General features: G+C 43.2%; 2 protein-coding genes across 2 annotated transcripts; both read right to left on the reverse strand.

Moving 5' to 3' along the window:
- Positions 1 to 19833: 19833 nt before the first annotated feature.
- FBL (fibrillarin rRNA 2'-O-methyltransferase) lies at positions 19834 to 37544 on the reverse strand. Its single transcript, XM_068135340.2, has 9 exons — positions 37497 to 37544; positions 36882 to 36986; positions 29396 to 29590; positions 27654 to 27748; positions 27013 to 27183; positions 26747 to 26879; positions 26486 to 26598; positions 20330 to 20475; positions 19834 to 20102 (listed from the first exon to the last, which is right to left on the reverse strand). Exons 1-9 carry the CDS (start codon positions 37504 to 37506, stop codon positions 20081 to 20083), a joined length of 990 nt encoding a protein of 329 aa, XP_067991441.1. The 5' UTR covers positions 37507 to 37544; the 3' UTR covers positions 19834 to 20080.
- On the reverse strand, positions 31841 to 33318 carry LOC144888883 (uncharacterized). Its single transcript, XM_078768526.1, has 2 exons — positions 33083 to 33318; positions 31841 to 32944 (listed from the first exon to the last, which is right to left on the reverse strand). Exons 1-2 carry the CDS (start codon positions 33236 to 33238, stop codon positions 32096 to 32098), a joined length of 1005 nt encoding a protein of 334 aa, XP_078624652.1. The 5' UTR covers positions 33239 to 33318; the 3' UTR covers positions 31841 to 32095.
- Positions 37545 to 72089: the final 34545 nt, after the last annotated feature.

Raw genomic sequence — 72089 nt, forward strand, 5'->3', positions numbered from 1 at the left:
AAAGGGTACTTGATTTGTTTGTGGACAAGGTCACCAGTTATCGTGCACTAATTAATTAATAAAAACGTTCATATTAAAGACAAAGGTGCTGCGATTCAATTATTTGATTGAGAATTTAAATTCTTCAGTTAAATATAATATATAAGGGTGAGGCAGGTTAGCCAAATCCCATAAAATACCTGCATCTAAACAGCAACCAGGAGACAGAATGGAAATTTTAAGCAGAGCTTGCAAGCTCTCCCACAATTCGGAGGGGGGGGGGGGGGTGTATACAAGATTGAGGCTCATGTGAGAGCTGACAATCATACAAAAAAAAAACCCGGACACATAAGACGAAATAAAGGGAGCGGGAGAAGATGGGGAGGGAGAGGGAAGCACACAAGTACAACAGCAGCGACCAGGGACATCGTGAGATCTGTGGGAGGGAGGAGGCAAGCACCAGGTATTGACAAAACTGAAACCTCCCTTACCTGACCAGCCAATGACTTGGGTCAGACTTGGGAGGGGTGGGAGAGGTATAAAACAGATGGACACTGCTAGAACTTGCATGAAATAAGTTATTTCAAAAAAGTGGATCTGGGGTGAAATTAGCAGGGGTAGAAAAGATCAAGGTTTTGGATGGGGGAAGATAAGAGATGGTGGTGAACAGCTGTTTTAAAGACCTGAAGGGAGGAGTGGGATTGAAGAGAGTGAGGGAGTTTGTTTCACAGGCGGGAGAAAAGAGGAATGAAAGAGTGAAGTTGAGCAGAGTTGAAGTCCCAAAATGAGCAGAATTGTCCCAAAAGTTGAAGTGTTAATAATAATAATAATTCATTTATTTTGTATAGCGCTTTTCATGAAGCCCAAAGGCGCTTTGACAGAGTGCAAAACATAATGCATAACAAAACATGGAAACAACAATTGCAAAAAGACAAGAATCAATAGGGAAATATTTAAAGCAAAAGGAGGGAGAAGGAGAGGAGATAGTCAGGGGTTAAATGCTGTGGGTTGAATGTTGAATGCAGTGCTGAACAGGTGGGTCTTGAGTGATGTTTTGAATGTGGTGAGTGAGGAGGAGTCTCTGATGGTGTGAGGTAGTGAGTTCCAGAGGGTGGGAGCAGCGATGGAGAAGGCCCTGTCCCTCCAGGATCTGAATTTGGTCCGGATGGGGGGGGGGGGGGTCAGGAGGTTGGTACCAGCAGAGCGGAGGTTGCGGGTGGGAGTGTGTTTGGAGAGGAGGTCAGTCAGGTAGGATGGGGCTAGGTTATGGAGGGCTTTGTAGGTCAAGAGGAGGATTTTGTACTGGATTCTCTGGGAGATGGGGAGCCAGTGAAGCTTGTAAAGGACGGGGGTGATGTGGTCACGGGTCCGGGAATGGGTGAGTAGACGGGCAGCGGAGTTCTGAATGTATTGGAGTTTATTGGTGATTGTTGAGGGTGAACCATAGAGGAGGCTATTGCAGTAGTCCAGACGGGAGGTGATGAAGGCGTGGATGAGGGTTTCTGCAGCCGTGGAGGAGAGGGATGAGCGGAGACGGGCGATGTTTTTCAGGTGAAAGAAGGCTGTCTTTGTGATCTGTTTCGTGTATTTGTCGAAGGAGAGGGTTTGGTCAAAGATGACGCCAAGATTCCGGATGAGAGGGGAGGTGGATACTGGGATACCGGCGATGTTGAGGGCAAAGTTATGGGTGGATTTTGTGAGCGTTTTTGGGCCAATGATGATTATTTCAGATTTATCACAGTTAAGTTTGAGGAAGTTGATTTGAAGCCAGGATTTTATTTCAGAGATGCAGTTTGTCAGGATAGAGTGGGTGTCGGTGGAGACGGACTTGGTGGAGATGAAAAGTTGGATGTCATCGGCGAAGCAGTGGAATTGGAGACCATGACGGCGGATTAAGTGACCGAGGGGGGACAGGTAAAGGATGAAGAGGAGGGGGCCAAGAACTGAACCTTGGGGGAACCTTGGGGGAGGGGAGCAGTGGGGGATTTGCAGTTATTGATGGAGATGAACTGGCATCTGTCAGAGAGGTATGATTTAATCCAAGAGAGGGCAGTGCCGGTAACGTTAAAGGTGGATTCAAGTCGGGTGAGGAGGATGGTGTGATCGACGGTGTCAAAGGCAGCGCTGAGGTCGAGGAGGACGAGAATGTTGAGGTTGCCAGCGTCAGAGGAGAGGAGAAGGTCGTTGGTGATTGAGAAAATTTTGGTCGTTGGTGTTGCATTGTAAGTTTGATAAAGTGAACAAACTAAACCAGTAACCAACACACATTCAAGGATATATTAATTATTTTTACAAGTTTGCTCATTTCAGAAACGATGAGTAATAAAATATCTTCATACCCCTTGACCTCAGCTCTCAGAACCTCATAACCCTTTCTAAATAAACATCTCGAATGCAAAATAAATCTTTACAGAGATCAAGATGAGTGGGAGTGGAAAAAGTAGTGGTTTAAGGAACAAAACACCATCACATTTCCAAAACACTGGCAGAAAAAGACTAATGAAGTACTTGAACCCCAGGTAGATCGAACTGAAAGACCAAGCACCAGGTATCGACAAAACTGAAACCTCCCTTACCTGACCAGCCAATGACTTGGGTCAACAGCAAACCGAATACGTGGCTTCCATCAAGACCAGCCAAGAGGTTCACACCGTTTGTCCAGCAAAGTCACACAGGCTGTTTCCTGGAGCGGTTAAACGATACTCAAAACTTGAATGGAAGTGAACAAACTACAACGATCTTCACGGATAGACACCGAGAGAAAGAAGCCACATCATATTGGGATGATAGGCCTCAACATCAACTCGACACGTCCTCCATCACAACTGGAGAACATAGTCTTTTAACAAAACATATCAATAAAAGTGCTCCTGCACATCAAGAGATTAAAATGTCCTTTTCACAGTACATGATCATGCAAATCAAATCTTAACCTTCGCCAGAAGTCTCGTCTTCTTATGCTGTCGAGAGTACCGAATCAAGATCTGTTTTCCCTTTTTTGGAAGCAAGTTCTTAGACCAAGAAAAGTACAAGCAGCGATCGATCTGTGCATAGTCAAACTTTCCTGGGGGGGTGGGACAACGCAATTTCAAGAGTTGACAACCCGGCTTTAAATGTCCACAAGTGTGGATGTGACCAAACATGCATCCAACTTAAATAAATCTACAGCAGTGACCTGCAAGGCCTTTAATCAACACGGAAAAAACAAACTGCCCTGCCAGAATTAAAGAACACCCTTATTGTAAAAAATAAAAATAAAGACTATAATTCAGCGATCCATGATACCTACAAATTAATAAATAACTAATAACAATCAAAAGTACTACACGTATTCGTATCTGCTAGCATGTCCTTTGGCATCATAGAGTTCATGAGGACCCCAAAGGTATTGAATGATCGTTTTAAGGCCATTTTCCCCCGCTAGAACGGGGGTTAGCCTTGCGGGCCCCATGACAATCATGGTCCCCTGTTTGAGGCAATGTTTTTATGGCCGGATGCCCTTCCTGACGCCAACCCTTAGTCGCCTCTTACGATGCGCAGGGATGCGGTGTACCTATTCTAAGGTGGGGCACACACCGGGATCATTCATCCCAGCAAGCTGGTACTCAATTTGCCGACCTCAGAAGGATGGTCAACCCCCCTGGCGTTAAATCACCGATCAACGGATTCGAACTGAGGATCCTAAGATCCCAAGCCAGCACCTCAACCGCTAAGCTAACACCAGGCTTTCCAAAACCAGGCAATTCAATACCCCAAAGGTATTGAATCAATGATATTCAGCCAGATCCACATTTTGCCAAATGCGGAGTAGATTTTTTTGCAGCTATTGGGTATTAGCAGGTAGAGGTGGACTTTTCCACAGCTTCTTGTATATGGTGTTAAGGTTTCTTGTACACCAGCAACAAACATTCACCGCAGGAAGATGGTGCCAGGTGCCATACATTTTCCTGGAACAGACGGAAGGGGCTGCAGCTTCGTCTCTGGGCACCAGAGTCCCCAAACGTCTGGGAACATAGAAAATGGCTGCTGCAAAAAAGCAAAACTCCACCAAGTAATGCACAAGATCTGCAACAAAATCCATTACACATTTGGCAAAATCTGGATCAGGCTGTAACTTGGAAAATCAGTGACTCGATGCCTTCAGAGCTTCAAGAACCTTACGATACCGAAGCATATACAACCAGATGTGGTCAGACTCGGTGGTGTAACGGGCAGAGCATCGCTCAGGCTGAGAGGTCGGTGGTTCAAACCCGGTCCATCCATGAAGTCAGTCGGTAGCTCGAGTGATACCAAAGACTAAATATGCTAAATGTACATGATACACTCAACATGATCTCAAAATATGCTCAACGCTCAGCATTTAAAGGATAGAGCACGGAAAAATCCCATAAGTTGGCAACCATGGGGAGAAGGAAATTCATCCCCGATTGCCCCGCTGAGTGCGGAGAAAGGCAAGGTCATAAAGACGACGTCTCCGATACCCAGAGTGCTGTGGGGAGTGATGTGACTTCCTCCAATCTCAGCGGCTGTGTTTGGGTGAAAGTCAGGTTTCATGTACCTGTCCGCATGTGTGCGATTTGTGTCACAGCTCCACCATGAGCCTAAAGATTAAAAATAACAACTCAATTTCATGAAACTCATATCACAGATTGCTAAAACAAAACTCATTTCCAATCAGAGGTGTTCATTTAATTTTGGCATGGCACTCTATATAGATATACAAATAAGCACAACACATACACATTCTGGTTATTTTTGGATATCTGAAGGATTAAATTGTCAAAACCATTTTCACAATAACCTCAACCTCGAATGGCATGAAACATCAATACGTGTCATCAAAGTTAGGACTCAAAATCTACTTTAAAAAAAAGAAAAAGTGAACAAACAATAAACACAAGATACAAGGTAATAAGAACAGAACAGCACAATGTAGACCACATACCTCCGCCAGGCTGAACAGTGTACGTCTTGCATCCCACCGATAGGCCAGACCTGAACCAAAATCTAATCAGTTTGTTCTCATCACCTAACAAACTCATCCGCTTAGTTGTCATAACCCATCCACAACTTTAAAATATCGTGCTAGATATCGTTTTGGGCCCAATCTCAATGGTTAAAAAAAAAAAAAGCATTAATTTAAAAATAATCGGATCCACATTCACCTTTTCACCAAAATCGAATCAGTTCATCTTTGACACACCCAACATGTCCACTAAGTTTCAACCAAATCCATCCATAACTGAGATATCCTGTTCACAGACAGACAAACAGATAAACAAATGGGTGAAAACATTACCTCCTCCCACCGTCGGTGGTGGAAGTAGAAATAGACAATTTATTTATGATGGACATACATTACAAGATTTCCCACAGATTGCTTCAGCCAATTTGTCCACAGCGTTGGCACTGAAGAGCAGGGACAACTTTTCTGATTCGCTGAAAGCAAATTAGTCAGGTCCCCTCTCATTCCAAATATTTCATAAATAAATCAGTGAAAGTAGCATGAAGCAAAGATACCACAATGAAGTATGTTTGAAGCAAAACAAAGTACATACAAACTCACCAGGATTGAACACAATTGATGAAATAAACTGTAAAGTGTACGTACATACAGTCGAGCAGAGATGTGCCGTTGTCCTGCATGTATACAACAAGCTCATCCATCAGGCAAAGAAAGTGGTTTAAAAAGATACAGGACTCTCCAATGGAGATATACCTGTTTTAGTTTCCACAAGAGATCAAGCATCATGGAAGAGTGAGGTGACGGAAGGTATAAAAACCAATGAACCGACGATACGGCAATGGCTGGATACCTGAAGGAAAGGGAATGAACAAACGGGAAAAGAGGACAGAGCAGAAGAGAGGCAGTAACCTGTGTAAGCAAGTTAGGTTAGGAACTTCATATGTTCAGTAACTGGCCCTAATGGATGCATTTGTGAGAATTGAGAGACACATACATCAGGAAATATGTAAACCTCTTAGAATTATCTTTGATAAGCTTTAGGTTTAGAAAAAGGGGGAGGTACCACAGTCCTGAAAGCAGGTTAATGTAGTGCCAATCTTCAAGAAAGGAAGGGAAGAAGTGCAATCCAGAAAACGATCATCCAGAGCAAGTTTGACATCTGTGGTCGGTAAACAGGTGGAGAAGATCATCAGAAATGCACTTGTGAGCTATCTCAGGGAAGTGATCAAAGTGATCAACAGCATGGATTCAGGAGTGGTCGGCCTTGTACCACCCAATTACTGGAAGTTCTAGAAGTGGTCACAGTCAATAGATGCTGGTCACATTCTTGACTGTGTAAATACCGTATTTGGACTACAGAAGAGCTTTTGATAGTGTCTCTCATATCCGGATCTTACACAAGCTCGACTTCTGGAATCACTGGTCAGCTCATTCAATGGATAAAATCAATTTCCCAGGCTGCCCACAGAGGGTTGTAGTAAACGGAATTGCATCCACTTCTGGTCCAGTGAAAAGTGGTATACCACAGGGCAGCGTAACGAGTCCAACACCATTCATAGTCTTCATAAATGATCTTCCTGAATACGTTCAGTCCAGTTTAAAGTTTTTTTTGTTTTTTTTTGTATACTGAATCGAGGCTCGTGAAAGAGCTAACATTTATTTCACAAACAAATCAACCAAACAAAATATACAAAAAGAGGGAGTGGAAGACAAGATGGGGAGAGAAGGGGAAGCACACAACCACAACATTTGAGAGCAGGGAGAAGTGTGGGAGGGAGAGGGCTTGGGGGCAGGAGGCGTGGGAAGGGGAGGGGGGGGAGAGGTATAAAACACAAGGGGACCGAAATTAGCGGGGGTAGAAAAGATCAAGATTTTGGATGGGGGAGGATAAGAGATGGTGGTGAACAGCTGTTTTAAAGACCTGGAGGGTGGAGTGGGATTGAAGAGAGTGAGGGAGTTTGTTCCAGAGGCAGGAGAAAAGAGGAATGAAGGAGTGAAGGTGAGCAGAGAGTCTTGATTTTGGCAGTTTAACCATAAGAGGGTTGCAGGCAGATCTTGTGCGACCTGTAGGAATATTTGGGGGACAGAGCCCAGAGAGAGCTGGGGGGGCAAGGCCAGAGAGGAGTCGGTGGAAGACGGTTGGTCACAGATGATACTAAATTATATAGAGTGGTGGATAGGGATGCAGTAGCACTCCAGAATAATATTGACAAGGCCATGAACTGGTCAGGATGCTGGCAGATTCCCTCTAATGAAGCAAAATGTGAAGTTATTCATGATGGAAGAAGGAATCAGGAGTTTGCATTTGCATTCACCATGGGCAAGGGGAGTGTAGGCCAAGAAATCAAATCACAAAGGAGAAGGACCTAGAGGTGCTCTTTGATTGAAGCTCATCTTTTAGTTGCCACATTGCAGATGCTGCTACGAGAGCCAATTGTAGGCTCAGAATCATGAGGAGACCTTTTTCATCATGAGCTAAAAAGGGGCATGTCGTATTATTATTACGAAAATAAGACCCGTCGCTTCACTGATGGGAATATCAATCTTTGTGTAATTACAAAAAAAAAACATTTTGTTAATGGGGAGAAAAAAAACAAACAAAAAAAAACAAACAAATGAGGCGGTGGGTGTATAGATACCAGCCGAGCTATACACTCAGGGAGCGAGGAGGGGAGGATTGTTAATGGGATATTAATCACAGCTTTTTTTAGATGCTGAATGACGAATAATATACAAAAACACACAAAGAGGAAGATCAAAATAAAAATAATTTCTCGCCCTCCCCCTCTATTCTTCTGATCAAACTGTCTGGGCTACGTATTAGGCACAGGCTATGGCAGGAAACAAACTCGTCTCCTTGAGGTCTCCTCGTCTCTGCCTTTGAGTAAATGCTAATATATATTATATATATATATATATATATATACATACATATATATATATATATACATATATATACACACACACACACACACACACACACACACACACACACACACACACACACACACACACACACACACACACACACACACACACACACACACACACACACACACACACACACACACACATACACACACACGGCATTTAATATGGAATTTTTTTCTTTTCTTTACTTGGGTTTACTTTCTTAACTCAGTATATCAATGTGGTGTTTCTTTTACACTTTGGTGATTTCTTTGTTGAAAGAACCATGTCACTGATTGTCTGTCGCAGCAAGAAGTCAACAACAGGATTATATCACAGGTGGCGTGGCAAAATGTACGGACAGGTGCATTTGACGATTGGCTTCACAGTCGGGTATACCAGGGCTGTTGCGTTCTGTATTAGTGGAAAACAACTGCTGCACGTCTCCAAAAGTTATTGCCGCTTCCTCTGGAGATGGTCCGTCAACTCGACAATGCTGTTTGTCATGGAGTGGTGGCTTTACGAAATTACAGCATGAAAGAGCGTGCTATTGCTCGGCAGTATGGCATCACTCAAGGTCAGGTGTCAAAGATCCTGAAACGAAATGCTCAGAGGGGTGTCCCTACTCCAATACCGAGGCCAGGACGTCCCCGCAGAACCACAAGGAGGGATGATCGCCAGCTGCACCAGTTAATCCGCAATGGCCGTACCAAGTCAGCTAATCGGCTTAGGGCTGAGTGGCAGCAACTGACAAATGTGCCTGTATCCAGAAGGCGAGTCAACCAACGACTGGATCAAGCAGGCTATCGTGCCAGGCGTCCCCTGAGAAAGCCATGCTTGACCAGACAACACTACCAGCGCCGATTGCAGTTGGCCAGAGAGCACCATCAATGGCAGCCAGGACACTGGAATCATGTGATCTTCAGTGACGAGTCTAGATTTCTGGTCCATCGTCAAGATGGCCGGGTCCGAGTGCACAGACAAGTGCATGAAGCCTACAACAAAGATTGTATAGTGCCAAGAGTCCAAGCTGGAGGTGGTGAGGTGACCGTTTGGGCTGCTTTTCATGCAGGGGGAAAAACTGACCTGGTTGTTCTGAATGGAAACCTGAACCAGTTCAAGTACAGGGCCATTCTGGAAGAAACATTGCTTCCATTTGCTCGTGCAGCCTTTCGAGGAAACTTTGTCTTCCAAGATGACAATGCACGGCCTCATTGTGCTCGCATGATCCAACACTTTCTTGCTGACAGTGGTGTAGAGCATATGGAGTGGCCTGCCATGTCCCTGGATATGAATCCGAGAGAACTTGTGGGCAGAATTAACACGTCAAATCGACCACTTGGACCAGCAGCCGACCTCTGTGCGTGAATTGCAGCAGGCTATTGTCACTGCATGGCAAGCGATTCCTGTCCAAACCTTGGCAAATCTCGTGAACAGCATGCCTCAACGTGTACGTGCTCTCCTGAATACTCGCGGGGGTTACACGAAGTACTGAACTGTAATTTTACTGTCCGTAATCCCAGTCGTAATTTAACTTTTGTTTTTGTTTAAAAAAAAATTTGGCTAATGTGCAAAATAAAGAGATACTTCTGGAAAACGCACAGAAGTTTAACACAGTACTGTCCGTGAATTGAGTTCGATATCAGTTAACATCACTTTCAAGGATCAATTTATTTGTTTCGAAATGTCAAATGTGGTTTTTGTTTCTTTTAAAGGTCACATTAACAAAATCTAGAATAATTTCAACATAATTCCAATGAACTTTTGGTTCTAAGACATCTTGAAAAGTAAGTTCACCCCCACAAAAAAAATATTCCATATTAAAAATATTCCAAAAAAAATATTCCAATGCCAAGTCTGTATATATATGCATAATAATAATAATAATTTTAATAATAAATATATATATATATATATACATACATATTTTAAATAAGACAGGGCTGTTTACTTGGCATAGCTTTGATTACTAATCTACGGAGAAAGAACAAAAAAGGTTTCCTGGGAGATCCTGCCCACTGCGCAGGGATAACCAGCGTCGCAAGTTGGTGTTTGTAGTTTCTCCACGCGTGCTCATGTACCCATTAAAAAAAAAAATTGCATCACAAACCTTCCCGAGAGTTCCCTCAATCAATCTTAGTCTGATTGATTGAAACCTGTTAATCCATCCTCAAGTTATAACACGACAAACAGACAGAGACAGACACAAGGCTCCCATTATAATATAGATTGTAGAAAGCCATTGTACAGTCAACACTGGAGTATTGCAATATTGTTTGCTCACCGTTTTACAAGAAATGGTTAGACTACTGATGTATCTGGTTTGTTGATTTGTAATACTGAGTTCCAGAAAGAGGATAATAAGCTTGTTACATACGTCAGGTGGGTCGACAACAACCGTTGACTACCTGATGGTGCGAAGGCAAGATAGTGGGCACCTCCGGGACACGAAATTGATCCCGGGGAGGAGGCTGTTTCACAACACCACTTGGTTGTCTGCGACAAAGGTAAAAGGTGCGAGGAGAGCCCAGCGGGTGAAGTACCAACCGAGAATGAAGGTGTAGAGGTTGAAAGAGGCGACGGTGAGGGAGGCCTTAAAAGAGAGGGTGAGTATGGTAGAGGATTATGTGGTTGAGCTTGAAAGTGTTTGGAAGTCAATGAAAGATAGTCTGTTGGGAGCCGTTGGTGAGGTATGTGGATGGACAAAAGGACCACCGAGGCACTCGGAAACATGGTGGTGGGATGATTAAGTTGGAAAGAGGATTGACGAGAAGAGGAAGAAGTTCAAGGAGTGGCAGAAGACAAAAGGTACGGGGGCAGAAAAGGCAGAGCATGAAAGTTGCAAAGAACCAATATGGCTGCAAAGAAAGAGGCAGCAAAGGCGCAGGAGGCATGTAGGAAAATGTTCGGAGAATGCTTGGATTAGGAAGAGGGTCAAAGAGCAGTATTCAGGATTTGCAAAGCAGATAGCGAAAGAGAGGTGCGATGTGATGAGGGTGAGTTGCTTGAAGGATGAAGTGGGACAAATCGTTGTGGACCCAGACGGAATTAACGAAAGATGGAAAAGATATATGGAAATGCTGTTGAATACAGAGAATGAATGGGATGGCAACATAGAGAGTAACCCAGTTTTAGGACCGGCAGAGAAGATAACTGAGAAAGAAGTTGAGGAAGCGATAAAAGCAATGAAGAGTGGAAAAGCAGGAGGGCCGACGGGAGTTGTGGGAGATATGTTGAAGGCAGCAGGAAGTTGGGGTGTGAAGAGAATGACAGAGATCTGTAATCTGGTGGTGAAAGAAGGCCGCATTCCAGTGGATTGGGAACCGAGTACCCTCGTCCTTCTATACAAGGCGAAAGGTGACCCTCTGGACTGTGGCTCATACCGAGCGATAAATTATTGGAGCATGGAATGAAGGTATTGGAAAGGGTGTTGGAGAGGAGGATAATGAAGAAAGTGAAGATTGACGAAATAAAGTTTGGATTTATGCCAGGAAGACGAACGACAGACGCGCTTTTTATTGCAAGGCAGTATTGTTTCTTGGGTTTGTTGATCTGGAGAAAGCATTTGATAGGGTTCCACGCGAAGTAGTGACATGGGCATTGAGGAAGTTAGGAGTGGAGGAATGGTTGATCAGAGTAGCGAAGGCAATGTACGAGAGAGCGCGCACAGCTGTAAGGACGAAGGACGGGAACAGTGGTGAGTTTGAGGTGAAGGTTGGAGTGTATCAGGATACTAAGTCCACTACTATTGTAGCTGTGATGGAGGTGCTGGCTCGGAATGTAAAGGAGGGGTTTACCATAGAGTTGTTGTTTGCAGATCTGGTGTTGATTGCGGAGAGTATGGATGGACTGAAGGAGAAGATGAACAAGTGGAAGGAATGTATCTATCTATAATTCCACTAATCTCTGTGTGTATGTGTGTGTGTATGTATGCGACAACGATTTCTCGACAACTACCGGTCCGATATACTTGAAACTTGCCAGGTATATTGCTGGGGACCCGAGGATGTGCCTTTTCAAGGTTTGAAATTAATCGGACAAGTACTTACCGAGCTATGGCGATTTAGCCGTTCGCCGTTCGCTTTGGCGTTGCGAATGGACCAAACCATTCCATGTAAATAGAGGGGGGGGTTCTGTGGTCGTTGCGAATGGACGAAACCATTTCATGTAAATAGAGGGGGGGGATTGTCACTGTACTCGCAAGCCGTTCGCCGTTCGCTTTGGCGTTGCGAATGGACCAAACCATTTCATGTAAATAGAGGGGGGGGATATAATTTTAGATAGATATATAGTACGGGCATATATATAGTACGGGCATGCCCTAGTGGAGACAAAATGTCTGAAGGTGAATATCGGAAAAACGAAGGTGATGTGGAAAGCATGTGGTGAGGTGGAAAGAACTGGGAAGTGGCTGTGTGCTGTGTGCAGGAAGGGTGTCGGAGTGAACTCCATTCAATGTACAATGTGCGCAGAGTGGGTTCATCAAAAATGTAGTGGTTTGACAGGCTCATTAACTCGTGTGGCAGCTACATTCAAGTGTAAGGTGTGCACAGAGGGAGCTGCAGATGGAGGAAATGTTGAGTTGGATCTTGGAGACGGCGTGAAGCTGGAAGGCGTGAAAACATTTTGCTACCGAGGAGACACGCTGAATGGAGGTGGATCAGAATCGGCAACGGTTGCACGAGTGAGATGTGCATGGAAGAAGTTTCGGGAAATGAGTGGCGTGCTGACGAGTAGGGGAGTGCCGTTGAAGCTGAAGGGAAAGGTGTATGCTGCATGTGTGAGAAGTTTTGATTTATGGGAGCGAGACATGGGTGAGCAGCAACGAAGGCTGAAAAGGGTGGAAATGCGAATGGTTCGGTGGATGTGCGGAGTATCGTTGAGAGAGAGGAAGACAAATGATGAATTGTGAAAGATGATGGGAATAGAGCCTGTGATGGATGCTGTGAAGAGAAACAGGTTGAGATGGTTTGGTCATGTGTTGAGGAAGGATGAAAGTGACTGGTTGAGAAGAGTGATCGAAATGAATGCAGAAGGAAGTAGAGGACGGGGAAGACTGAGAAAGACTTTGCTCAAGGTGGTGGAAGAAGAAATGCGGGCAAGGGGGTTAACAAGGAGAGATGCAGAAAATTGGGCAAAATGGAGACGATTGTCATGGGGCCCGCAAGGCTAACCCCCACTCTAGCAGGGAAAATGGCCTTTTTTGTATCTTTTTTGTATACAGATTCGAGGCTCGTGAAAGAGCTAACATTTATCACACAAACAAATCAGACAAACAAAATATATAAAAAGAGGGAGCGGTAGACAAGATGGGGACAGACGGGGAAGCACACAAACACAACATTGAGAGCAGGGACATCGGGAGATGAGTGGGAGGGAGAGGGCTTGGGGGGAGGAGGCGTGGGAAGGGGGGGGGGGGGGAGTATAAAACACAAGGACACCAAGGACTTCCAGGAAAGAAGTTGGTATTTCAAAAAAGTGGATTTGGGGTGAAATTAGCGGGGGTAGAAAAGATCAAGGTTTTGGATGGGGGAAGATAAGAGATGGTGGTGAACAGCTGTTTTAACGACCTGGAGGGAGGAGTGTGATTGAAGAGAGTGAGGGAGTTTGTTCCAGAGGCGGGAGAAAAGAGGAATGAAGGAGTGAAGGTGAGCAGAGAGTCTTGATTTTGGCAGTTTAACCATAAGAGGGTTGCAGGCAGATCTTGTGCAACCTGTAGGAATATTTGGGGGACAGAGCCCAGAGGGAGCTGGGGGGGCAAGGCGGGAGAGGAGTCGGTAGAAGACGGGAAGACCACCAACCTGCCTGCGGTGAGTGAGTGAAAGGCCCTTGGAGTTAGCTTCATCGCGGGAGATTCCAATGATTCTGAACGCTTTGGTTTCAACAGCATGAAGACGAGCTTGGTGTGAGGCAGGAGCACCAGCCCAGAGGGGAGAGCAGTATTCCATTGAGCTGCGGATGAAAGCCTTGAATGTGGTGAGGAGCTCAGGTGTGCCCAGGAAGGACTTCGCACGACGGAGGATGCCCAGTCGGTGACTGGCTTTCGAGGCCAGATTTGAAATGTGGTTTTCCCAGGAAAGATCATGGCAGATAGTGAGACCCAAAAGCTTGAGTGACAGAACTTCATGGAGAGGATTATTCAGAAAGTGGATGGGAGGGTTTTCCAGTCGGTCTTTTCGGAGAGACATCGTAAGAGTGTGAGATTCGTCAGGATTGAAAGACATGTTCCACTTGTTGGCCCAGTCTGATTTTGTCCAGGTCTGCAGAGTGAGGAGGCTGCAGACTGCCGATCTGAAGGATGAGGAATGGAGCGACAGAGAGTACAGTCATCAGCAAAGAGATAGAGAGGATTTTCAAGAGTCAGAGACATCATTGATGAAGACCAGAAAAAGCACAGGGCTCAGAACACTGCCTTGGGGAACTCCAGCCTGAACAGGAAGAAGAGATGAGAGAAACCCATTCAGGGCCACACGTTGACAACGACTGGAGAGGAAGTCCGCCAGCCATGCGTGGAGATTTCCATGGATACCAAAGGAGGAGAGTTTGGTGAGCAGAGCGGGGTGCCAGACTGTATCGAAGGCACATGATATAATATGTCAAGGGAGACAGCTCTAATTTCCTGTTTGGCATTGAGGACCTCCATCCATTGTTGAGAAAGCAGAAGCAGCATGTCCAGAGTCGAGTGACCAGGTCTGAAACCAAATTGATGATCAGAGATCAAGCCATTGGAGAAGAGGAAAGATTTCATATCCGAAGCAATGATGGATTCCATGACTTTGCTGATAATTGGGAGAAGGCTGGTTGGTCTGTAGTTGCTAGGATCTGTTTTTGCACCTTTTTTGTGCAAAGCAGTGATGTTGGCTGATTTCCAAGCAGATGGCAGATGACCTTGAGCAAAAGAGGGTGAAGAGAACAGAGAGAGGGAGTGAAAGAGCGGAAGAACAGGGTTTTAGGACCGGTGGGCTGATGCCGTCAGGTCCAGTTGCAGAATCAGAGTCGAGGGTTGACAAACTTTTCCACCTTGTCAGGAGGAAAGGACACAGAGTCCAGGAGCAGCTGGCTATGACTGGGTACGGTGGGTACAGAGAGGGATGGGTTTGGGACACAAAATTTGGAGGCAAACACAGAGTTGAGGCATTCAGCTTTTCCACGTGCGGAGTCAGCTGTGTAGCCGTTTGAGGTGAGGGAGGGGATGGAGGGGGAACAAACACCAGAAACAGATTTGACCAGATGCCACCAGGATTTGGAAGAGGGAGACAGATAAGAGAGTTCGGTCTTGAGAACGGAGAGATATTGTTTCCTGTCTCTCCTGAGGGTGGACACACACTTGTTTCGGGCTTTGTGAAAGGAAATGAGATTTCCTTCCGTTGGATTTGCTTTCCAGGAGACGAAGGCAAGTTGTTTCTGGGCAACAGCCTCACCACAAGATTCCGTGTACCATGGACGGGAGGAAGGGTATGACAACTGAAGACGAGATGGGATAAATCTGTGCATGAGAGAGAGAGCAATTTACTTTGGAAGAATTCCCAGGATGAGTTGATGTCAGAGGCGGTAGAGATGGGAGACCAGTCCAGATGATTGATGGCTGCTTGAAGACCGTGCCAGTTGGCCTGAGTGAAATGCCAGACTCGTCGACGCTGAGGAGGCTCTCTGAGAATGGTCAGAGAGATGTCCACTTTAACAAGCACATGATCAGATGAGCCGATTGGAGCAGAAGAAGAGCAGCAGACGTTTTCAGGGAAGTTAGTCATAACCAAGTCCAGAAGAGAAGATGCTCCGTTGACTGAGATCCGGGTCGGGAAATTGACAGATTGTGTCAGTCCCAGTGAGTCGCAGAAGTCCTTTGCTGAGGAGCCATGGCTGGTGAGAGAGGTACCCACACCCAGCCAACTGGCATGGTGACAATTGAAATCACCACATATGAGGAAGAGAGAGTTGAGATGGGTAGATAGAAGTTGGTCCATATCAGACAGCGAGATGTAGATGGAGTCATCACTGTTTGGTGGACGGTACAACACGCATATGAACAAAAGGTGGGAGTGAAGGGGAAGCCGTAGCCAGAGGTATTCCTGGGGGTGAGGTGGAGAGAGGGCAGTGCAGGGCGAGTGAGGAAGAGTTTTTTTAAATAAAGATAGCAACCCCACCTCCAGGACGAGGCTCAGGTCTATCATACCGGAGGAGGGAGTAACCTGGGAGAGATACCAAGGAATCAGAGACATCATGAAGGAGGAAAGTTTATGTTAAGCAAATCACGTCTCGTTTGTCAGAAGCAACCTGTATGGAGAGATCAGTCAAGTTTGAGCAAAGGCCCCGGATGTTTGAGGTCAATACCGTTAATGAAGAGGAAGGGGGAGCATCAGGTACAGAACAGGGGGGGGGGGGGGGGAGGGGTAGGGTAAGATGTGGAAGAGGAGGAAGTGGTAGGGAGAGCTGTTGAAGGTGTGTCAGAGATTTCAGAATAGCTTGGAGAAAGGGAAGGATGGGGCGGACAAAAGGTTTGATGGTGATTGGGTGAAGCACAGTGAGGTGTTATTTGAGGAGGGGGAAGAGCGAGGCAGAGGGTTGGGGGAGATGAAGGTGAAAGTTGGAAGGGGGAAGAAGCGGGGAGGACGCTTTGAGGAGGAGGGGTGAGAGGGGAGTCTAGGAGGGGAGGAGCGAAGGAGAGTCTCGGAGGGGAGGGGTGTGGGGGGAGTTTAGGAGGGAAGGGGCAAGGGGGGAGATTTGAAAGGGATGGGTGATGAAGGATTTTGAGGGGAGGGGCAAGGGGGAAGATTTGAAAGGGATGGGTGATGGGGAAGATTTGGAGGGGAGGGGCAAGGGGGAAGATTTGAAAGATGGGTGATGGAGAAGATTTGGAGGGGAGGGGGCAAGGGGGTAGATTTGGAGGGGAGGGGTGATGGGGAAGTTTTGGAGGGGAGGGGTGATGGGGAAGTTTTTGTGTTTTGGTGATGGGGAAGATTTGGAGGGGAGGAGTGAGATTGGATTTTAGAAAGTGTACGATTAATGGGAAACGAACATTTATTGCAAAATGAGTTTCTTGTGACCTTTGAGTCAAAAATACATTTGAGGACGCTGGAGGAGGGGTGGAGTGCAGGAGAGTTTCGGGAATGTAGAAAAGAGGAACTGTAAGAGATGGAATTTTTTTTTGGAATGAATAGATTTGGTGAGCAAGTCAAAAGCATCCTTTTTTCGAAGAAGAAGAAAAGGGTGTTATAATATACAACAGAATACAGTACTTCAGGGGAAAGTTTAAACATTTTAAAATTGAGCAGTGAAAACTATCTGGGGAAATGGAAAATGGAAATGGGGGTGAAACACGTGATCGAAGAACGAATGAACAAATAAGAACAACGAATAAACGAATAAGAACAACGAATAAGAACAGAGAAGGATTTTTTTTTTTGAGTTGACATTTTAAACAAGGAAGTATGGGGTGAAAAGACTGGGAAAAACAGAGAACGAAAGTAATTGCAGCACAATCGACGGACCGCTGAGAGAAAAACAAAGCCTCAAGGTAGGACACGGTAGCCTACAAAAGACGCGACACGAATTAACCGACGATTTTGTATACAGGTATGAAAAATTAACACCGAGAATCTTACTAAGGACACACTATAGGTACACACACCGAAAGATAGATGCAGTTTCGACAAAAACACAATTGTGGAAAAATTACTTAACTTCGAAAGCGTGAGCGCATGGACAGCTTCGAAAAGACATGACCTCGCCGACCAATGGCTAGCCTTAAAATGACTGTTGTTGTTGTTGTTGTTGTACTGTTTTACAAGAAAGGTGAAGATTTTCTTGTGAAGATACAACAGAGCTACAAGACTGTTATCAGACCTTCAGACTACAGTATGCAGATAGGTTGAAGGCACTTGGTCTAACCAATCTTGCATGTCGACAAAGTCGAGCAGAGGTGATTCAATTTTTTTTTAAAGATTTCCACAGGATTGGATAATGTGGACTATTAGATTTTCACACTTTGAGTCAACCAGGACAAGAGGGAATTCACTCAAGCTGAAGAAGTTTCATTTTAAGACAAAAAGAAGAGTGCACCTTTTCTGTCCATTGTCTAAATAACTGCAATTCACTTCCTAGTCATGTGATTTGGGCACTCTAAATCAGTTTAAGTCTGCACTTCAGAAGCATTGGTCTGACTATCCCTTGAAGTTTAACCCATATATTCGAGTTTAAGACAGTGGAATAAGAGGGACATATAAGCTATACTTCATGTCTCAAAATCCAGTAAATTTGAGAAAGCGAGTAATAACCTTGGTCTCTTTCACTGTCAAATTGAATAAAGCCTTCTTCTTTCACATGCCGCACATGGCTGCATGGGCTTAATCTTGGGGGCTACATCTTGTGGGCACAAGATGAGTTTATAACTGGGTCAGGATTCGAACTCTGGCTAGATGGTTCAGAAGCGAGTCTGTGTCCCTCGAGGCTACCCTGATAGCCCCAAGGAAAGACTGTGGTGCAGGCAGACGTTACCGAGAGAAAATGTCCTCAAGGGTGAAAACATCCCTTCTATGTCATACCATTTATCATGCTACCTTGGAGTTTTACATTACACCAACAAATAACCTTTTGATTGATTACAAAAATAAAATAAAAAACTATAACAGCACTCAGTAGAGTGCATACCTATGCCAGGCCGAACAGTTTACGTTTTGTATCCCACTGATGGGCCGGATTTTCACCAAAATGTAATCTAAGCACCCAACCTGTCCACCACGTTTCGTCCGAATCCATCCATTTCCTTGATATATCCTGCTCACAGACAGACAAGGGGGTGAAAACATAATCTCCGTCCATCTTCGGTAGTAGAGGTGATAAACCAGAGGCAAGCCAGTGTTAAACCAAAATAAATAATGGCACTATGATAGCCCATGTCGAATACATGGTACAGAGCATAAACTTGGTTACCGGATTCCATTTTGGGGGACCCACGCCGGATAAGCAGCGAACATGCGCGAATCACTCACAGGCACATTTTGACGTCAAACATGTTTGTCATCCATTTTTGCAGTTGAATGCGAGTCCAAATCGAGGTAACCTAATGAGGACGCTCACTACCGCACGGTCCGGCACAGTACACGAAGCGAGAGCGAAAACAATGTCAAATGAACTCGTACTGGAGGAAATTCCAGCACACATTGAAAACTGTTGAGGTTTACCACCGAGCTTGCAGGAAAGCCATCTTTACTTTACAGATTCCTTGCTCACAAAGCTCAGGATTGTAGACTTTTTGATACGGAGGGAAATGACGTGGCGTTCCACGCTCGGTGCGTTGACTCGATCGCTCCCTTACCGTCAGTAACCACTTGATTTATTTTTATTCTCCTTTCCAAATGTCTGTTCTTTCCATAGTAGAACAACGTCAAATTGGTCAAAATATAAAAAGTTATAATTTAGATTCTAAACATTTGTACAAAAGCAACATTGTTCAAAATATAATCTCAATCCAACTTTTCAGGTGTCCCTCGTTTGAACGCAAACCCGAGCCACTGCGCTCTGTGCAAGGGGACGAAACTGTGGAACATGGTTCCACGTAACTCCTGATGAAGGCTGCTCTGCAATCAAAACACGAGATAAAGCACATCACTGGCGAATGGAAGCAAGAATTGCTTGTTCAAAAACACTGCAGAGCAATATATAAATCGAGAGAAGGCAGACAGTGTTCATGTCCAAGGACAAGTCTTCGACCGGGGCACCTTTAGAAACGCACTCGATGGTGCCAATGTAAAGTACATTGCCAAAAGGATCTGTCTGGAATGGCCAAGTGCAAATGTTTTCACCAACGCGAGTCTCGATGCTGTTTTGGACTTTATGACCCTCATAGTCAAAGGGTCGACTTGAAGGCAAACGCAAGAGGCCGACGAGATTTGGCTCACAAAGCCAAACGGCACACAAAACGTCGGAGGTGCCAAAACAGCAATTTTACGAGCAGTGGACGAAGAACAAAAATACAGAAATTAAGCCGAGCATTTTTGTTTTTATTCGGCACAATTATTATATACAGAAAGGGAAAAACTAACAGAAAAAAAAACTAATTTAAAGGGCAATACGCCGAGGAAGAGCGTTAGCACTGCAGTGGATGGAACGATACATTGACTTTTCTCTCAAGCGATTTGTAATTAATAAAAAAGAAAGAAAATGTGTTAAATCATGTTAAGGCCAAAGCACAGTTTCATAAATTGCATTCAAATGGAGCAGGATCCTTCATTTCTTGGTCTTTGGAGGCCTGAAAAAAAAAAAAATGTCGAGGATGCATAAAAAACAGGTTCAGAACCGACAAACGTACAATGGAACTCGCAATCAGCTATGAGCGGTTGCAATATTCAAGCTAACAAACCCGACAACAAGAGCATGGGCTCTGTGCATGCGGGAGGAAATGGACAATGGTAACATCAAAAAACATTCAATGAGGCAAAATAAATAAAAGGAAATTCAAGAATGAGGACATCATACCTGTAGATTCCGACTACAACGGCGTGGTCTCTCTCGTATGGTTCCAGGGTCAGCTGTTCCTGTGGTTTCATGTTTTCCTGCTGCATCTTCTTCACCTCTTGGGTAAACACCGCTTCAGGTTGTGCCGTCGAGTCGATGCAGTTTGCCTTAAAAAGGGAGAAAAAAAATCGACAATTAAAATGGCAAAGAATGTGAGAGTTGCATGTAAAACTAGAACGACACTGTAGAGTGCAGAGCACATACCTCCGCCAGGCTGAACAGTTTCCGTTTTGTATCCCACTGATAGGCCGGATCTGGATTCGGACTTGAACCAAAATATAATCAGCTTGTTCGTGTCGTCTAACCAAATAATCCACAACTTTTCAAATATCATGCTATGTATTGTTTTTGGCCCCATCACTCAATAGTGAAAAATCACGTAAAAATTATCGTATCCGTATCTTCACCGAAAACTAATCAATTCGTTTTTGTCACACACCCAACCTGTCCACCAAATTTCATCCAAATCAATCCACACCTTTTTGAGATATCCTGTACAAAGACAGACAGTGGTGAAAACATGACCGTCCACTTTAGGTGGCTGAGATAATAGCCGGCGAAGCTGGTGTTGTGAATGAACGCGTACGTATTATGTTGAAAAGCCAGATTTTGCTGGATCCTTTGAGAATTTCGACGCTTTGGCGCACCAAATCAAAAAAAACCCAAATCCACTTTTTTGAAATACCAACTTCTGTCCTGGAAGTCCTTGTGTTTTATACTTCTCCCCCTTCCCCCCCCCCCCCCCCCTTCACACGCCTCCTCCCCCCAAGCCCTCTCCCTCCCACACATTTCCCTGCTCTCAAATGTTGTGTTTGTGTGCTTCCCCTTCTCTCCCCATCTTGTCTTCCACTCCCTCTTTTTATATATTTTGTTTGTCTGTTTGATTTGTTTGTGAAATAAATGTTAGCTCTTTCACGAGCCTCGATTCTGTATACAAAAAAAAAGAAGAAAAAAAAAAGTCAGGTGGGGCAACGGAATTGTGACACAAAAGAAAGAAGCTGAAAAGGGGAGGGAAACATGTGGAGAGAAGGGTAAGGCAGGAAGGGGCAGGTGTTTGGCCACCAGTTCACTTTGCAGTTTCAGAAGCAAATTAATTCCACCAAATTTTTGTGTCCATATGAACTTGAATAATATGTTAATATGTTGACCACCTGTAGAAGATCATGCATTGTATATGAACTAGCTAACTCCGAGGGACTTTCACTCATTCACTGCAGGCAGGTTGGTGGTCTTTGTCTTCTACCGACTCCTCTCCGGCCTTGCTCCCCTCTGTCTGTGCTCTATCCCCCAGATATTCCTGCAGGTCGCACAAGACCTGCCTGCAACACTCTTATGGTTAAACTGCCAAAATGAAGACTCTCTGCTCACCTTCACTCTTTCATTCCTCTTTTCTCCCGCCTCTGGAACAAACTCCCTCACTCTCTTCAATCCCACTCCTCCCTCCAGGTCTTTAAAACAGCTCTTCACCACCATCTCTTATCTTCCCCCATGTAAAACCTTGATCTTTTCTACCCCCGTTAATTCACCCCAGATCCACTTTTTTTAATTCCGACTTCTTTCCTGGAAGTCCTAGCAGTGTGCATGTGTTTTATTCACCCCCCCCCCCCCCCTTCCCGTGCCGTGCCTCCTCCCCCCAAGCCCTTTCCCTCCCACAGATCTCCCAATGTCCCTGCTCTCAAATGTTGTACTTGTGTGCTTCCCTCTCTCTCCACATCTTGTCTCGCGCTCCCTTTATCTTATGTTTATGTGTCAGTCTGTCTTTTTGTGATTAATGTAAGCTCTTACACGAGCCTCGATCCTGTATACAAAAAAAAAAATATATATATATATATATATATATATATATATATATATATATATATATATATATATATATATATATATATATATATATATTGTTGCGGATATGGGATTTGCATCCATCCATATCCGCTTGTAAATATTCCCCTATTTCCTCAATACTTCCCAACTATCCCCAATCCCCCATTCCCTAGTCCCATTTTCTGTAAACAACACTCTGTAGACCCGACCTCCCCCTATTTCCCCCATTAAATGTCGTGCCCAGGTTCACCACATCTCATGTAAGACAACTATAGGACATCTTGCTAGTTATTCTTAGTCTATGTCAGTTAAGGACTCGTTTCCATTAATTCTGACCCTTCGTTGCACCAGAATATGATTGTATGGCACCGTTAGGAAGTTTAGGAGCTCCCAATACCTCCCCGCAGCTCTTCCTCACAGTTCAACAACAACAACAACAACAACAACGAGCGCAGGAAGTGCGCGTCCTCACTCCGGCTTGGTTGGTAGGGGGTGTTGGGAGGGCACCAGGCCTTCCCAACGAGCCGCCATCAAACATGTGCTCGACGGGGTTACCAAATAGGGGCTCCCTGTCAGCTCCTCGTCAAGGGCGGAGCCCGGTAACCCCCGCACCCAATGGAAGCGGCGGACCGGCCCCAGTGGGGCGGAACCAACCAGCCGAGGGCGTGTCACTCCCCGCTGAGCATGCGCAGTGAGAGGGAGGTGACAAAAGATGCGCGCTGAGCTTGAAGCAAGAAAGACATCCCCTCCGAGCGCTGTGAGACCTCCCCGCATCTTCTGGACCGTGCTTTATCCTGTCCCCGAGCCAAGGTGCACCTTGTGCTATCGACCTACCTGTCCCTTCCTGCCATCAATCCCTGTGTAAGTCTGCCTTGTTCCGTTTGTCTGTGGTCTGTCTGGGATAAGATAAGACGGTAATTAAGTGCCCATCTCTTCTGTGTCTTTACCTCACTGCCTTGTAATCTACCCCTTTTCTCCACCACTGTAATTATACCCTCCTCCGGAGGTCTTGAGAACTGTACCCCTTGCGTCGTTTCCTCTTTCCCAGTCGTCGTGTCCTTTCTCTCATTGATTTGGCATAGCGCGATTTGGCCAACGTCTGGGTGAATCGGGTGAGTCGGGGAAGAATCGGGGGAACTGTTCGGTCGCGGTAATACCAGCCGCTCGGTAAATAACATCTTTAACCGCGTCCGCAACAATATATATATATATATTGTTACTGTCGCGGTTAAGATGTTATTTTTGACCGAGCGGTTGGTATGACCGCGACCTAACAGTTCCCCCGATTCTTCCCCAACTCACCCGATTCACCCCAAACTTTGGCCGTATCGCACCGCAGCTGCCCAATCTGGAAAACTCTAAAACGACCGAATGCAAAGAGGAAAAGGAATAAGACGAGAAGACGGACAGAAGAGTAATTGGATTTATTATACAGACAAGCAAAAAGAAAGCAGTCACGTTTATTTACAGACGAGATTAGATACACAGTGCAACGCTAGCTTACCTACAGTCTTAATTAACCCAGGGACAGAACAAACAAAAGACAGACTCACACGGGGAATGATGACAGGAATTGGCTGGAAGTAGAGGATGGCTTGGAGTTGTATTGTGCAGCACGATCGGCGCGTTTAGCAGCCGCCGTTCCTTCGCGGCCCTGCTCAAAACCGCCGTCCAGGCCCCAAGCGGCTGTTGAGTGTTGTTGCTGCTGTGGCCGCCGCTGCTGCTGCTGCTGTGGACGTCGCGTGCTTTTCCAGGATTACAACAGGCTTTGTGCTTTCTGGGATGTCCTCTCCTTGGATGTTCTCTATGTTCTCTTGGTCCAATCACTCCTCACCACCGACAACTCAACCACTGACGACCAAAACCACACAACTCAGCTCTGCTTCTTGGACCCTCTCTCTTCTCAACGGCTTGGGCTCCCTTTTGTCTGCCGGTCAAAGCTCCTCTCTTTTGGACACGCCCTGCCTTGGGTTATATAGGCCCCGCCCCTCAACCTTTGCGAACCTCCCCGATCGCTCTTCCTCCGCCCTCTCTAGCCAAACCCCTGGCTCATGGTTGGTCGAGTGGGGCTGGCTCACTCCTCCCCTCTATGACGAGGTGGAGACACGCCTTTCTTCTCCGACCCTGCCTCGTGGTCAATGGCGGTAATTGGAGCGGAGGTAGTTTCTAATCGACGAAAAGGGGGAATGGAGGTTTTGGGAATGGGAATAAAGGGAATCTATCTCTTTCACTTGGTGCAATGGAGTACTTCTATTAATGGGAGACACAGCCTTACCCTAAAACACAGAATAAGATATAACTATTGAACAGGGGTATTCTATGATTGGCTGTGGTGTGGATGCTTTATGGACTAATTATGGGATGCCCTTTGACCTTTACACAGCTCCGGAGGCAGGAGGCGCAGAATAACCAATAATAATAATTCACACAATCAAAAAAATATACAGTCCTCATATCCGCAACAATATATATATATATTGTTACAGACGCGGTTGTGGATGTTGGTTTACCGAGCGGTTTGGTATGACCGCGTCTGCACAATTTACCCGATTATACTCGAACGTTGGCCGAGTCGCGCTACGCTAAATCAATTGAGGAAAGGACACAACGGCTGGGTTAAAATGACACGACACCAAGGGTACAGTTCTCAAGACCTCCGGAGGAGGTTATAATATATCGGAACGTTAGATTACAAGGACAAGAGAGACAGCATAGGAAGATAGGCACTTAATCACGGTCTTATAGTAACCCCGACAGACGACAGATAAACGGGACAAGACTGACTCACACGGGGATTGATGGCAAGGAAGGGCAGGTAGTCGAGGCTCAAGGTGCACTCTTGGCTCAGGGACAATCGACCCGGTCCGGTCCAGAGATGCGGGAGGTCTCGTCGCGCTGGAGGTGGCGTCTGGTTCTCCTTCGTGGCTGAGGCGCATCTGACGTCACGTCCGGTAAGTGGCTGCGTATATCCGGCGGGGAGTGACACGCCCTCGGCTCGTTAGCTCCGCCCCAGATGGAATCGGCCCGTTGCTTCTTATTGGGTGCGGGGGTTACCGGGCTCCGCCCTTGACGAGGAGCTGACAGCCAGCCCCTTCGTGGTAACCCCGTGGGCGCACATGGCAATGGCGGCTAACCAAGCCGGTGTGAGGACGCACACTCCCCGCACCGCGGCCGCGCCGCCCCCGCTGTGGTTGTAGTTGTTGTTGTTGTTATTGTTTCATGAGGAAGATGGGAGGAGGTATGGGGAGGTCCTAAACTCACTACTGGTGCCATACAATCACATTCTGGTGCAACGAAGAGTCAGAATTAATGGAAACGAGTCCTTAACTGACATAGACTAAGAATAACTAGCAAGAGGTCCTAAAGTTGTCTACGTGAGATGCGGTGGACCTGGGCACGACATTTAATGGGGGAAAAAGGGGAAGGTCGGTTCTACAGAGTGTTGTTTACAGACAATGGGACTAGGGAATGGGGGATTGGGGATAGTTGGGGAGTATTGGGGAAATAGGGGAATATTTACAAGCGGATATGGAGGCCAAATCCCATATCCGCAACAATATATATATACAGTATATATATATATATATATATATATATATATATACACACACACACATCACACCATGGAGGCCGCCATCTTGCGGATGCGGAAGTATGCATAAAAAATTGCGAAAATGTTCAATAGGAGTTTGTTTCACCCGTCTTTTTTTGATTCACAATCTTATGCACCTCTAATTTGTAATTAAAATACTTTAAGACCAACCTCGTTCCCCGGGCCCTGGTTATCTTCAACGAAAATCGTCACCAAACACCGGAACCAATGAGATTCGAGCATTGAAAATATATTTCAAAAAAGCTGATTACCGCGTTTGAGGCTGAAAACGGCATCAAATATTCTAAAATTGACGAAGAATTATTTTTTAGAAATCTCGCGGCCGTAGGGGATAGTTTTTCACGGCCGGAAATATCCGAAGTTGAGATGGAATTCACCGAATTAATCAAGAAGTAAATTTTATAAATTTTAATCTCATCCAGAATGCAAATGGTGTCATTTTGAACTAGGTACGGTACCTACTACACCTACCTACTACTCACTACCTAACCTACTGATGCCATAGTGATGGGTAAAATAGTGGCAAGAGGCTTTGGCTTCGCTGGCTCGTTGCGGCTTTGCAGTCGGGTACTAGTAAAAATAGCCTGTTGGAAGGTTTGATCCATCTCATGCTAACTCTCCTGGGATGATTAATACCAGTTCCATTCACTTGTGAAAATGAGCAGCATCTCGCTATTCCTTACCTTGATAGAAATTACAAAATGGCCACCGTTACGCAGGAAGTGATGTGCATTGATCGCTACAATGCGCGTCTGGTCAGGTTGAGCCACATCAGCAAATATTACGTCCACCATGCCTACAACATGGGGGCAATCATGGAGGGAAAAAAAAAACGAAGATTAAAAATTGACAAATCAAGATGAGGAATGTGTTGCCAAAAGGAAGGACGAAGGGCAGGACATGGGAGGAAGAGTTTGAATTCCTGAATGATAGAGAACACGTACCAACAAGCATGCGGTACTTTTGGGGGTGTCGAGCGTCCTCGATAATTGGGATGATGTTTGTTCGTTTCTTGGCCACGTTGATAAGGTCACGGCCAGAACGATGGGAAAACTCAACAGCATAAACTAGGCCTTCCTATGACATGTACACAACCCTAGTTATCATCACTTGCATGATTTAAACACTCCAAAAGCAACACACATTCAACCACACAAACAGAAAATGCACCACAATATGGTTGGATCGATGAAAATGCAGACAGAAATACCGGTCCAACGACGTCAGAGACATGAGAAACTGTGGTTCCAGAGGCGGCTCCAAGGTAGAGAACGCGAGCACCAGGTTTCACGTGAATGTTATCAATTCCACCCAAAATGGCCGCTGCCAACTTAGATCGGAAAGGGTTCCAGGCACGATATTCAACCTTCGTGTCTCCATCCTGAATGAAAATAGGGCACATGACATGAATCAACAAATGACTGAGCTACAAAGAATAAGAGTTGTTGTTCGAACAAGCCTGCGGCACGGAGCTAGTCGATCGATCGCGCAGGAGCGACCCAGATATCCGCCACATCTAGGATGATGTACCCCTGCCTTCACAAAGTCATGGACACGACAGAGTTAGAGTGAGAGAGAGAGAAAGACAAGAGTGAAAGGGCCGGTCCATGGGGACCGATAGGTACTTGAACCATGACCACGCTGCCCTGAAGAATCTGGGCAGCAGGGGGAAGAATGGGGAAGATTTGGCCCCCGATTTGCGTTGGTGTACCCCCCCCCCCCCCCCCCTCCTCTCTCCGGTACAACCACCATGAAGGGGCATCCTCAATAGTTGTATGTTGGATGGCTTTGTGGAACTATTGAAACCATTAATTATTAAAATACCAATCACCTCTCTCCCCTCATACTCACCTCTACTGTAATCCTCTTCTCACCATACACAGCATCCCCAGGTACCAAATTTTTCGTTACCAAAGCATCTTCCTTGCCTCGTGCAATAAAGACACCTGCAAGGACCACATGAAGACAGTTTATTACCGAGAAGCCATAAATAATTAGTCAGGTTTGGAATTTGTTCTTATGATGAGTTCCTTGTATACCAAATGGTCTGCAATGTCAGAATTATTCCTACTTCCCCAACGGGTTGGTTTTCTTCCCTCCCACGATCCCAGACACGATCATTACCTCCGCCTTCGAAGGTGGACGGCAGTGATGTTTTCACCCATCTGTATGTTTGTCTGAACAGGCTATCTCAAAAATATTGGACGTATTCAGACAAAACTTGGTGGACAGGTCAGGTGTGACAAGGAAGAACCGATTCAATTTGGGGAAGATTCGGATGCAATAATTTTTTGCGTGATTCTTCACCATTGAGAGATGGGGTCAAAGACGATACGTAATAGCAGAACGTGTCAAAAAGTTGTGGACGAGTTTTGACAAAACTTGGTGGATGAGTTGGTGAGGCGACAAGAACAAGCAGATTCAATTTTGGTTCAGGTCCGGATGCAGATACGGCCCATCAGTGAGATATAAAACGTAAACCGTTCAGTCTGGAGGTATGGGCTCCTCCGAGTGTTGTTCTAGTTAAAAACTGCACAATTTGCAACGACTTGCAGGAAAAACTATAACGAAGTCGATTGTGCGCCATCTCGCAAATCCACAAGCTTCCCACCCAAAGCAAAGTTAAAAGATGACAAAAACTCCACTAGGCATGACCCAATATTCAATTTTGAGTTTTAAAATCTTGTTTTGATCCGGGTTCCTATGTGCCCACCCCCTGACGCATGAACCGGGTTCAAATAAAATAAAATCGTTACATATTTCACGCATCCCCAATGTTGATTGGATATACAAAGTTTAATAAAGAAGTGTTTTTAAAATGCATTTTTTGGTATTTGACCTTTTGACCCCACCCCAGAGATGATTAGCCAAAAATGATAATACTCACAGCACCTTCTCCTCATGTGATAATTATAACTACTAAGATTGGTGAATTTATGCACAACCTTTTAGGAGTCAACATGACAGCCTACCAAATAGACAAACAGGTCGGATCCAATTACAATGCACCCATTTCTTTTTAAAGCATGGAGACAATAAACGATAAATAATTCTTCTTCCGTATGGAGCACAATGCAGTGGGGTAGCATCTTTGACTCGGGGCACAGCTGAGCCGCTGATGCAGTGCCCCCTGTAGGTTCGGGCAGGAATTTGTAATTTGTTGATGGTGCCGGCGGCATAGGATCTTTAACGTCCACCAAATAATGCCAGCAGACGGGACGCACAGTTTAACATCCATCCGAGGGAGGGTGCATCAATGCCTGTGTAACACCAAGATGACAGTCTATAGCTGGGTCAGGATTCAAACCTAGGCAAGACAGCTTGGAAGTGAGTGTGCGCACATCTCGGTCATCCTGCCAGCCCCATTATTTAATTAAAACCACAACGCAAGAATCCAGCAGAGATTAACATGCACTACTCGCAATTCTGAAATCTCCCAGACACAGGAGAGATGGATGATCAAGACTTCTCATTTCTCAAACTCACTCATCCAAGGTATGATTGCACAGAGTAGATTCCAAACACCCAATCATTAATTATCCTGCTTTCCACCTTGATGTCAAACATTCTCGTCATCATTCGGACCAACTTACCCTCATGCCGATGAGGCTCTATGGTGACTTTTCGTCCTCCCTGCATTCCCCCGCGTCCCCCACGTCCCCTCGGAGCTCCACGGCCTCTTCCACCTCCCCTCCCTCGCCCAAACCCACCACCCCTAAATCCACCTCGGTCACCACCCCCAAATCCACCTCGGTCACCACCCCCAAATCCACCTCGGTCGCCACCTCCTGGAGAAAGAAAGATCATAAATTTTGCTCTATCATCCAAAATAAACCATCAAATAATCATATAAACATTTAAAAAGTAGAGTATGTGAGATTATAATCTTACTCCCGGAAACTTTTCTTTTAGAACACTTAATGAGGGAATTAGAATGCTGTAGCGAGTAGAGGACTGACAAGTTCCTGAAAGAGTTTATAATCCACACATTAATAACAAACATAATATAATACACATAGCTTTCTCCAAAGTTTGGAAATTAGTTTGAACGAGTACACCCGCTCACTACTGGAGAGGCAGGAATGGCCATTCCTCTTTGGGGTATATAGATTACAGTCGATCTATGGTCGGGTCTCAAGAACATTGGGAGTGTGTGGATTTGCCAAGTGTTTAAGAATTCGAGCAAGCATTGCATTCAAAACCGTTGAAAGGAACGGCTGGCTGGCAAGCGCAAGCTAGCTGCTTGGTAAACGAGCATAACCCGATCTTCCTCCCTTTCAGTTTCGTATTAAACAGCAGGAGCGAGTTTCAAAAGTTCGCAACGAAAAATGCCACGGTAGCGGCAGAAAGGGCCATGGTATTAACCCAACATTTGTGGGGTATATAGAGTACAGTAGATCTTTGCTCAGTTCTGCAAGTAAACCTTACTTCACAGATGTCAGGATTCCTCCAAATTTCTTCATTTAGTGTTATAAAGAGCATTAGCGACTGTTTAAAAAGCTAATCATACACGTTTGTGGTTTATAATATTTTTACTTCCTGTAGAAGCCGTTGCTCCCACGGAAACGCCATTATAACTATAAGCTATTTATACACGTTATCACTGCAGCAAAAATGCCTTGGGGAAGTGGGACATTATTAGTATCAATATTGTTTTGTAATAACATTAATATGAATGATCGTTTTAAGGCAATTTTCCCCGCTGGAGCGGGGGTTAGCCTTGCGGGCCCCATGACAATCATGGTTCCCTGTTTGAGGCAATGTTTTTATGGCTGGATGCCCTTCCTGACGCCAACCCTTGGTCGCCTCTTATGATGCGCAGGGATACGGTGTACCTATTCTAAACCGGGGTACACACCGTGATCATTCATCCCAGCAAACTGGTACTCAATTAGCCGACCTCGGAAGGATGACAGGCTGAGTCAACCCCCCTGGTGTTAATTCAGCGATCGATCGGGATTCGAACCCAGGATCCTAGGATCCCAAGCCGGCACTCTAACCGCTAAGCCAACCCCAGGCTCGTAATAACATTAATATGCGATCATTAATTTTGTTATTAAAAACGTCTTTGGAAAAACGCCACGATAAAGCTAATTTAACATTGATATACACCATTGATTGATAAAGCGCCTTTGGGCTTCTGGAAAAGCGCTATACAAAATAAATGAATTATTATTATTATTGATATACATCGATATACACCTGGTGTTGGCTTAGCGGGTAGGGTGCCAGCTGAGGATCCTAGGATCCTGGGTTCGAATCCCGGTCGATCGCTGAATTAACGCCAGGGGGTTGACTCAGCCTGTCATCCTTCCGAAGTCGGCTAATTGAGTACCAGTTCACTGGCGACTTGTAAAAGGCGACAAAAAGGGTTGGCGGCAGGAAGGGAATCCGGCCGTAAAACATTGCTTCAAAAAGGGGACGAACAAAAACAACAACAACCACGGTGCCCGAAAAAGGCCAACCCCCGCTTTGCGGGGGAAAATGGCCTCTAAAGGTTTTTTTGTTTTTATACACCTCAACATGCAACCCCATTGACGGCAATGGCGGAGCAAACCCGCTCGGGGGAGAAAACCCCCTTTGGGAGGGGGGCAAATGAATGCGCTGCAACCTTCATTATGTAACCCTTAGTCATCCTGTCAAGTTTGGTTGAGATTGGATAAGTAACGACAGAATGTATCGGGGTCAAAAATTCATCAGACAGACACCAAATGGTGTATTCTAGCATGATGGCTGCAATACAACGCAATTTTGTTCTTCAAATGAAGTGTCAAAGTGCATAAAGGCAAAATAGTCTAGTAGGAAGACTAGGTCCCCCTGCACCCCCCGGAGATATACTTCTAATCAGTGTTTCTAGATTGGAAAAAATGTGTAGAAAATGACTAGCTATGGCCCCAAGCTGAAAAAATGTCCCACATACCATTTTTATGCAAATTACTGCTGCCATTATCAAAAAAACGATTTTTGACATATCTCAGCCAATATTGCAGATAATTGAAAAATGAAGGTGTCTAGACCCATGTTTTGAAGGGCATAGATCATGATAGAACTATTCATAACATGATTACATGTGTCTATGGTATACTAGTATGCTAATTAGTGCTTTATTTACAAAATAATCACAGTTTTACGAAATAATAGACTCATATTAAGGTCCGTCTACACAGACGTTAACACAAAGTTTTATTTTTCTAAATATTACAACTGTCAAAATAGTCCTAGCACTCAATGTGACCACTCTTCTCTTGCTTGTTTTAGATAAACATCATTAGCATTAGTGATTCTACACTGAGTCAGTCATCATCATTTTCATCGAAATCGTCAGAGTCAAACTCTTCTTCTCCTTCCTCTTCCTCCTCCTCTTCGTGCTCTCCTGTGTTCAGAAGATCCACCAGTGAGGTTGGTAGGATGGGACCACTGGACCACATTGGTTTCAACAGTCCTTCATCAGTCCTTATCCATCCTTGCTCCTCATAAGGTTTTGGCTTTTCGATGATAGGTTGATCGGCTCTTTTGTACAATGCTACGCGGTGGTTCACACGCTGGATGTGCGGCTTCAGGGCAGACTGGCATGGAGGAAGGCGAGCCAGATCAACCTTGGACTTGGATGTGAGGGTCTTGTCCTCTCCCACCATTTTTCGTAGCAGCTTGGCACGGACAATGTCCACTGATGACTCGCGACTCTGGCCGTACATCACACAGGTGAATTTTTCTAACTGCCTCTCCACCTCAGGGTTGGCATCCCAGTTGTCACCCAGTTCACCGAATGCCCTGTGAAACCTGGGATTCTTCTCCAGCTTTTTCAAGGGCCCGACTTTTCCCTTCCCTTTGAAGGCACTGGTGCAGTCTTCTCCGCTGAACACATAGTACCCCAGGAGAGTGGCACAGTAGTCCTCTCCCAGGGATACTGCCAGCTCAGAGACGTTGACAAGTTGGCGATGCTTCCCTGACCCTGTATCCAGGTACACCGTCAGCTTGATGTTGTGGGCATGGTGGAGCAGGATCAGGAGGATGTCTGTGTCCGGTGTTCTGACTACAGCGTTCTTGTATCCGATGGTAGCAGCATGATGGAGGTACAGAACCACCCTGGTATCAGTCTCTTCCTGGTTGCTGTAGATCGTGGGGAGTTCACGTACCTCGACCTGAAACACAAAAAGGCACCGCATTTCAATCACCAGTCACTGCCAGTTTCAGATCTAGACAAACATCACAGGTAATCACCTTTTTTTCAGGAAAAATTACAAATTGAATCGCCATTCACGAAGGGCTTTCAATTTTACCTTGCCATTCGTTGAGGCAAGTTGGTGGGCCTTCCCCTCCACGATCAGCACAGCCATCTCTGTTCTCTCCAGCCTGGTAGCTGCCTCTTGTCCACTCCACACTTTCAGAAGAAGCTGGCACATCTGCTTTTTGTTGTCGTCATTTGCAAGGAACATTTTGAAGTCATATGGCTTCCTGGTTGCTGGTCCAGATCAAATGTATTCAGGACCCATCTCTGACCCACCTCAGCAGTTGCTGCCTCGGAACGCTTCAGTAGCTCACGAACAACTGCGTTGTCTGTGATCGGTTGGTGGATAGGCGTGCAGTAGTCGACTGTTGATTTGCTGGGTGGGGGAGAACCAGTTGCAGAGGTGAAACCCCCTAGCCCAGGCACAGGCTGCAGGCCACAGCTTCCGATGTATCTGATGAAGAGCCAGATGTAGTACTCTTGCATCGTAGTGGCATAGACTGTGTCATTCTCTGCTGGCGGTGTGAATGATGAGCCTTCAGGGAACTTCGGGCCAACGCGAGTAAAGTGCAAGGGTGGGAGAGTTTTTGGTGTGTCGACCTTCAGGCTACGCTGTTGTGACCTATTGATGGTAGGTAGCATTCGGTCCTTGCTGCTCTCGAACCCGGGCTTGACCTCCTGCACCATGATTCCTCCAGCACTGTTTACAATGTTGCTGCCGTGCACACTGGTAGTGGTTTTATTCAAGTTGTCCCACTCACAGTGGAATACAAGGTTGCCCTCTCCTGTCACAATTTGTGGTGTACGATAAGTTGAGACTTCATCCAGGACCTTGGCGAGAGCAGTTTCCAACTCCAAGGCGAAATCGTAGCTCTCAGAGTGTCCAAGCCTGTGTAGTATTGTGGTGAGCTGTTTGCTTCGGAACAGGTGCCTTACAGTCACACAGAGGAGAATGTGCTTTGGTAACTTCCATTTTCCATCTGACACTGCACGGCACAGATCTTGTCCAATGGAGAAGACCAGACGCTTCACCTTTTCTGTCTCGATGCCCTCCTTGCCAGTCATTAGCACGCTGAGAAAGCGGACAAGGTCTGGAGGTAGGATGTCTTCAGGATTGAGCTCCATGTCTTCAGCTGTTGGTGGCCATGGTTGGTCTTTACACTCTCTGAAAGCCTGTAGAATACCCTGGCGAAGTTGGAGGGCAACATTTTGGTTCTTGTTTGTGCTTCCGAGTGTGAATGCTCGTGCGAGAGCATTGGAAACTGTTATGTTTGAGCTGTGCACAAGCCAGAAAGAAATGACATCACATTTGTCATGATCAACCTTCGTGAAGTGGATATGCTCCTTGATTGGGTCATTCTGTAGGCGTTTCAGTAGTTTCTCTGACCGATAATTTGAGTTCTCATATCCATTCAGTTTCAGTTCCTCGACATAGAGCAAGCGCAAGGAAGAAAGCTGTAGAACTTTATTCTGCTGGATGACCTGGGTTTGAATGTGTTCCAGTACTGAGTTGAATGCCTTTTCATGGGCGGCTGACATGCAAGCCTGCTCCTTTGGTGCTTCGGCTCTGTGAATCGCACGCTCATAGTTGTAGAATGCTGTGCGGAAAGCTTTAAAACATGACGGATGGTGTTTGGCCTCACATGCAAAGAGGTCTTTGTTTTTCACCTTTCGATGGAGTCGATAGAGACCCATTTTCTCAGCCCGTGTTTCGATTTGCTCCCATGCATTTTCTTTGTTTTTAAAGGATGGGAAGGTTGTAGGCCTCTCAGTATTGCGATGAGCATCTTTGGTCTCAACTTTCTCACAAAATATACACTCTGGCGGGAAGATGGGTTCAGCAGAACCTCCTGGTTTACGAGGAGAGTGATGCCATGATGAGGTTGATGGCCCTGGTTCTGTATCATCTCCCAGACGATGAAAGTGGCGGACAAAGTGCTTATAACACTTGCTGTGATATCCTACTCTTTCTAGGTCATCAGGAAGAGTTGCCGGGATCTGATCACATACTGATTGCATACGACATGGGGAGTCATGCGGTTGGTTGAGACGTCTATCCCGGATCTTTTGAAGCAGTTGCAGTTTTTCTGAAGCAGATCCTTTAATTTTACGGAGGGGCGTGAAATCCCCATGATCAGACATGGATGGTACATGAAGGATGCATGTAGGAGGAGAGCTTTGGGCTGCAGGTTCTACACTCCGTTTTCTTTTGGGCATGCTTGCTGTCAATGTCTACCATCACTGTTAAATGACAAATAAGAAATCACGAATGATGTTAAAAGTGCCTGTGAAAGGAGGCTCTGAGTTTTCAGTGAGGTAACAGAGGTTCTGAGTCATGTTCTACACTAGGGTACTTTTTAGCTGACTAAACCATGTTTAGTGGCATCAAAAGTGCTAATAGCTAAAACATCTAAATTCTTCCACACTAACGTTAGCTATCTAGGCCAATGAAACATTGTGCTAAGTTACTGTAGCTAGCTCAGCTGTCGTGCCTCTTTCTGGTTCAATTCATATACAGAAGTCAACAGATATGTCTCATGTTTGGCATTAACAAAAGTTTAAGTTACACCGACATTAGGAACATACTGTACATAGATGAGGCTAGCTTTAACGTTAGCTAACATGGTGCTAGCTGGCTCAGCTGTTATTCTGCCTGTTTATGATTTCATGCAGAAACTGAAGTCAAGAGTGTGAGTAACATTATAGTTAGCATCTTACCTGGCTAGATTGGAGGATGAATACCAAGAACAACACACAGATGGAATGGAAGACTGAACTTTCAACTGAGGTATTCAATAACATCAACGTTACCAATTGATACGAGCGCGCGACATTACCAATTGATACGAGCGCGCGAGCGCGCATGTTACATGGATGGAAATGTAAAATGGCAGCTATAGCAGCACTAATTTGGATCTCTAGTCTGTCATTTCTGCACTGTGATTGGATAACATAAAAAAATATGTTTGGGAGTTAACAGCAGGAGTTGGTAGATTTTACGTGGGCTGGGTGAGAAACCTTTAAATAAGCAAGTGAAAATCTCTCGCAATACAAAGTCAATGGTGGGAAGAAAAGTTGAGTGGTACCAATGTTACTGCCAATGTCCCGCCCCTATGCAAGACTCAGGAGCATCTTGTTGACATTTAACCTTGAAAATACCTGGGTTTAGACCCCTTATGTACCATGTTAAGTTATCTGCAGTATTAACGTATCCTTATCATTTGTAAAACTGATTATTTTGTAATTACAGCATTAATATGCATACTAGTATACCATAGACACATGTAATCATGTTATGAATAGTTCTATCATGATCTATGCCCTTCAAAACATGGGTCTAGACACCTTCATTTTTCAATTATCTGCAATATTGGCTGAGATATGTCAAAAATCGTTTTTTTGATAATGGCAGCAGTAATTTGCATAAAAATGGTATGTGGGACATTTTTTCAGCTTGGGGCCATAGCTAGTCATTTTCTACACATTTTTTCCAATCTAGAAACACTGATTAGAAGTATATCTCCGGGGGGTGCAGGGGGACCTAGTCTTCCTACTAGACTAAAATAAGATTAAACTGGGGTAAGGTGGGGGTTGTGGGGAGAGTGGGGTGAACCAAATACCACTGTACAGTAGTTGGTAAACAAAAAAGGTTGCCCACACTATGACGTCGACACATGAATATTTTAATCATTAGGCTGTTTTAAGGGAACATCAGCATTGCCAATCAACTATCCTGGAACTCGAGCTTCAAGCTCATATTGCTGGCTTTCAAGCTGAAGTACATCACGATACAAAGGTAAACATCCACGTCGATGGCACATCAGATGACGTCACAAAGTCCGAGCACTTGCCTCTACCGCCCCTGAATCCACCCCTAGGAGTTCCTCTGAAGCCTCTACCTCCACCTCCACCTCCACCTCCACCTCCACCCCCACCCCCACCACGGGGAGAAAAACCTGAAAAAAAAATTAAGTGTTATTTAACCACCAATTTAATGCCGAGCAAGCTCGACGCAGTAAGTAAGTAAGTAACCACCAAGTCGAGACATAAATAATCAAAAATCAAGCAAAAAAAAAAAATCGTACACACACACACACACACGTACACACACACACACACACACACACACACACACGTACACACACACGTACACACACACACACACGTACACACACACACACGTACACACACACACACACGTACACACACGTACACACACACACACGTACACACACACACACGTACACACACACACGTACACACACGCGTACACGTACACGTACACACACACTTGAAAATTTGCCAAGGCCCAAACTCCAAAGCACCGCAAACGGTCAAACCTCATTCAAATAACACAGCAAAGCTCACATTTTAAACTCGCACACCAACTACGTCATTATTAACTCATTAACTTGGTTCACAAAGACAAACTTGGCCAACTCAACGCGTCAGGTTCCCAAACGTACCGGGCTGCATTCTCCTCGCACGTGTAGAAAACCACAACGGAAGTCGTGCGTCTTCAGCTCACTTATCTTTTTTAAAATTCGTGCGTTTTCGCGTTTATTCTCCTTAGGTGTGTGGTTGATAAATTGATTGGTGTGCGATTCTGAGTTTATCCTGCCTGAAGTTTAATCCGTATGATATCAGTAATCAAATAACAAAAATTATATTACCGGAAGTACAAGGTTGCACGACACACAAATATAAAAATATCGAGCTTATTAAACAACATCGTGTCTACACACCGTCCAAGGCAATATATTTAATTGTGGAATTTAATTTAATTTAATTGTGGAATTTAATTGTGGAGGGATGGAGGCACAAAAGCCGTAGTAATATATTGCTTTCTTGCATGACCTACAAAACGGGTGGACACGATTTTGGTATGAATTTATAGAGAATATGATAGGAAACATTCTGTCACTTTTCACACGAAAGATTTTGGTGCGTTCATGAGTAATTTAGATTTTAATTAATTATTTACATCTATCTATAATTCCAGTAATCTCTGTGTGTATGTCTGTGTGTGTGTGTGTGTGTGTGTGTGTGTGTGTGTGTGTGTGTGTGTGTGTGTGTGTGTGTGTGTGTGTGTGTGTGTGTGTGTGTGTGTGTTTGTCTGTGACCGCTGTTTCTCGACAACTACCGGTCCGATATACTTGAAACTTGCCAGGTATATTGCTGGGGACCCGAGGATGTGCCTTTTCAAGGTTTGAAATTAATCGGACAAGTGGTTCCCAAGGTATGGTCACCGTACTCGCAAGCCGTTCGCTTTGGCTTTGCGAATGGACCAAACCATTTCATGTAAATAGAGGGGGGGGGTTCTACCGTACTCGCAAGCCGTTCGCTTTGGCTTTGCGAATGGACCAAACCATTTCATGTAAATAGAGGGGGGGGTTCTGTGGTCGTTACTGCCACGTGGTTTCAAAGTATTTTTTTGTTGTTGTTGTTTGCACGCATGTTTTTTTGCACCCACGTACGGGCACGCCCTAGTGTTTAAAATGTGCGCGTATCCTCGAACGGAAAATCCCGGAAAATACCCAATCGGAAGACGCGTTCAATATATCATCGGCAATTGGCCAATGACAACCGCCGTACGGGAACGGTGCGGTAACGCCTTGAGACAACATGGCGGCCTCCAGTGATGAGGACGAAAATACTCAAGAAAAAGAGTGTTTTATGTACATCTTCCCGTCCAAAAAGTGCAAAATTGTCCAATTTTCAGACAAAACACGGTCCCGTTTCTTAGAATATGTCAACAAATGGAAGTCTTTGGATGGTCCTCAAGCAAAAATTGCGAGAGATTACGTTGCTCAACACTCGGCAGGATTCAGTGCAGATTCCAACACAGCGCTGTTGCCAGCAATACCACTTCACGGAGGATTCCATCAGCCATGTTACGCATGCTTTACAGACTCCCAACGTGTTGAAAGGGTGATGACTTAGCCTCTACGGGTAGATTTAAAACTTGCACTTTATAACGTTAAAATTTGTTAAAAATCAATTATTCTCCAATGTTCTTATATTACTGGTTTTATGGGTTTTCGACATTAATTTTTGTTTCTTTGTGTGTGTGTGCGTTTTCTTTTTATATAGCAACCGTGCCCCAAGCTGATGTCGGTGGAGAAAAAGTTGAAGCAGAAAATACAAAACCAACAACGAGACGGGCTCTTCGTTCCAGCTTTGGCAGACTTTCAGTGCCAGCAAGATCACAGCATGTTCTACCAAACATATGTATCCTATGCCAGAAAGAAAAAAACTATAAGATGCAGATCTACCCGCAAGAGAAAAGAGGAACTCCTCGTCACATGTTCAACCATAGATGCTGTCCATTTACGGCAAGCAGCAGAAGACAGTGGAAATGTGTCACTTCTCATGCAGATTAAAGACAAGGATTGTGTGGAAATCGAAGTTAGGCACCACAACTCATGCTACAGGGACTTTACACGCTACCTGACCAGACCAGCCAACACACAAACAGGAAGTGATACTTCTTATTCAGAAGCATTTGAAGATTTCAGCAAGACAGTGAAAACTCGCATCATTGACAACAAAGAGATCATGAGACTTAAAAAAGTGAATGACTTATTCATCAAACAAATTAAGATAAGCCATGGAGTTGAGGCAAATTCATATAAGTCTGGATACTTGAAGCACAGGTTATCAAATAAATTTCCACAGCTATGTTTTATAACACCTCACATGAAATCACAAGGAGACATCGTCTATGTTAATGACATTTCTACAGCTACTCTTGTGGAAAAGCAGACAAACCTTCAAGAAGCCACGCAAAGCACGACCCACAGTGAAATGGATTCGACAACAGATGACACAGAAGCACCATCACAAGCAGGCCACCAATCACAAATGGGCTATGTGTATGCTGATCCAAATGCACTGCACAATACTTACATGACAGCATTAGATCTCAGGCAAACAATCAGAGAAGTCAAACCTACTGCAATAGCCTCCTCTATGGTTCACCCTCAACAATCACCAATAAACTCCAATACATTCAGAACTCCACTGCCCGTCTACTCACCCATTCCCGGACCCGTGACCACATCACCCCCGTCCTTGACAAGCTTCACTGGCTCCCCATCTCCCAGAGAATCCAGTACAAAATCCTCCTCTTGACCTACAAAGCCCTCCATAACCTGGCCCCATCCTACCTGGCTGACCTCCTCTCCAGACACACTCCCACCCGCAACCTCCGCTCTGCTGGTACCAACCTCCTGACCCCCCCCCCCCCCCCCCATCCGGACCAAATTCAGATCCTGGGGGGACAGGGCCTCTCCATCGCTGCTCCCACCCTCTGGAACTCACTACCTCACACCATCAGAGACTCCTCACTCACCACATTCAAAACATCACTCAAGACCCACCTGTTCAACACTGCATTCAACATTTAACCCACAGCATTTAACCCCTGACTATCGCTTCTCCTTCTCCCTCCTGCTTGCTTTGAATATTTCCTTATTGATTCTTGTTTTTTGCAATTGTTTTTATGTTTTGCTATGCATTATGTTTTGCACTCTGTCAAAGCGTCTTTGGGCTGCCTGAAAAGCGCTATATAAAATAAATGCATTATTATTATTATTACTATGCCATGGCCACCGACAGCAGAACATCTGAATTTGAAAGAGGCAGAGCAATTGTTCCCTGCAGCCTATATAATTTTTTAGCATGGGCAGTTGGTGCATCTGACGAGCCAGACACGGAGAAGATGGTAGATGTATCTGCACCAATCCATAGAAAACTCCTGTCCATATCACAGGATATAATTTCTCTGGCTTCTAAAGGACGGGAACTGATGCCTAAGCATATGTCACTTGCTATGACAGTGCGTCATCTATCAGGATCAGCCCAGTTGATAGGACTGTTAAATGGTTTGGGACACTCTGTTTCAAACAGTGTGATTTTAAATCACTAGGGCATGCCCGTACTATATCTATATCTAAAATTATATCCCCCCCCTCTATTTACATGAAATGGTTTGGTCCAAAGCGAACGGCTTGCGAGTACGGTGACAATCCCCCCCCTCTATTTACATGAAATGGTTTGGTCCAAAGCGAACGGCTTCGGAGTTTGGTAAAGAAATCGCCATAGCGTGCCCAAACGCGCAGGAAAGCGAAAGAATCGCAAATTTAAGGAAATGCCCGTACTTCCGTAAGGAAGAGAAAAGAAATGAAAAGGAAAAACATTCCAAACCGCGAGGGAAAACAACACGGCACGTCGACACAACAACGTGTCCTGTGATTGGCCGTACGTCGCTGCCAGTAGCTGCCCCCAAAAAAAAGCTTTCACCGTCCGGCGACTGAATTTAAGGGGAAAAATAAAACGCTCTTCGCTTAAAACAACGCCCTTCGCTCTGACTGAATTGGGACAATGTTTTTATGTTTTTAATTGAATTACTATCCGTAATGGCGCACGCTCTCACGGGAGCTCCGGAAGGTCGTATATCGCAGTTACGATGAATCGCAAATTAGTTTTTATTAGTTTTAAAACATAGTTTAACGCCAACATAGCGCCAACATAGTTTGCAAACGTGAAATAAATGAATACGCTCTCAAATGTGCCGTCCGAGGCAGAGTCTGTTCGCCACGTTCGGCACACGTGATAGCTCGCTGCTCTCTGATTGGTTGAATCGTTTTTTGGACATAGCTCGGTAACTGCTTGTCCGATTAATTTCAAACCTTGAAAAGGCACATCCTCGGGTCCCCAGCAATATACCTGGCAAGTTTCAAGTATATCGGACCGGTAGTTGTCGAGAAACAGCGGTCAGAGACAAACATACATACAAACATACAAACATACAAACATACAAACATACAAACATACAAACATACAAAAATACACACAGAGATTGCTGGAATTATAGATAGATGATACAGCACTTGCTACACAAGAGGTTAGTCGCGGTGAAGATTCCCTTCCATCCACCATACAGCCAGGGATTCCAACCACGTTAGTATGGGATAACAATGACTTTGGAGAAGAAATGTTATCTGGACGTGGAACTACCCACAACACAAATGGCATTGTCGTCCAGAGTAATATCAGTCCAAGAACTAATCAACCTAGGTCCTCTAGCACTAAAGATCCAGCTGTGAAAAGAACAAGAAACAGGTCAATGCAGCCGTCAGTGGTGAATCTAGCTACATACTATGGGGGGGAAAAGGAAGGTCCAGTGCCGTTTGCAGAGCATGTTTCACTCCTTCAGTCTGCTAATGCACCCTTGCTGAAAAATCCTATGAAGGTCGACATAGCCTACTACATTACAAAATTCAGAACAGACAAGATCTTGCCCTCTTGGACTGGGTTCAACCAGCTCCTTTCCCAAGTTGAGGTTCCACCAAAGTCTGTAATAGGCTATTTACCTGTCATTGATGGGAGCCCCACAGAAATGGACACAGTCCTTACAATTCTGCAGAGAAGTGTCGAGATTACCGATCAGCTAAGCTTGGAGACGGTTGTCGTTGTGATGGATCAAGCAATCTATGCGAAGGCACAACTGATTAGGTGGAGAAATGCGCAGTTTATGAAGAGGCTGGTCATACGACTTGGTGCTTTTCACACAGCTATGTCCTTTCTTGGTTGTTTGGGAAATAAAAGCGCTTTAGAGATGCTGGCCTTCAAGATATCGTGATAGAATCGGAGATTGTTGCGTCAGGCTCGGTAAATGGGGTGATGACTGGTAAGCACTACAACAGAGCAGTCAGAGCTCACAAGCTGGTGGTGGAGGCAATGCATCAAATGCGACTCAATGCTTATCTGGACACCATTCCTGAAGAGGCAAACAGAGTAAAACAGCTGATGGCAGACTTGGCCCAAGCCTTCCCCAAACCTGAATATCAAGAAATCTTGAATGGAGAAAGATTTCATCAGTTTGAGACATCTTACAGTCAATTCATAGAAGCTTGCAACAAGAAGCAGACCTTTGGATTCTGGAGTTCGTATATTGAGATGGTAGAAGTTCTCATGCTCTTCCTGAGAGGTACTCGTGAAGCAAATTGGGAACTTCACTTGTCAAGTGTAAGACGTATGCTACCATGGGTGTTTGCATATGACCACCTCAATTATAGTAGATACCTTCCTGTGTACTGGCTTGAAATGTCTGATCTTGCAACTACCCACCAAACAATACATCAGCAATGTCTGGAAGGTGACTTTGCTGTTCAGAGGAGCAATAATGCCTTCGCCAAACTTGCTTATGACCAAACTATTGAACAGACAGCAAACCGTGACTCAAAAACAAAAGGAGGTATGACAGGTTTTACAACCAGTAAACGAACTGTAAACAGGTGGATATGGTCCCATCATGCAAGAGGCTTAATCGCTCGAGAATATGAGGCAATGGCAGGCAAAGAAGAGCAGAGCACAACACGATCAGATCTCCTGCAAAGCCATATGAAATGGGATAAGGCAGATGTTAAGAAAATTGTGGATACAACTAACAGTGTGGTCAATCCTTTCGACTATGAACAAGATGAGCTGATACACATCACGTCAGGAGCAGTAGCGACACAAGATGTCCAAACTGATATGCAGACTGCGTATGAAAGGGGTGAAGCAGAATTTAGTGTATGCGGTTATGTAGCAATTCATACAATGGTCAATTTTTCTTATAGAATCTGGAAACGTGTGTTAATTCACTACCTTAGAACACATTGCACTGAAAATAAGCTGTTTCCAATTTTTCCAAGCAGCGCTTATGACAAAAATCCAAGATGGCCACCACCGAGTGACGAAAATGGAATAATCGTCATATCTTCGGTAATATTTATCATAGAGACCTGCACAATATATCGTTTTGTATGTTTTAAGGTACAACAAATCCATTGAAATAATGTATGATGTGAAAAAGTGAAAAGAAAAACAGATATTTGTCATATTGTACAAAATATAGGCACCATAAATGACAATTTTGTCAGCATTTATAATTTTTTCCAAACTTCAATAAATAATGACAATTTCATATTTTCAGGCACAGTGTATGCAGTCGAAGACACTATAATAGAGAACTAACATCTTGACAAACATGATGTATCCACATTGATACGGTCACTCGTGTGCCTGATCCTGCATATGTAGACCGGCAATATACGTATATGTTGTGTCTTTCACATGAAAGTTGTTGATTATAAATATGCGTTTCTTCTCTACTTGCAGATAACTCATGGCACAGACTGAAGAACCTGATGAGAAAAAGGCACGCACAGAAATAAACTATACACTATGCATAAATTGTCAGACCTCCAAACAAGAGCAAGTGAAAGAACCACCACAATCTGAGGAACATTCAACGTACGACAAATTCAACGAACGTAAAGCTGTTGGAAGAGTTCGATCAGAAGAATGACAAGTATCCCATGTACAAATGGGCCCGCATTTACATGAAGCAAGTGAGCAACCTGCTCCAGTTCATGAGAGGCACACGGGATCGTAACTGGCTCTTGCATCTCGCTTCTCTAGAAAAGATGTGTGTCTACTTTTCGCATTCAACAGGCATGACTATGCTCAGAACATTCCAGATCACATAGCGCACATGTACCAACTTGAAACCAGCCATCCACATATATGGAATGACCTGCAAAGTGGAGACTTTGTCGTCAACACCAATCCCATTGCGTTCACATGCATCGGCCCTGATCAAGCTCAGGAGCATCTGAACAAAGTACATAAAGGTGATGGTGCCATTTCTGGTATAACAACTGATCCTCAAGGTTTGCTGAAGTACTGCCTGAGTTCGCCAGAACTCGCAATGCTTGCTGGAGAGACAGAACGCATGCTGGGCATGTCGGAAGCCAGAGCAAAGAAGCACCATCAGCATTCTTCAGCTAAAACCAAACGACAAGAACAAGCAGTAAGGCAACTGAAGAGTGTATTGTCAACATCAAACCCATTCACCACAGCAAAGAATGAAGATGGTTCCGAGTTGAAGCTGGTCAATCTCGTGACGAAGAGGATAATGCCTGCATCAGTACAGCACGACGTTCTGGACGTGGAGACGCGCGGGAACAAGGCATTTGCCACACACGTAGAAGAAAGAGTCAACGGTGAGAAAAACATGTGGGACAAAATGTCAAAACTGAAGTATCTGACTTGGAATGATGGATGCAAAGCTGTTAATCTCAAGACATCATCAGAGGTGGTCAGCTTGAAAGCGACGAACTCCCTGTTTGTTCGCTTGCTCCTTATCGCAAAATCTTCACGAGAACTCGATCTGGAAGATATCGTAGGAAAGCATGAATTTGCTAGTTTCAACGCTACACTAATGAAGCCAGATGGTTCTCTACTGCCAACTACCAACAAGTCTAGCCTCATTCACGAACTTGAGAGCATGGTTCCAGAGTCAGCAATGTCTGCCCCGTCTCAAACATCCACTGGAGAGTTCACCACCCAACATTGCCCGACCAGCATCATAATAGATGGCATGGCTCTCTTGCAGGAGACGGTTGTCTACAAAGGCCAAATTAAAACCTGTAAAGATCTGCTGGACTGCTTTGTTCGAAGTGTTGACAGTAAATCGGTCGGTTACGTGGACACATACCTAGTATTTGACAACTACAGCATCAACAATTCGCTGAAGGAGAGGACCAGACATCTTCGTACGGCAGGGAGAACGCAGGACAAGGGGTATAAAGTAGACAATACCACACGCATAAAAGACTTCAAGTCCTTTTTGAGCACAAAGGAAACCAAAGCCAAAGTTGTGTTGTATCTTGCACAAAATGCTGTTCGATTGTGCAAAGTGCCAATCACCACGCACACCCAGAAAGACGTCCTTTCTTCCCAGCCAAATATGGTGAGCATTCCGAGTACACAAGAGGAAGCCGATACACTGTTAATCTTGTATGCAGTGGCAGCGAGTCGTCTGGGCAATACTGTGCACATATATTCTTGTGATACCGATGTGTTAGTGCTTGCTCTACGAAGAGTACCTGATCTGAAGCCGGATAGCGTTATCATCATGGGAACAGGAGATCGACGACGGAAAATCAAACTCAAACCCATCTATGTTGCTTTGGGCGCAGACAGAGCAGCGGCTTTACCGGGATTGCATGCACTGACTGGTAGTGATACCACTGGCCACATCCAAGGAAAGGGAAAGTCATCGTGCTTCAAAGTCTTCATGGAGGCAGACGAAGATGTTATCAGCGCTCTTGCTGGGCTTGGCGTTGGAGTGTACCCAAGCCCAGAGGTGTTGTCTGGATGTGAGAAGTTTGTGTGTCAGCTGTTCAACTCTGGGTTTGCATCCGCCAAGGCAATGAGGTGGCACATGTTCAAGCAGCTGAAGGGTAACCAAGGTGTGGAGAAGCTACTTCAGACTCAAGGATGTATCACTGAGCATATATTGCGTGCACACCTACAGGCTAACATATGGTTGCAAGACTTGGTAGCTGTACCGATCCTACTGGATCCAGTTACTATGGGATGGCGACAACTGGAAGACGGCCACTTCATCCCAGTAGTCTCAAAAGTTGCCGCGGCGCCAGAGGCCGTGGTGGAACTTGTGAAGTGTTCCTGTGTCACCAGTAAGTGCAGTGGATGGTGTTCTTGTAAGGCCCATAACCTAGCCTGCACAAAGCTATGCAAATGTCAAGGAGCCGAGGACACATGCAACAATGTCGCAATTGATGAGATTTCCAGCGATGACAAGGAAACCGACGACTTGGATCACATCTCAAAACACTCACATACCTGGCACTCTCATTGTTTGAAAACTGCCCACTTTGTATTTGTTGCGTTTATTTGCCAGCATATTACGTCATGTTACGTCCCTGAGAACGTTCATTTTGTGGATATCTGACTGTTATCGTGTTTTTGTTTTATTCACAAAAGTTAATAATGCTTATTGGAGTTAACTTTAGCTACACTTGTCCAAGCAGATTGTTTTTATTATCTCTGAATGTGCTATAATGGGAAAATTATAGCGATTTCTTAATTTTAACAAATTTATGGCGGCCATCTTGGATTATGGTGACTGCATATGCATAAAAAATTGGAAACAGCTGTTTTTGTGTTCACTGTGAAAATAGGAAGTAAAACAGTACAAGTTTCCAGATTCTATATGAAAAATTGACCAAATTACACAATAACATACACTAATTCACCAAGTTGTCCAGAGAGCGTCTACAAACAGGAGAAGTGGACTTGTTTGTCAGCATGAAACTAATGAAGCTGAAGACATTTAACAGTATGTCTAAGAGTGTAAAACGCAGAGTACATGGAAAGGATGTCTCCCTGAAAGCCGACAGAAATCTGATAGCAAGACTGGTCGTGATTGGACGGTACAGGAATATTAATCTGCAGGAGCTACTGACGTATTCCTTGGGTCCGTTACCACTCTCACTCGCAAATTCTCAAGGGTCTCTGGTCAAGACCAACAAAGCCAACTTTCTCCATGCCCTTGAAAGTCAGCCAGAGAAGCCTCGAGCAGAAACTCCCATTATAGGTGGTGTGTATGTTGTGGATGGCATGGCTATGATACAGCAGTTAAACGTGAACAAGGTACCAGGCCAAAGACCATTTCTCAACCTTTCTCTTGCCATCTTGAGACGTCTTGTGAAAACGGCAAAAGCAAACAGATCACAAGAGTAGGGTAATAATGTTGTTCCTGGACCACCCTCATTTTCCCATTGACATACATGTTAATTTTTCTCTCACCCTCATTTCCTCTTAACACCTCTATTTCTCCCACCCTGTTCTTTACGAACCTTTTAGCCTTTTGACATACTCTTATTCTCAATGTTGTTCATTAGACCACTCAAACAATGATTCTACGAATATTTGCTCCCTCTCACTCTCTTAATATCAATGATCCCGAGTAGACCACTCAAACAATGATCCTACAAATATTTGTTTATGTGTGGGAAATAATTTAATTATCTTACCACTACCATCACCATCTAATACATTAACAAAAAAGATGTTTGAGTTTGGTTCTTTATTAAGATATTTTAACTGAGTTAAGATAAAATGATAAACCTCCCTCAATGTTCTTGTTTGAGCGCCTCCAGTGCCACACACCATTTTTAAATTGAAGTATATATTTTCCTGACAACCATCAAAGTTTTCCGTCCACTCAAAAATATTTCCATCTTTTTTACCCAACTCACCGATATTTAAATTAATGCTCTTATTTGTTTTGTGAACTTTTCTACCAGTTGCCTTTTCAATTATACCTATTTGATATTTTTCACATTCGTTATGTTTACCATTTATATACCAAGGTTGATTACACCTCCACTCTTTAGTCTGGTTGATACTTGGTTCTATCATTTATTTATTTATAAAAAAGGCGGCGGTAGCCCTTAAAATCCCTAAACCCATTATCTTATCACTTATATATCTTATCACTTATATATCTCATCACTTATATATCTTATCACTTATATACTTATATAACCATAAGGGAGACTATCAATTCCATTTTTAAAAATAAACCTCTTATCATCAAAAGCCCCTAATGCTTTCTTATTTATCTCTTCTGTATATAATTGATGTTTATAACTTCTTATTCCATTAATCTTTCTAAACTCTTCTTTCTTTGTTGTTAAACAGTTATAATAATCCTTAAAGTTTATTGTTTCTTTAATAACATTTTTCTTTACACCTTTTAACTTCTTATCAGTCTTTTCAACGTTATTCACAATGTATTTATAAGCATAAGCCTTTGACCTCAATCCCACAAATTCACTCATAACATATCCTCCTAATTCATCCTTGAACTTTCCAATCACCTTTTTATTTTTAGAAGAGAACAACTCACTCTCTGGACTGTAATTACTTGTATCATAGATATTAATGTCCTTTTTCATGTCAAAATAAACATCATCAGTATTAATTTTTAAAATAAAACGATCTGTATCCATATAAAGTAGATTAACATCATTTTGATATTTCTTCCTCAAGTTATTGTAAAAGTAATCATACATCAAGGACTTTGATAAATCAAGTATTGAGGTACCAATGTAAATAGATTTGTCCATCTCAACGCTTTCTCTCATCAAATGTATCGCACAAAAGTTTTCCGTAAAAACTTCTACTCTCGAGAAACTTGGTCTGTTGATTAATTTTGATGCTTGTTTCCATGATGTTGATAGACGAATGTTTTGTCTCTTTCTAACATTCTCCATCGTTTTTCCAAATACAGCATTATTCATCAATTTATAAAAGTCTTTCTCAAAATCTGTTTTTGACTCTTATCTGTTCTTCTTTGTGTATTAAAATCAATGTACTCTTTCAACCAATGACTCTGATTAAACTTGAGAATCCTATGTATCTTTTCAACACGGAGACCCTTTGAAAGACATTGTCTCAAATTTCTTTGATGGAGCACATAATTTTTCTTGTTGTATAGTGTTGTTAGAAGCTTCTCTGACGCTTTACCCTTTACATTAAATGATTGTTGATAATCACTTAACCACTCCTTCTTTGGACTTTCCTTTTCACAAGCAAATGGGAGATCTTTGTGTAGGTTATGGAGTTCCTCTGGATATTTCAAATCAACTTCAAAATAATAACCAACTTTTTCTTCATCTAATTCAGCTTGTGTAGAGATACATACATCTTGTAAAACCTTTTTGTAGTCTTTTTCCTTTACCCATCTAAGTTTTCCATAAGGAAGAGCCTGAGACATTGCCCAGCCATAGAGGTTGTTCGCGTCATAGTACATCAAGTAAGAACTCTCTTTCGTTGAATCATAATTCGGAAGATATTTGTTATTTGCTTTTGCGTATCTGCTCGAGCATACTTGTGAAATTCCACCTCTTTTTGCCTTTTCAATCATTAAAAGCATATCGACATCGGTTATCAAATCCAAAGCTTGTTTTGTCATTTTTAACATTGCACTCCAAGCCAATCCAGGAGCAGTGTAATAGTGAGCAGGATCCAATCCATATCCAGAATGACAGATTGTTCTGAAAGCCTCAAACACATCAGCCAACAAAAGCACATCAGTTTTGAGATACAAATCGTGATACTCACCAAGATTATTATTGATGTTATATTTTTTCCAAACATTTTGTGCATGTACATAATCTTTATCAGATATATGACTATTATTTAATTTATTATATAAATCTTCTTTTGAAGGAAGTTGTGTTTCATTGAATCTCTCAAATGAGTTCATATAGTCATAGGGATAAATTCCCTTTTGTGTTGTTTGTGTGTGTCATCAAATGTTTTTTCTGATCCGTGTTAGGAATTGCTGAAATGTGTCCAGATGTCTTTGAGAGTTCCTTGATAAATAGATGCGTATCATAATTAGCGTTGTTATGAAGAAAGACAGGAATTAAAGAGGGGAGTTTATAATTAATATTACAACTTTGATGAGCCGGACCTCTATATTTACCAGTGAGATGGCAATGATCTCTAACCTTTAGACCTTCACCAATTTTCTCCTCACAAATATGACAGACATTGTTTTTTATAAATTCCCTTTTCTCTTTACTCGTCAAGGACATTGGTTTATTGGTTTCTCTCATTATCTTTCTTAATCGAACACAGTCTTTTTCTAGTCGTTTCACAAACTCCTCTGGGGTATTTGGGCCTCTATACACCTCTAATTTGTTATATTCATCACCAACGGATGATTTGATATAATAACAAAAACCACAAGGAGTATCTTTTTGATATTTATTTGTGTATGATTCTTCTGGATCTGGAGAAGCAGTATCAATTTTTTCTAAAATACTTTCAAAATCAGCATATATAACAAATGGATGTTTGATCTTTTTATTTTCATCTTTGAATGAGATATTTGAGCCTTCTTTAGGCATATTGATTACCGTTGATTTATGTTCACCACAATAATTTGAATGTTTATCTAATCTTTCTTGTGTATGGAAGAAGTTAAGACAATGCAAACAAATATATATTTTATTTGTTCTTTTACATACTTGTGGTTTTATTAATTTTGTAATATCTTTGATGTATGTATAATGTGAATTTTCCTCTGAATTAACATTAAAAAGATTAATATGAGTTTGATTATAATTTTCAGAAAGCTTTAAAATCTGAATGTTGTTTGTTTCCGTCAGACCATAAACATTAACTGATAAATTATTCATCTTTTCAAATTTAGGAATATCATTAAAAGCCATTGGAAAATTTAAATCTTTTGTTTTCAATGTATTCTCATATTTTTTATAATGAGATACTCTTTCAACATGGCTATCTTGAGGATGTAGATGTGCTAGAATAGACCAGAGAAAACATTTATTGTCTTTATTTTTGATATTGATAACTGCTTTTCTATTTTTGATAACACTTGGTAAATCAATGTAAGAAGAAGCGTTTAGAGGATCTGATTTAAGAATATGAATGTCAATAAATAGTATCTCATCTATATTCCAACCACTTCCAGTAATAGTATGCTCAAGTTCTTGTTCTTGCTGGATAAGTTCAACATAAGTGGGATTAATCTGATTGTATGTTGTTATAAAGTGTGTGCCTGTTCTCATGTAAGCTAAATCAGTGATGTTTTCACCAGTGAATGAACAATCTTTTGAGATTTTTATTTTAATACCCATATAGAACTTGATTGAATTCAATTCGAGAAGAGTCTTTTCAACGAAGGCTTTCATTGATGGTTCAATAATCTCTACAGCTTCAAGTATTGACTTTGGACCAGGAGGATTAAAGTTAAAGATTCGAATCCTGATATGTCTTTTGAAAGCACCATCAGTATTTTTAATAGTAAACAATTTTGACAAGTGTTTGTTTGTTTTAAGATGGGCTTTGAAACCCTTCTTTAGGATATCTCTATTACAGAGACTACAATGTTTTTTGTTCTTAGGAAGTGGTGATAATTGATTTAGAATGTTGTAAGTGTGTTTTGCGGTGAGAATATGTCGTTTATAATATTTTACTTCCTTCTCGCAAGTATCACAATAAACCATATTTATAGCGTGAGAAAACGTGCTGTTTTATATATGAAACTATACTTAAAGTAAAACACTTTTTGAGCTTTTCAACTCTGTTTTATATATGAAACTATACTTAAAGTAAAACACTTATAAAAGAAAGTGCCTTTTTACAGGCTTTTTATATATGAAACTGTGCTTAAAGTAAAACACTTTTTAATCACAAAATACAACACTAAAATCATCATCATCACTATCATCAAAGTTCAATGAGAACACAGTATCATCTGTGTACACTGAATTATCATCACTAAAATTACTATCACTATCACTCATTGATTCACTATCATCATCAATAAAGCTACTCTCATAACTATCATTTGAGCACAAACTATTAGTATCATAATTATCATTAGATCCTAGACTCTCAGTATCACATTCAGATCCTGGACTCTCAGAGTATTGACTGTTAATATCACTCATTTACATACCATTAAACTTCCATCAATATCTATATATTTTCTTTCATTAGAACTAATAACCACAATATTTTTTACATTAAATGTTATTTTCAAATAATCTCTAATAATCAGGGTACGGAATGATAGTTCACCACTAATATTCATATTATTAATTTCACCCACATCTTTGGGTCTATTAAAGAATATACAAATGTTTCCTCTAGAATCGTTGATGGTCTTATCATTCATTTTCAAAGCTTCTTTATCAATGATCTTTTCAGGCTTTGAGTAAATTGCCAGTAGTAGTGGAGAAACTTTTGTCAAATTTACTTTAATAGAGTTATTAATTAACATAGCTTGTCCCGTAAATTTAATAAAAGGACACATGTTATTCTCCATTATGGGTTTAATCCAAAAATGTCCATATTTATCTTTGTTCAATTTAACATCTTTGACATATTTTTCTATATCTTCCACCGAAGTAGAGATTGATTGAAATTTGTCTTTTGTGTTTTGAAACATTGTATTTATTAGCTAATAAACTTGCGTTTAGTTTAAGTAAAAATTTACTATATAAATATGATAGAAGGATATTTAGAATTTCCAGACTCTCCATATGATAAATTAGAGAATTGTCCGGCTTGTGATAGAGTGGGGCTTAATGATGAGGATTCATACAAACAATGTTTATTCTGTGATTATCTTCTAATTAATGATAATTTAAAAAATATAAAAATATATATAATGATGGCGGGGTATACCGGGGTTACACCATTTCTTACAAGGGAAGAGACTATTTGTATTGAGGAAATGTATAAGGGTTTAATGATATTTATTATTCAAAATAATTTTAATGGAAATGTTAATACAAGAATACAAGATAATACAAGTTAATACAAGAGGAGATCTCGCGAGATCTTGGAGACGGCGGCAGGGATTTTCGAAGCTCCACACGGTCTCCACGTTTTTCGAAGTTAAGTCTGTTCACAATTGTATTTTGTCGAAACTGTATTTATCTTTCGGTGTGTGAAGTTATTGTGTGCAACTTTGGTTGTTTCTCGGTGTTTATCTTTCATAAATTGATCGTCTGTTTGCCGTGTCGCGAGCAAGGCCTTGTACAGTGTGCACTGTACAACCTTGAGGCTTTGTTTTTCTCTCAGTGGTCCGTCGTTTGTGATCCAATAACTTTCGTTCTCTGTATTCCCAGTCTTTTCACCCATAGCCTACTTCCTTGTGTAAATCTCAACTCAAAAAAAAAAAAAAAAAAAAAAAAACATTTCCTTCTCTGTTCTCATTCGTTTATTCATTCTTATTCGTTCGTTCGTTCTTCGACCACGTGTTTCTCCCCCATTTCCCCAGATAGTTTTCACTCATTAACCTTCAATGTTTACACTTTCCCCTCAAGTTATGTATTCCGTCATATTTTATAACATCTTTTTCTTCTTCTTCTTTAAAAGGCTGCTTTCGACTTGCTCACCAAATCAATTCATCCCAAAAAAAATATCCATCTCCTATAGTGCCTTTGTTCTACATTCCCTAAACTCTCCTGCACTCCATCCTCCATCCAGCGTCCTTAAACGTATTTTTAACTCGAAGGTCACAAGAAACTCATTTTGCAATAAATGTTCGTTTCCCATAAATCGTACACTTTCAAAAATCCAATCTCACCCCTCCCCTCCAAATCTTCCCCATAACCCCTCCCCTCCAAATCTTCCCCATCACCCCTCCCCTCCAAATCTTCCCCATCACCCATCCCTTTCAAATCTCCCCCCTTGCCCCCTCCCTCCTAAACTACTCCCTCACCCCTCCCCGCCAAGACGCCCCCTCGCCCCTCCCCTCCTAGACTCCTGCCTCACCCCTCCCCTCCAAATCTCCCCCATATCCCATCCCTTTCAAATCCCTCCCCTTGTCCCTTCCCTCCCAAACTCCCCCCTCACCCCTCCCCTTCAAATCTCCCCACCCTCATTGCTTCTCAATTTCCCCCCGCTCACTCCCCCTCCTCAAAGCGTCCTCCCCGCTTCTTCCCCCTTCAAACTCTCACCTCCATCTCCCCCAACCTTCTGCCTCGCTCTTCCCCCTCCTCAAATAACACCTCATTGTGGCTCACCCAATCACCATCAAACCTTTTGTCCGCCCCATCCTTCCCTTTCTCCGAGCTATTCTGAAATCTCTGACACACCTTCAACAGCTCTCCCTACCTCTTCCACCTCTTCCACATCTTACCCTACCCCTCCTCCCCCCTGTTCTGTATCTGATGCTCCCCCTTCCTCTTCATTAACGGTATGGACCTCAAACATCCGGGGCCTTCGTTCAAACTTAACTGATCTCTCCATACAGGTTGCTTCTGTCAAACCAGACGTGATCTGCTTAACAGAAACTTTCCTCCTTTATGATGTCTCTGATTCCATAGTATCTCTCCCGGGCTACTCCCTCCTCCGGTATGATAGACCTGAGCCTCGTCCTGGAGGCGGGGTTGCTATCTTTATCAAAAACTCTCTTCCTCACTCGCCCTGCACTGCACTCTCTCCACCTCACCCCCAGGAATACCTCTGGCTACGGCTTCCCCTTCGCTCCCACCTCTTGTTCATATGTGTGTTGTACCGTCCACCAAACAGTGATGACTCCATCTACATCTCGCTGTCTGATGATATGGACCAACTTCTATCTACTCATCCCAACTCTCTCTTCCTCATATGTGGTGATTTCAACTGTCATCATGCCAGTTGGCTGGGTGTGGGTACCTCTCTCACCAGCCATGGCTCCTCAGCAAAGGACTTCTGCGACTCACTGGGACTGACACAATCTGTCAATTTCCCGACCCGGATCTCAGTCAACGGAACATCTTCTCTTCTGGACTTGGTTATGACTAACTTCCCTGAAAATGTCTGCTGCTCTTCTTCTGCTCCGATCGGATCATCTGATCATGTCCTTGTTAAAGTGGACATCTCTCTGACCATCCTCAGGGAGCCTGCTCAGCGTCGACGAGTCTGGCATTTCACTCAGGCCAACTGGCACGGTCTTCAAGCAGCCATCAATCATCTGGACTGGTCTCCCATCTCTACCACCTCTGACATCAACTCATCCTGGGAATTCTTCCAAAGTAAATTGCTCTCTCTCATGCACAGATTTATCCCATCTCGTCTTCAGTTGTCATACCCTTCCTCCCGTCCATGGTACACGGAATCTTGTGGTGAGGCTGTTGCCCAGAAACAACTTGCCTTCGTCTCCTGGAAAGCAAATCCAACGGAAGGAAATCTCATTTCCTTTCACAAAGCCCGAAACAAGTGTGTGTCCACCCTCAGGAGAGCCAGGAAACAATATCTCTCCGTTCTCAAGACCGAACTCTCTTATCTGTCTCCCTCTTCCAAATCCTGGTGGCGTCTGGTCAAATCCGTTTCTGGTGTTTGTTCCCCCTCCATCCCCTCCCTTACCTCAAACGGCTACACAGCTGACTCCGCACATGAAAAAGCTGAATGCCTCAACTCTGTGTTTGCCTCTAAATCTTGTGTCCCAAACCCATCCCTCTCTGTACCCACCATACCCAGTCGTACCCTGCTGCTCCTGGACTCCGTGTTCTTTCCTCCTGACAAGGTGGAAAAGTTTCTGTCAACCCTCGACTCTGATTCTGCAACTGGACCCGACGGCATCAGCCCACGGGTCCTAAAATCCTGCTCTGCTGCTCTATCTCACCCTCTCTCTGTTCTCTTCACCCTCTCTTTTGCTCAAGGTCAACTGCCATCTGCTTGGAAATCAGCCAACATCACCGCTTTGCACAAAAAAGGTGCAAAAACAGATCCTAGCAACTACAGACCAATCAGCCTTCTCCCAATTATCAGCAAAGTCATGGAATCCATCATTGCTTCTGATATGAAATCTTTCCTCTTCTCCAATGGCTTGATCTCTGATCATCAATTTGGTTTCAGACCAGGTCACTCTACTCTGGACATGCTGCTTCTGCTGTCTCAACAATGGATGGAGGTCCTCAATGCCAAACAGGAAATTAGAGCTGTCTCCCTCGACATATCACGTGCCTTCGACACGGTCTGGCACCCCGCTCTGCTCACCAAACTCTCCTCCTTTGGTATCCATGGAAATCTCCACGCATGGCTGGCGGACTTCCTCTCTAGTCGTCGTCAACGTGTGGCCCTGAATGGGTTTCTCTCATCTCCTCTTCCTGTTCAGGCTGGAGTTCCCCAAGGCAGTGTTCTGGGCCCCGTGCTTTTTCTGGTCTTCATCAATGATCTCTCTGACTCTCTCGAAAATCCGCTCTATCTCTTTGCTGATGACTCCACTCTCTGCCGCTCCATTCCTCTTCCCTCAGATCGGCAGTCTGCTGCCTCCTCACTCTCTGAAGACCTGGACAAAATCACAGACTGGTCAAACAAGTGGAACATGTCTTTCAATCCTGACAAATCTCACACTCTTACTATGTCTCTCCGAAAAGATCGACTGGACAACCCTCCCATCTACTTTCTCAACAATCCTCTCCAAGAAGTTCTGTCGCTCAAGATTTTGGGTCTCACTATCTGCCATGATCTTTCTTGGGAAAACCACATTTCCAAGCTGGCCTCCAAAGCCAGTCGCCGACTGGGCATCCTCCGTCGTGCGAAGTCCTTCCTCGGCACACCTGAGCTCCTCACCACATACAAGGCTTTCATCCGCAGCTCAATGGAATACTGTTCTCCCCTATGGGCCGGTGCTCCTGCCTCACACCTAGCTCGGCTTCACGCTGTTGAAACCAAAGCTTTCAGAATTATTGGAATCTCCCGCAATGAAGCTATCTCTGAGGGCCTTTCACTCACTCACCGCAGGCAGGTAGGTGGTCTTTCTGTCTTCTACCGACTCCTCTCCGGCCTTGCACCCCCAGCTCTCTCTGTGCTCTGTCCCCCAAATATTCCTACAGGTCGCACAAGATCTGCCAGCAACCCTCTGATGGTTAAACTGCCGAAATCTCGGCTCTCCGCTCACCTTCACTCTTTCATTCCTCTTTTCTCCCGCCTCTGGAACAAACTCCCTCACTCCCTTCAATCCCACTCCTCCCTCCAGGTCTTTAAAACAGCTGTTCACCACCATCTCTTATCTTCCCCCATCCAAAACCTTGATCTTTTCTACCCCCGCTAATTCACCCCAGATCCACCTTGTTTGAAATTCCAACTTCTTTCCTGGAAGTCCTGGCAGTGTCCATATGTTTTATACCTCTCCCACTGCCCCCTTCCCACGCCCCCCCCCCCCAAAGCCCTCGCCCTCTCTCAGATCTCTCGATGTCTCCATGTCTCTCGGTCCCTGCTCTCAAATGTTGTGTTTGTGTCCTTCCCCCTCTCTCCCCATCTTGTCTACCGCTCCCTATGTTATATGTTTTATGTGTCGGTTTGTCTTTCTGTGTGTTCATGTGATTAATGTTCGCTCTTTCACGAGCCTCGATATTGTATACAAAAAAAAGAAAAAAAAAAAATTAAAAAGATACTATATAAATAAAATAATGAATTATTTTGAAATTAAACCTGAACTCAGGATAAAATATAGAGTTTCTAAAATAGCTCAAAAAAAGTTAGATGACTTGTTTTCCAAATATATAAATGAATGATTTTTTACCCGTTTGGGAAAATAAGATAAAATTTAATAACCATAAAAATATTCCAAATTCATTGAGATGTCTAATAGTTGGTTCAAGCGGATGTGGAAAAACCTGTTTGCTTTTAAAGATGCTCCTTTGTCCTAATTTATTAGATTATGATAATTTAATAATTTTTACAAAGTCAAGTTTTCAACCCGAGTATCAACTACTCTCACAAGGTTTTAATGCGGGTCTTAAAAAGGAAGACATTATCGGTTTATTTAAACTTCAAAACAAACTAAATGATTTTAACATTGAGGATATAATACAACTATTTTGTGATACACAGAAACCGAAACCAAAACCCATAACTTGTATTCTCAGTGATAATACGGATGATATACCTTCACCTCAAGATTTAGATAAATCAAAAAAGAACCTCGTCATCTTTGATGATTGTGTTAATGAGAGAAACCAAACAGTAATGGACAGCTACTATACAAGAGGGAGACATTCTTCTTGTAATTGTATTTATCTTAGTCATTCATATTTTCAACTCCCTCGACGCTCAATAAGAAACATTGCCAATACTTTTATTTTATTTAAGTTAAATTCAATAGAGGTAAATAATTTTTGGAGAGATAAATTGCTCTACGTTATGTAGTAAAAAAGAATTTGAAAATTATATGAAACACACGATTGGAAAATATAAATATATTGTTGTGAAACAAGATGAGATACTAACTGATATTTTACACACATAAATGATAACTATTATTATTAATCTTGTGAGTAAATCTGCTTCAGGAAAGAACTTTCATAAATCTAAACTCTTGAATAGTAAAAATGAAAAGATTGTAAGTTTTTTTTAAAAACACCCTATGATTCGTTTTGTGAGTACTACAACCAGAGCAAAGCGACCTGGAGAAGTAGAAGGGAAAGATTATTACTACATTTCAATGGAGGAACATATGCGATTGAGGAACAACAACAACAACAACATGCATTTTAAAGGCCATTTTCCCTGCTAGAGCGGGGGTTAGCCTTGCGGTCCCCATGACAATCTTCTCCATTTTGCCCTATTTTCTGCATCTCTCCTTGTTAACCCCCTTGCCCGCATTTCTTCTTCCACCATCTTTAGCCAAGTCTTTCTCGGTCTTCCCCGTCCTCTGCTTCCTTCTACATTCATTTCCATCACTCTTCTCAACCAGTCACTTTAATCCTTCCTCAACACATGACCAAACCATCTCAACCTGTTCCTCTTCACAGCATCAATCACAGGCTCTATTCCCATCATCTTTCGCAATTCATCATTTGTCTTCCTCTCTCTCAACGATACTCCGCACATCCGTCGAACCATTCGCATTTCCACCCTTTCCAAACTTCGTTGCTGCTCTACGTTCATTACCCATGTCTCGCTCCCATAAATCATAACACTTCTCACACATGCAGCATACACCTTTCCCTTCAGCTTCAACGACACTCCCCTCATCATCAGCATGCCACTCAGTTCCCGAAACTTCTTCCATGCACATCTCACTCGAGCAACCGTTGCCGTGTCTGATCCACCTTCTCCATTCAGCATGTCTCCGAGGTAGCAAAATGTTTTCACACCTTCCAGCTTCACGCCGTCTCCAAGATCCAACTCAACATTTCCTCCATCTGCAGCTCCCTCTGTGCACACCTTGCATTTGAATGTAGCTGCCACACTGGTTAATGACCCTCTCAGACCACTACATTTTTGATGAACCCACTCAGCGCACATTGTACATTGAATGGAGTTCACTCTGACACCCTTCCTACACACAGCACTGGGCCACTTCCCAGTTCTTTCCACCTCACCACATGCTTTACCACTTGCCATCACCGTCGTCTTTCCGATATTCACCTTCAGACCTTTTGTCTCCATACATTCCTTCCACGTGTTCACCTTTTCCTTCAGTCCATCCATACTTTCCGCAATCAACACCAGATCATCTGCATACAACAACTCCCATGGTAAACCCTCCTTTACGCTCTGAGCCAGCACCTCCATCACAGCTACAAATAGTAGTGGACTTAGTACCGACCCCTGATGCACTCCCACCTTCACCTCAAACTCACCACTGTTCCCGTCCTTCGTCCTTACAGCTGTGCGCGCTCTTTTGTACATTGCCATCACTACTCTGATCAACCATTCCTCCACTCCTAACTTCCTCAATGCCCATGTCAATACTTTGCGTGGTACCCTATCGAATGCTTTCTCCAGATCAACAAACCCAAGAAACAACTTCTTCCTCTTCTCCATGTACTTCTCCTGCAACTGCCTCACAATGAAAAGCGCGTCTGTCGTTCCTCTTCCTGGCATGAATCCAAACTGCATTTCGTCGATCTTCACTTTCTTCCTTATCCGCCTCTCCAACACCCTTTCCAATACCTTCATTCCATGCTCCAATAACTTTATCGCTCGGTACGAGCCACACTCCAGAGGGTCACCTTTCCCCTTGTATAGAGGGACGAGGGTACTCAGTTCCCAATCCACTGGAATGCGGCCTTCTTTCACCACCAGATTACAGATCTCTGTCATTCTCTTCACACCCCAACTTCCTGCTGCCTTCAACATATGTCCCACAACTCCCGTCGGCCCTCCCGCTTTTCTACCCTTCATTGCTTTTATCGCTTCCTCAACTTCCTTCTCAGTTATCTTCTCTGCCGGTCCTAAAACTGGGTTACTCTCTATGTTGCCATCCCATTCATTCTCTGTATTCAACAGCATTTCCATATATCTTTTCCATCTTCCTTTAATTCCATCTGGGTCGACAACGATTTGTCCCACTTCATCCTTCAAGCAACTCACCCCTATCACATCACACCTCTCTTTCGCTATCTGCTTTGCAATCCTGAATACTGCTTTCTGACCCTCTTCCGAATCCAAGCGTTCTCCGAACATTTTCCTACATGCCTCCTGCGCCTTTGCTACCTCTTTCTTTGCAGCCTTCCTGGCTGCCTTATAACTTTCATGCTCTGCTGTTTCTGCTCCCGTACCCTTCGCCTTCTGCCACTCCTTGAACTTCTTCCTCTTCTCGTCAATCCTCTTTCCAACTTCATCATCCCACCACCATGTTTCCGAGTGCCTCGGTGGTCCTTTTGTCCATCCACATTCCACATACCTCACCAATGGCTCCCAACAGACTAGCTTTCATCGACATCCAACCACTTTCAAGCTCAACCACATCATCCTCGACCATACTCAGCCTCTCTTTTAATGCCTCCCTTACTGTCACCTCTTTCAACCTCCACACCTTCATTCTCGGTTGGTACTTCACCCGCCGAGCTCTCCTCGCACCTTTCACCCTTACGTTGCAGACAACCAAGTGGTGCTGTGAAACAGCCTCCTCCCCCGGGATCACCTTTGTGTCCCGGAGGTGTCCCCTATCTCGCCTACGCACCATCAGGTAGTCAACGGTTGTCGTCGACCCACCTGACGTGTATGTAACAAGCTTATTATCCTCTTTCTGGAACTGAGTATTACAAATCAACAAATCAGCTCCATCAGCAAACTCCAAAATCCTTTCACCTTCTCCATTTCTCACACCATATCCGTAACCCCCATGAACTCAGTCAAAACCATCCATACTCCTTCGATCGATTGAGGAACGAAGGTCAAATATTTGAGGAGGTCTCTCTTGGTTCTACAAAATATTCACATTGTAAGAGTGAGTTAAATAAAGTAAAATCTAATGGTCTTGGGATTTTAGAAACTAATCCTGAAGGAATGAGACAAATTATTAAACAATTGTGTGGTAATGGAGTTAAGATTTTATCATTCGGTTTTGATATCGATGAGGAGACTCAACGCAAACGTATGAAAAGCAGAGATACAAGTATTAGTGAAGAAGAAATAACAACTCGTATTAATACCAATAAAGAATTTGATGAAATATTTAAAGAAAAGGATTTATTTCAACACATTTACTATAATGATGAAGAAAAGGAAAATTTTCCCATTGACCTTTACAATTCATGAAATGATATTTTTCAATAAATAAATACAGAAAATGAATACCGAAGAAAGAGCAAGAAAGTTTAAAGAACATCAAGAGTTGGTTTCAAAAGTTGTAAAACAACAGGAAGAGATAAAGAAGAAACGGAGACAAAAACTAACTGGTGAAGAAGCCTTTGAAAGAAAACATGAGAAATTTTTTAAACCACTTTTAAAAACTCAACAAACGATTTCACCTCCAGTTCCCACGTTAGAATTTACTCCAAAAAAACTTCAAATGCTCAAAGATTTTAGTCAAATGATAGAGCAAGAACTTGGAGAATTAGAATATGATGATGAAGGATTATTTCGGAAACTTGAGGAGGTAAATCAACCCCCTAATTATGTTGTGGAAGCTCTTCAAAACAATGAATATTCGGCGGGTTCAAAAACCAGAGCAGGTCTCATTCCAACAGAAGAACCAGCACAGTTCCATCTTGTGAAAGAAAAGTTATTGATGTTTAATGATAAATTGGTGTTCTTAAGTTCTGCTCAACCAAATGTTGAATTAACTCCAAGATTAATGTTTCTTCTAACAAACTCCAGATTCAGCGGTTCAAAATATTTTGAGGAACCACTTGATATGGAAAGAGAAGAAGATAGGGTATACGAGGTGTGTTCAAAAAGTATGCGACCTTAATTTGTCGTGCGTAAACAAATGAAGCTCGGGAGGCGTTGATTGGTGCACGTATGTAGGCGATCCTAATGCGCACGCGTGAATTTTTTCCCACCTGCAGAAGCTGTCATTCAACGGCAGACCGCCGATGAGTGAGGAAGTGTAAGTGAGCGCCGTCGGATTTTCGTTTTTGACAAAATGACGGAAAAACTTGAACAACGCTACTGCATCAAATTTTGTGTAAAGCTTGGCGATTCCCAAGTGGAAACGATCCGCAAGATTCAACAGGCCTTCGGGGACGAAGCAATGAGCACCACACAGATAAAGGAGTGGTACAACCGCTTCAAAGATGGCTGCACATCAGTGGAGAGTGAAGCATGTTTGGGTAGGCCCTCAACATCCCGAAATGAGATCGTCATTGACCAATTGAGGACCCTGGTGATGCAGGATCATCAAATCACGATCAGAGAACTTGCAGACGAGGTGGGCGTCAGCATTGGATCCGTTCATTCCATTATGAAGGAGGATTTGGGCTTCAGGAGAATCTCAGCGAAGTTCGTACCAAAGCTGCTAACGATTGAGCAGAAGCAACTCCGTTTGGAGATCGCACAGGACATGCTGGAGACTGTGAACAGCGATCCCAGCTTCCTCAACACAGTGATCACTGGCGATGAGTCCTGGGTTTATGGGTACGACCCAGAAACCAAGTTGCAGTCATCACAATGGAAGCATCCAACATCCCCGAGGCCAAAAAAAGCAAGGCAGGTCCGCAGCAATGTCAAAGTCATGCTGACCGTCTTCTTCGACTCCAGTGGCGTGGTTCATCACGAGTACGCATCACACGGCACAACCATCACCAAGGAGTATTACCAAGAGGTTCTGCGTCACCTTCGTGACGCTGTGCGACACAAACGGCCGGACCTGTGGGCAGCGGGCAATTGGCAGCTCCATCACGATAACGCACCCGCCCATTCTTCACATTTGATACAGAGTTTCTTGGCCAAACACAACACACCTGTGCTTCGTCAGGCTCCCTACTCTCCCGACATGGCTCCGTGTGACTTCTGGCTTTTCTCCAAGCTGAAAATGCCCCTGAAAGGGACTAGATTTCAGTCCAGAGAAGAAATCATGCGGAATGCGACGGACCAGCTGCGCGCCATCCCAAAAGAGGCATTCCAGCGCTGCTTTCGACAGTGGCAGAACCATTGGGAGAAGTGTGTGGCAGCCCAAGGGGACTACTTTGAAGGAGATTAGTGTAAGTTTGTTGTATCTGGATACGAGTATTTTTTATGAACAAAGGTCGGATACTTTTTGAACACACCTCGTATATTGATTTACTAAACTCACTTGATTATGGAGTTTCTGTTGCTGGTAAAAGTAAGAAGAATGAGAAGGAGAAACATATTATTGATGCTTTAAGTAAGCTTGGTTCGGGTGTTAGCTTTCTTCCAAATGACCCATCACAATTAGTTAATAGACTATTATTGTTGTTAGGTAGTAAGAAGGCTGGAAACAACAATTGTTTTAATGAAACATCCGCCATTTTAGACTAGTTGATGAATATGAAAATAATTAATAAATATCAATACAAAGATATTTTATTAGATATTAAATAAGATGAGAAGCACAATTCTTAGTTTTAATTTCACAACGAGTGATTACACAGCTTCATTCCCTTACCCACTACAACTTGACCCCACAAAAGAATATGAGCTTCTTTATTGTCGATGGAAACCTATAATACACTTTTTAATATCACAGAGAAAAACAACAAGTTTAGTTATAATCCAGGAAGTGGAAATAAAACTATAACCGTTTCACCCGGAGTTTACGAGATTTCTCAAATATCTTCTGAACTCTCTCGACTTATGAAAGAACAAGGTGATGAACCAAAAAATATTGTAATAGATATTCAAAAACACACTTCAAAATCAACTATTAAACTTAAAAATAATTATAAAGTTGATTTCACGATTGAAACATCGTTTAGAGAGCTATTGGGTTTCTCTTCAAAAAAGATTGAAACTAACGGGACGTTTTACAGTGATAATGTCATTCAAATATCCTCCGGTATAAATTCAGTATTAACTCATTGTGATTTGATTGATGGTGCTTATAACGATGGAATAAGAACAAATACAATATTTTCATTCAGCGCATACTCAACCCCGATTGGTTATAAATTTAATATGGAACCAAAAAATCTTGTCTATTTACCTGTGTCAGGAAAAACCATATACAGAGTAAATTTTAGGATAACCGACCAAGATAATCGTATGATATCCTTTAATGATGAAATTATATCCATCAGAATTCACCTACGTGAAGTTTTTCAATAAATAAATAATGGTTATTGTGAGAAAACACGAGTTGGGAAAATAAAAAATAATTACAGGGGATGGGATGTTCCTTTCACCATACTATAAGGGTGAAGGTATGTTTCTTGGTAGAGGATACTATAAACCAAAGAGACAACGGGGTGTGGGACATCAATTTAGAAATAAAGGAGATGGGATAATTGATACTCTAATGGGTTTTGGTTCAACCATCCTTAAACATAAAGACCTAATTGGTTCAACTGCTTCTGCCGTGGGCTCAGTTGCGGGTGCTATAAAGAGTATAAAAGATGCTCAAAAGGAGTCTCATAAATTACAAGCAATCAAAGAAATTTAAAAAGGTAAAACTCAACTATCTTCACAAGAACGACAAAAAATCATTAAAATACTTGTGTCAGGGTTTCAACAATTTTAATGCTATATAAATACAAGTATGGAAGCGATTGATAGTATCTATGATTTGGATGATACGATTATCATTTCAAACTCCACTAAAAAGGAAGACTATTTTAAGGTAAATGCTATAACAGGAACAGACTGGAATTCAAACGGAACAAAAAGTTTTGAAATAAATAATCAACAAACTTACTTGAATATAATAATAATAATAATTCATTTATTTTGTATAGCGCTTTTCATGAAGCCCAAGGCGCTTTGACAGAGTGCAAAACATAATGCATAACAAAACATGAAAACAACAATTGCAAAAAGACAAGAATCAATAGGGAAATATTTAAAGCAAAAGGAGGGAGAAGGAGAAGTGATAGTCAGGGGTTAAATGCTGTGGGTTGAATGTTGAATGCAGTGCTGAACAGGTGGGTCTTGAGTGATGTTTTGAATGTGGTGAGTGAGGAGGAGTCTCTGATGGTGTGAGGTAGTGAGTTCCAGAGGGTGGAAGCAGCGATGGAGAAGGCCCTGTCCCCCCAGGATCTGAATTTGGTCCAGATGGGGGGGGGGGTCAGGAGGTTGGTACCAGCAGAGCGGAGGTTGTGGGTGGGAGTGTGTCTGGAGAGGAGGTCAGCCAGGTAGGATGGGGCCAGGTTATGGAGGGCTTTGTAGGTCAAGAGGAGGATTTTGTACTGGATTCTCTGGGAGATGGGGAGCCAGTGAAGCTTGTCAAGGACGGGGGTGATGTGGTCACGGGTCCGGGAATGGGTGAGTAGACGGGCAGCGGAGTTCTGAATGTATTGGAGTTTATTGGTGATTGTTGAGGGTGAACCATAGAGGAGGCTATTGCAGTAGTCCAGACGGGAGGTGATGAAGGCGTGGATGAGGGTTTCTGCAGCCGTGGAGGAGAGGGATGAGCGGAGACAGGCGATGTTTTTCAGGTGAAAGAAGGCTGTCTTTGTGATCTGTTTAGTGTATTTGTCGAAGGAGAGTGTTTGGTCAAAGATGACGCCAAGATTCCGGATGAGAGGGGAGGTGGATAATGGGATACCGTCGATGTTGAGGGTGTGGAAGTGTAACTCAGTGTAACGTATTGATTGGCCCTGGTAACTTATTGATTAAGACTGGTAACGAAGCAGATACACTTTACCTGCAACCTCTGTGAAAGCCGAGTTCGTAAATGAGTGTCAGGAATGTGCCCGAACATGGTAATCTCTTGTCCACCTGGTCACAGCCCCAGGCTGGAGCACCCTCCTACTGTGTAAATGGAAATCACAGCAGGAGGGGAGCGAGTTGATGCCAGGGCTTGGTGCAATACATGACCTCGGGGCATCAGCGGAAGAAGGATTAACGTTTCAGCGGACAGAGGATTAAGTCCAGTTCGTCCATATAAACTAGAGCAAACGTGGAGTCGACAGTACTTGCTACGTGAAGCGCTGACCGAACGGGAGTGTCGGATGAACGAGAAGGACCAGCGAAAAGAGTTAACCTGATCCATTATATTATGCGGTATCATTTTGGTAATTGGAAATGAAATAAATACAGTTAATAAACCAGACATTTTGTAAACCTGTGTGCGGTCATTGGAGTCCTGTGAGTCATACACAAAATTCTTCCACAATCTTGGAGGCACCGCTGGGATCAATTGTACAAGCAAGTAAAAGGTGAGTGTGTCTTGTTATGTCCAATATGATTTACGAACTTGGAAGTTATGTGTACATACATGGGGGAGCAGGTGGTCTGGGGCTTCTTTGCGCACCGATGCCGCGATATAGGTGGCGTGAGCCATCACGAATGGAATTTCGATAAACAACACGATGATAACTCGTTTTTTTCTAAATGATTTCTGTAAATACGTATTTTTGCGCTGGTTATTAAAGGGCCTTACTGTGACCTGGAAGCAAACGGAGCAAGTGTGCACCTTGCGACCGCTTGCTTCCAGGACGTGTAAGGCCGGTACACTCGTTTACCCACCCGCACACGTATAAAGTACTACTTTTTTTTTGCACTTGTTCGAAGCACTTGACTTGCTCGGCGCTCGGCGAGCGACAGGGAACCGGGAAACGGAATTATATATATATATATATATATTTCCAATATGGTACACCGGCCACAACGATTTTAGCGATTATCCGAGTTTTTTTTAACGATTTCTGTAAATACGTATTTTTCCTGCGCTGTGTAATTCTTCTGACACGCGCCACGAAGAAACGCACCACTGATGTGCATGAAGCGACTTGTTTGCCGGTTCGGTAAGGTCTGTACACGTGTACAATCGTGTACACCCGTTTTAAATAGATAATTTTTTTTCAGTTTTCCCGCCATAACTAAAACTCGTTCGATCAACAAATAAATTCATGACAGACAATCCCACCTCATGCCGGTCCAGAATTACTGTGAAAGATGGCGATTGGAAAAAAAATTGCATACCAACACTCCCTCACTGTCCCTCATTGTCCCTCATGTCCATTCCGGCACCCTGTCTCTTCCTCCCGCTCTTTTTCCCTCCCTTTACTTCCCGTTGGCGGACGTTTTGCGAGAAGCAAAGCGTTTTGCAGGACGCTTCCACGGAACCAGTGCTGTTGTTTTTTTTTTTGACGAAATTTGCTAGATAAATAGCATGGGTGACACGGAACCAGTGCTGTTGTTTTGTTTTTTTGACGAAATTTGCTAGATAAATAGCATGGGTGACACGGAACCAGTGCTGTTGTTTTTTTTGACGAAATTTGCTAGATAAATAGCATGGGTGACACGGAACCAGTGCTGTTGTTTTTTTTTTTGACGAAATTTGCTAGATAAATAGCATGGGTGACACGGAACCAGTGCTGTTGTTTTTTTTTGACGAAATTTGCTAGATAAATAGCATGGGTGACACGGAACCAGTGCTGTTGTTTTTTTGACGAAATTTGCTAGATAAATAGCATGGGTGACACGGATTAAATGATTTTATGATTATGAATTAATGAGGAAATGATTTTATATTTAAATATAAAAAATTGATCTGCTTGGTGTTAGTTTAAGGGCTGTTCCAAATTTATCTTGATTATGAGACAAAAACAGCAGAATGGGAATCAACAGACAATGGAACAGCTCGCGACGAGTGTTTGTGGGTGACAACCACCCTCTGGTCGGTCGAGGCTCATAGAAGGGGTGATGCTTACTGATTCGGCACGCTTACAATAGGTGTTAATGGTGGGATGTCAGAGGTTTTGGTGTGGGTTAATGTTCACACTGTTTTGGAAAATAATGCTCGATGCAACATGATCCTAAAAAAAGAACCCAGCCCTACATCGAAAGATCAGGAAGGGAAGGAATGGAAAATTTGTCAAGGTTTGAAATTAATCGGACAAGGGGGTCCCAAGGTATGGTCACCGTACTCGCAAGCCGTTCGCTTTGGCTCTGCGGATGGACCGAACCATTGCATGTAAATAGAAGGGGGGTTCTGTGGTCGTTCGCTTTGGCTTTGCGAATGGACCAAACCATTGCATGTAAATAGAAGGGGGGTTCTGTGGTCGTTCGCTTTGGCTTTGCGAATGGACCAAACCATTGCATGTAAATAGAAGGGGGGTTCTGTGGTCGTTCGCTTTGGCTTTGCGAATGGACCAAACCATTGCATGTAAATAGAAGGGGGGGTTCTGTGGTCGTTACTGCCACGTGGTTTCAAAGTTTTGTTGTTGTTGTTTGCACGCATGTTTTTTGCAAGCACGTACGGGCGAGCACGTACGTGCGGGCACGCCCTAGTATATATAAATTGAGGTAATATTAAGTTATGGAATTAATTGCTTTCAACAATGCAAAGGGTGATAAAATATGGGATTTTAATGGGATTTTTTAATGGGATATTGGTTTAGGAATGTTTAGAGGTCATTGCAATGTGATAATGACTTGTGACCATTTGTTGTTGAAACGTTTGGGACCATTCAAAGGTTGGGTTGTGCTAACGTTTCCACAACGTCGCCACAACGTTTCACTTTCGTTGTGGCAACGTTTTGCTCCAACGTTTTGTGAACATTTAAATGTTGGGTTGTGCTAACGTTTCCACAACGTCGCTACAACGTTTCACTTTCGTTGTTGCAACGTTTTGCTCCAACGTTTTGGGAACATTCAAATGTTGTGTTTTGCTGACGTTTCCACAACGTCGCTACAACATTTCACTTTCGTTGTGGCAACGTTTTGCTCCAACGTTTTGTGAACATTTAAATGTTGGGTTGTGCTAACGTTTCCACAACGTCGCTACAACGTTTCACTTTCGTTGTGGCAACGTTTTGCTCCAACGTTTTGTGAACATTTAAATGTTGGGTTGTGCTAACGTTTCCACAACGTCGCTACAACGTTTCACTTTCGTTGTTGCAACGTTTTGCTCCAACGTTTTGGGAACATTCAAATGTTGTGTTTTGCCGACGTTTCCACAACGTCGCTACAACGTTTCACTTTCGTTGTTGCAACGTTTTGCTCCAACGTTTTGGGGACATTCGAATGTCAAGTGAATCGAATGAGAAATCAGGAATTATTTCATTATTAACGATTAATGAAGTACTTATTTAATTAATTACATTTCTTATTACATTACAGTAATTACATTACAGTAATTACCTGAGGTAATTACAGTAATTACAGTTCCGGTAATTACAGTAATTACAGTAATCATTACAGTAATTGCAGTAATCTTATTACAGTAATTACATTACATTAACTCAGGCACCTTTTGAGTAAGGAAGCTGATATTTGGACATGACACTGACCAAGTGATGTGGCTGTCAAGGAAAATATTGATTTATTGATTAATCATTTAATAAATTAACTCGTTGATTTATAAATGACTTATTTAATTAAAATTCCTCAGAGATACATCTTCGGATGAAATACTTGCAGATTGGTTATGCTATGAGCCAATTGATTAAGGAAAATATTTTGCGATGGCCATATTGGCAATTTCGTGGCCATATTCGTGGCAACTCAGTTAGTGCCACTGCACCTTTAAAATGCATCCCTGCGTTCATTTTTCGATCGATTGAGTTAAAATTTTGAACAATCGGATCTGGACTGTCGTTATTAACGACTCTAGCACGCACCCGTCCAATCAGGATGGAGCGGTATGGTCCCCGGATTATCACTGCCCGCAGTTTTAATTAATTTTACTTTTTCTCTTGGGCATATAATTTTGAAGACATGCATGTCATGATAGAGGAAATGTTTGTTCTGTTAAACGGAATAAATGTTGTTTATTTGTGTGGGTGTGTATTTTTGTGTATTTGGATATATTTTCACGACTAATTCCAGTTATCGTCCTGCAAAATGTCTGCTCGTTCTTTTTCCTTTGAGTCGTAAATTCCTGTTGAACTCTCATTAAAAAGCGGAATTAAGTACGCTGTGTGATGATGGAGATCCTTGATGACGAATCAGGAATAGTGAATGAGCAAACAAATATCACGGATGGTACACCGGATAGGGAAAATGTAGATGAAACCCCTTTTGCTCAGGTGCTGTGTAGCGCTGCACAAAGATCCATATGAGCGGGGCCTGGGTGCTGTGTAATTAATACACAAAGAACCAATTACTAGGGTGCTGAATAAACACAAAGATCCATTTTTGGAGCTGGTTCTCCCGGTGCTGTGATTTATTCAAAGAACCAAAATCTTGTAAGAATTAAGATATGATTTGTCGACATCATAAATACTTTAATATATGTAACGATTTTTGTAACGATCATCCTGCAAAAGGTCTGCTCGTTCTTTTCCTTTGAGTCGTAAAATCCTGTTGAATTCTCATTAGAATGCGGAATTAAGTACGCTGTGTGATGATGGAGATCCTTGATGACGAATCAGGAATAGTGAATGAGCAAACAAATATCACGGATGCTGCGGCTGGAGCAGGGGAAGCGATTTTTGAATTGTTCAATGATTATTCGATATTGTTATGACTTATTGTCAATAGGTATACTAAGTGGCCATGAGGTAGCCTGTTGCTATGTACAGTTTTATTCTATTGTTGATTATACCACATAGCTGTGGTGATAAAGGAAATGTTCGTTTTAAATAGATGATTATGATAGGACCATGACTATAAAATCATGATGATTATTATGAATGATATCATAGGGTTCAAATGCAGAATGCTGCATGAACTTGGGAAAGAACTTTCAAGCCCTATGGGATAAAGTGGGTATTACAAGCGATGGAGTTTCAAAATTTAGCATGATTGAAGAAATTTTACAGTCTTATTTCAGGAGTTTTACGAAATTTATATTGCCAAGAGATTTTGGATACTATTAAAAGAAAAATGATGAGATATTTTTTTCCCAATGAACTTTAATATCTGCCATCCATTTTGGCTGTCTCACGAATGAAGGATGAGTTGCCTTTAGTGGTTGCAAAGAAAATTTGTGGAGACCAGGCAAAATGGGGAAATATGTCAGATATGACCCTAGGACAGGACGGTGATTCATCAATTAACATGAGGTACGAACCAGAGGTGACGGTCAATGGATGGACCTGTCCTGACATCATTGGGGAAAGGGCTTATGCAAGGAGTCATCCAGAATGATTAATTTAATTTATTGACGAATATTGATGAATTAATTGAGATTGAATCTAATTGATTGAATTTAATAGAATAAATTTAACTGAATAAATTGAATTGAATATATTGATTGTTTGATTGATGAAAATGCGGTCTCAAGAAAGAAGCTTTGATATCTTTGCGTGATATTAACAATGTGGAGACAACCTGGGAATATTGAGCAAGGTGGTGAGTTTATATACAGATATATATGTGCGGTTACCATTGTGTGATTTCCCCGTCAACAGAGCGGACAC

Source organism: Myxine glutinosa, chromosome 14, assembly GCF_964187855.1.
Source record: "Myxine glutinosa chromosome 14, kmMyxGlut1.1, whole genome shotgun sequence".
In the NCBI taxonomy this organism is placed as follows: Eukaryota; Metazoa; Chordata; class Myxini; order Myxiniformes; family Myxinidae; genus Myxine; species Myxine glutinosa.

Coding starts and splice junctions, on each gene's coding strand:
- FBL (XM_068135340.2), bottom strand. Junction 29,591..36,881: donor TGGATTCAGGGGCGGTAGAG/GCAAGTGCTCGG, acceptor TTCTTTCTCCAG/GAGGTGGCGACCGAGGTGGA. Junction 20,476..26,485: donor ATTTTGTAATTTCTATCAAG/GTAAGGAATAGC, acceptor TCCCTTTTTAAG/GCAAACTGCATCGACTCGAC.
- LOC144888883 (XM_078768526.1), bottom strand. CDS start 33,238: ATGTTCCTTGCAAATGACGACAACAAAAAGCAGATGTGCCAGCTTCTT. Junction 32,945..33,082: donor TTGCCTCAACGAATGGCAAG/GTAAAATTGAAA, acceptor TTTGTGTTTCAG/GTCGAGGTACGTGAACTCCC.